Source organism: Herpailurus yagouaroundi, unplaced genomic scaffold (assembly GCF_014898765.1).
Source record: "Herpailurus yagouaroundi ecotype Mexico unplaced genomic scaffold, PumYag 139, whole genome shotgun sequence".
Lineage (NCBI taxonomy): Eukaryota > Metazoa > Chordata > Mammalia > Carnivora > Felidae > Herpailurus > Herpailurus yagouaroundi.
In genome coordinates, this window is record NW_024412394.1 from 66,832,122 (window position 1) to 66,904,210 (window position 72,089).

The 72,089-nt window shown below is 44.9% G+C and overlaps 1 protein-coding gene and 1 long non-coding RNA gene across 2 annotated transcripts; one reads left to right on the top strand and one right to left on the bottom strand.

Annotated features, from left to right (window-relative positions):
- Positions 1-19,575: 19,575 nt before the first annotated feature.
- Positions 19,576-37,494, bottom strand: LOC121029872 (uncharacterized). The gene is made up of 3 exons (XR_005789948.1): positions 36,554-37,494; positions 36,060-36,155; positions 19,576-19,752 (listed from the first exon to the last, which is right to left on the bottom strand). It is a non-coding gene; the product is annotated as an uncharacterized LOC121029872 (long non-coding RNA).
- Positions 22,913-23,950, top strand: LOC121029871 (chromobox protein homolog 3-like). The gene has a single exon (XM_040474325.1). It carries the CDS (start codon positions 23,396-23,398, stop codon positions 23,888-23,890), a length of 495 nt encoding a protein of 164 aa, XP_040330259.1. The 5' UTR covers positions 22,913-23,395; the 3' UTR covers positions 23,891-23,950.
- Positions 37,495-72,089: the final 34,595 nt, after the last annotated feature.

Below are 72,089 nucleotides of genomic sequence, written 5' to 3' on the forward strand. Positions count from 1 at the left end.
CTTCCTTGATTCCTTGGTAGTCTACTATATGCAGGAACTGTTGAGCATCCGTGAAAGAAGGCTACCTCTCTGGGTTTCTAAGAAATGCTGCCCTGGGTGGGGATACAGTTTAGAGGCAGCCACAGCAGCTGTGGGGACCGAAGGGTATAGGGGTATCAGGTACTAGGAAAATCCGGAGGGCTTACAGGAGTAGAGCCCAGAGAATTTCTCTCCTGAACTCAAATTAAAAAAAAAAAGTAAACTAACAAAAATATGTATTTGCCTTTGCAGTTTTATAGACCCTGATTGCCACCTTGGCAGTAAGAAGAGCAACTCTCAAATATGTTTCAACTTTAAAATGTTGAATTCCTTTCAGACATGTGGCATCTCATTTATTCTCCTTTTTTCTCAGTGTTTGTTAGATTTTAGGCAGAATGTCTGACAGAATGTCCTAGAGCCAGATTATAATTTAATCTAAAACAGCTGAGGGAGGGACAGGAGGTATGAGAACAGGGCTGCCACAGAACACGTCAAGAATATGGAGGAGAAGGGGTGCTTTGAATTTGTGTGTTTTTTTGTTTGTTTTTTAATGCAAATAGCATCTACGTGTAGAGCATTGTGGAGAGTCGAGATCAGGACAAAGTCCAGTGCCAGCATGAGTTCCAGGTGGGAGTCAGGCAAGAGCGGAACAGTTAGGCCTATCCAGGATCACAGCAGCCCTTTTAGCCATGGCCACTGCCAGTTGGCCCTCCACCTGGAGGCCAGGCTCCCTGAGACTCGCTGGGTTCTTAGGTGGTCAGACGGGGCAGAGGTGCGACCTGACCTCCATTTCTTATACTGAGACCGCTTTCAGGAAGGCCCACCATGTGGCGTTCTGGGTGTCATGGGTCCTTCTCGGTAAGCTTTCTGATCTGGAGCCTCTCAGTGGAATACTTAGTAGGCTCCGGGGGCCCGGCAGCTGTAATGTTTGCATCCTGATGAGAACTATTCCAGGCTGTCCTCAGCCTCTAAATAAGCTGCTCTAGGGAGCCTTCCACTTTCTGATGGGAAATTAGAAGAGTAATGTTGAAAACATGACATGTACTCTGGGGTTCTGTTCTCCCTTCAGGTCTCCAGAACCAGATACCTTTTACCAAAGTCAGAAAAGAGCTTTATCGTAAGCCTTCACTGTCCTGGTGTGAGAACAGACTGCCAGGTTCAGCGTACCCATTAACTGTGAATGAATCTGAGGTCGATTTCCTTTATTGCATCCTCTTCAATATAATGATTGCTGAAACACGTGTTTTCTAAAAATTTCACAAGTTTGTCTTTCCTGTTAATGGGAGGATTACACACACATGTGTAGTACGAGGTGGACTTTGTGTGTGTGTGTGTGTTTGGTATTGAGTTTGGGTATTGTGTGCGTGTGTCACTTCACCACCCTGAGGTCAGATCCTCATGACTCCTAGCTCAGGGCAGCTCTGCCAGGTCTCAGGGTATCATTTCAGGTGGCTTCTGATCTTGTTAAAGATGGTAGGGACAGACTTCATCTATACCCAGCGGACCCCGCCTGAAGAAGAAGGAACATTTGAATCTCTTGGAAAGACCTTCAAGAGTAAAGCGGTCATTCAGCCAGTCCTATTTTGCGTGCTCCTGCCATGGGCTGGCAAAGGGAAATACAAATGTTACCCTTTCTCTCTGAAAGCAGAAGCAAACCCTGATAGCTCTAACTCTGATTTCCTTTTTCTTGCTGTAGTTGGGGAACATTGTAAGATTAGGCATACCATTGTATTTTTTAATTTAGCAAAGTTTTTTTGTAGAAATGCAATCACTGGCAAAGAGGTACGAAAAAGCCAGCCTCTCCTAAAGACTGGGGGCAGCAGGCACGATGAGGGTAAAGCGAAGCCCTTGTGAAATCATGTCTGCCAAACAAGATCTTCATGCAGATGCCCAAGTAACTGAAGAGTATATTCTATTTGATCTAAATCATCAGTAGATAACATTTTATGCAGTTTAAATGAATGAACTATTTTCCTCTTTAGTTTTATTTGTGTGCGCTTTTCTTTGATGAATGATTGGTTCTGAGGCCTCTGCCACACTCCAGAATTACTTGTGTGGCTGCTTTAAAAAATTGAATGTCTGGTCACTTATTTCTCTAAAATTATCTCATTGCCTGGCAATCAGTCTTCTCTCGTATACTTGTCCTAGCACATTACATACATGGGAAATGTAAACAGATGTGAAGGAGGACCAGAAAAATGAGTTAATACTAAAAAAAAAAAAAATGTATTGTGCGTTTTGGCTTCACATGTTTAACTTTTTTAAGAAAAAAAAGTTGCATGAATGGAAAAAAAATCTGTATACAGTATCTGTAAAATTGTCTTACCTGTTTCAATTTCTTGCTCATTCCCCATTCAGACTAGAATTAAATATGGTGCATGGCCATATTCAAACAGCTAAGAGTCAAGCAGCTGATACTTTGGTTTGAAGCACCTCATTCTTTCTTTCCAAGCGAACACTATCATATTGCATTCTTACTGAGGATTTTGTCTAACCATACGTTGCCATGAATTAACTCTACCACCTTTCTTCCCAAAAATCAAAACCAGTTTGATTTGGGAATCTCCCCCTTTCCAAATGAAATAGAGATGCAGTACTTAACTTTCCTCGGTGTTTGTAGATATTGCCTTGTGTATTCCATTTACAGCTGTAATCTAGTTTGTAAACGAGATGGTGACGCATGTAAATAAAGCATCAGTGACACTCTGTCTCACTCCAAGACGTCTTTTGTTCTCTCTTCCCCATCCTTTACCTCCAGACATGAACTAGCTGCGTTTATGTCAAGGTCTTCCTTTGGAATTCCTTCACAGGCTGGGAGAGGCCCAAAGCTTGAAAGACTCTGTTGTGAACTCTCTAAACTGAATAATCTAGCAAGCTTTTTCTTCAGCCAACTTTCAAGCTCCACAGACAACCAGACAATTTAATAAAAGCAGATTTATGGCATCATTCATGGTGGCTGATCGTCATTTGGGTGTGCACAGAATCATGTTGCCCTGGAGGAGCTTTTAAGTAGGAAGGCAGGATTTAGACTCTCTGCCTTTACTGAGTGTCGGAGATTTTGACCTAATAAGGTCCTCCTTGTGTGAGAGCAGCAGATGAGCACCGGTCATCAACAGAGCCTTCCTGCATATTGAAAATCACACACACACAATATTTCAAACTTCTGGTGGCAACAGCACAAATATTTCCTTGGTATGTACGTTTAGGGCTTCTCAGACAAGTGAGCGGGAACCCCACCCCATCGTAAAACTATCCCTCATAGCCTGAGTGGCATTTTTCATTTTAAAAGACATAAAAATGTTTCATCTTTTAGAAACTCCCTAGGATTGGGTTCAAAGTCCCAAGGAATATGATGGACTCTTATTTCAGATCAAGTAGGTAAATAAGTTTGCCCTTTGGGATAAATTTTCTATTGGTTGAGAGTCATGCTTTCAGAAGTTTGTCCTTATCATTGTTTTAATTACCTATGAAGGTAAAACCTCAACATCTAATACCAAAGCCAACTGGGAAAACGTATTTAATTTGATTTTGTCTCCCAAAAGATTAAAGATAGAAATCTAATACTAGCTATCCTAAGATTCTCAGTAGGGAGTTCTCCTAAACCAGGTAAAAATTCAACCAAAAACCAATTAAAGTTAATGATCAACAATTACCAAGTTAAGTGTGGCAGTGGCCCAGACTGATGAGCACCAGGAGAACCAGGACCTGGGCCCTGCCCCCATGAGTTTAGAGGTATCTGCTCCACCTTGATGAATAAAGGGCTAATTCTTGCTGACTCTCTCTGCTTCTGGGTTAAAGAAGGAAGAATTTGGATTAATCTCTACAACACTTTAGGGATTCAGTTTTGCAAATCAAGTTCAAGTAATGAGGGCAAACCTTTAAGCTAGCAAATGTGACCTGCATTAAGCCAGTCACACACACAATGGCTGGAATACAGGGGTCGAAGGTAGAGGAAGGTGGAATTCCTGGCTGCTATCTGCCAGATGCTCCACCCCATCCCCACACAGCCTGTCCCCTGGGACATGGAAAAGAAGGGAGATGGCTACCAGGGAAGGGTTGGCAATGGGTAGGGGAGCATATTGGTAGCGTGGAGGTAAAGAAAGGAGCGTTCAGAAGGGGACTTACCTTAGCTCTGCTTTTATCTCCAGCTGAGAGAAGCAATGGTGCTGGGCTCTGAGGACTAGACACCTTTGGAACTGGAGGAAGAGGAGGACTTCCTTCCAAATTTGAATGAGGAAAACTATCAGCAATATGTAAGACCTGAAGGTGTGTGTGTGTGTGTGTGTGTGTGTGTGTGTGTGTGTGTGTGTGTGTAGTTCTGCCAAGTGACTGTCCTATAATAATGGCTCAAAACTGCATTGTTGCGTGTCTTCTCTGAGGACTTCCTAGAAACACTACAAACATCCCCACTCCCACTCAGGTAAGAAAAATGTTAATTCCCTTCTTGTATTGGCACAGGGCCTCCTCTGAATCCTACCTCACCCATCTGCACCTACAGTGCCAGGCACAGTCTTTGTCCCAGAGAGATGGGCCTAAAGGAGCTGGAGTGAAATGTAGGGCTGCTGGCACGAGTTCTTACGTGGGTGAATCCTACGAATGATATACTAAGAATATGATGGAGGGGCAGAGGACGTAAAGCCAAGGTGACCCAAAGGAGGGGAACATTTGAACAGAAAGGCAAAAATGGGTTGAGTTTTCTGGTTCAAGTGATGAATCTCAAGGACAGAGGAGGCAGGAAAGATTGGACCGTATTTGGGAAACAGTGAGTAGTGGGCTTGTTTGGGGCTTAAAGAGCTCAAGGAAGTTCAATGAGAAGTCAGACAAGGAAAGTGGGCTGCTAGAAAATTCTAGAACTGTGGCTTGGACTCTGATAGTGGAATGGGAAGAGGGCAGGGACCTATTTTAAGTGAGCCTTTAGAAAGGGCACACCGTGGGAGGTGGATCCTAGGAGAAGGATGTTGAGGAAATGAGAAGTCATGGTTTTTCTGGAACTATTTTCACAACATGCTACCCACAGAAAATGATGAGTGTATTGCTCATTGGGATGACAGAGAAAGCTGCTCCAGGTCCCGGGCCCTAGAAGCTGCCCCAAGGCTGACAGGTTAATAGTTCTCAGCATCCTTGTGACTTTGCAACCCAGATAAGAGTCCTGATCTAGCAGAACTCACAGAAAACTTAGTTAAGTTCAGAAGATTTTGGCTTTCAACTCTACCTTGTGTACAATTTTAATTTATCAAAGTGGGAGTGTATTACTTTTATAAAGACACCTACAGTTTCATGCTGGGACCTATCCCTAGGAGACAAATGTCCATTTTACCTGGCAATTGGGTTACAGAATTTTTTGTCAAAATTATCTTCATTTTGTTGCAGTGTATTTAAAAAAAAAAAATTGAAAGGTAATGCATTTGCATGAGCCAAGGTGGAAAGCCTGGCTTTGACTCCTAAGACTGCAAGAAATAAGCAATGAGGTGGGAGAAGGGTATTAGGGTGTAAAAGTGGAGATAATGAGGTGACTGTACTGTTCAAAAGGAATCTGATAGGGGCGCCTGGGTGGCTCAGTCGATTGGGCATCCAACTTCGGCTCAGGTCATGATCTCATGGTTTGTGAATTCAAGCCCCACGTTGGGCTCTATGCTGATAGCTCAGAGCCTGGAGCCTGCTTCAGATTCTGTGTCTCCCTCTCTCTCTGCACTGCACCCCCCCCCCAACTCATGCTCTGTCTCTCAAAAATAAATAAACATTAAAAAATAAAACATAAATAAAAGGAATCTGATAAACGAATAGTATCACTGCAAAGTTATGTCTTCATAACTTTGGATTTCCATAATTCCATCCTATTAACATCAGTATAGGGAATGCCTAGCCAGAACAAAGGAGTATTACGCATCAATTAAAATAATAGTTATGAAAGCTCTTCATATATTTAGAAAATGCTCATATCGGATATGCTCTTAGAAATGTAATTATTGGGGCGCCTGGGTGGCGCAGTCGGTTGAGCGTCCGACTTCAGCCAGGTCACGATCTCGCGGTCCGTGAGTTCGAGCCCCGCGTCAGGCTCTGGGCTGATGGCTCGGAGCCTGGAGCCTGTTTCCGATTCTGTGTCTCCCTCTCTCTCTGCCCCTCTCCCGTTCATGCTCTGTCTCTCTCTGTCCCAAAAATAAATAAACGTTGAAAAAAAAATTTAAAAAAAAAAATGTAATTATTGCTGTCCTATTATAACCTTATGTATTAATATTAGAAAAAAAAGAACAGAAATAGTACCGCCAGTGTAAACTATGGCTGGGGAGAGGTCCTAAAAGGAAAAATGCAAAAATTGAAATAATTCTTGTGACACTTTTGGCCTCAACACTGGACCTTGGACCTCAACTGTTGCCACCATGAAGTATTCCTCAGTCCCTCCTCCAAATTCAAAGTCAGAGGGCACCTGCTGGAGCCCCCACTGGCAGTGGCATCAGGAACCACGAACCATGTTCTGCTCCAGTAGGGGAGGAGGGGCTCTTCCTCCTGCCGGGATATTCCTATTGGATGACTCCCTCAAGTAGGAGGGGATGCTCATGCTGGAACCTGTCCCCACAAGACAAGTGTCTTTTGGGTTATGGAATTTTTGGTTAAAATTATCTTCATTTTGTTGCACTGTATTTTTAAATACTTTGAAAGTTAATTCATGCACCAGATCCAAAAACCAGAAAGCATGTAGATACACGCAAGAATGTTTTCTTTTCCTCCCTGGTGTAGTTGTCCGCATTGTTCCTCTCACCTCAGAATTTATTGTGCATGCTTCCAGGATTTCTTCTGCACCCACAAGCAATAAAAACACAAATTCTTATTTCCCCCTTTTTATTACCCAAAAAGTACATTATACACACTGTCAGGCATCTTACTTTGTTAACTACTTTCTCACACATAGAGAAAATATCAGTACATAGAAAGCCTCCTCGGGGCGCCTGGGTGGCAGAGTCGGTTAAGCGTCCGACTTCAGCCAGGTCACGATCTCGCGGTCCGTGAGTTGGAGCCCCGCATTGGGCTCTGGGCTGATGGCTCAGAGCCTGGAGCCTGTTTCCAATTCTGTGTCTCCCTCTCTCTCTGCCCCTCCCCCGTTCATGCTCTGTCTCTCTCTGTCCCAAAAATAAATAAACGTTGAAAAAAAATTTAGAAAGCCTCCTCATTTTATAGTACCATAGCACCCCATTGTATTATTATATCATAGCTCATATAACCAGTAGTCCCCTATTGATAGACAACAAATAATTGTTTCTAAATGTTATTATCAACAACACTGCAGTGAATAACCTTATACATATATTACATACACACGTAAGTATCTTTGTACGATTAATACCCAAATTTGGACTTGCTGGGCCAAAGCGTACATGTACATTTGTGATTTTAACAGAGATTGACCAAACTGCCCTCCAAGGTACCAATTCACATCACCAACAATATAGGAGAACCTCTGTTTTCCCACAGCCTTGTATTTTTAATGTTTTAAATTTTTTTTTGTAACTTTTATTTATTTTTGAGACAAAGAGAGACAGAGCATGAATGGGGGAGGTTTCAGAGAGAGGGAGACAGAATCTGAAACAGGCTCCAGGCTCTGAGTTGTCAGCACAGAGCCCGACGCGGGGTTCGAACTCATGGACTGCGAGATCATGACCTGAGCGGAAGTCGGCCGCTTAACCGACTGAGCCACTCAGGCGCCCCTATTTTAAAAAATTACATTGCAAGTCTGTCTTTCCCTCTTCCCCTCCAAACTTCTTTTAGTACTACCTAAGGTAATAAGGGCCCGGTGCGAGGGAGGGATGCAAGGTAGGAGGGGCTAAGGAGGCAGAGTCAGGGCAGCCTGGCAATGGCTGGGGACAGAGGAGGAGCTGCTGGCGTTCAGTTAAACACCCATCCTTGTGCCAGCACGCTGAGGATCGTGGTGCCAACCTGTCCATCCAGTCTGGCCACAGGCCCCACCCCTCACGCCACCAGCTTGGACCGCCCAGCCTCAGGGTCAGCAGCCTGACCTCACAGCTGCGCTCCCTTACCTCCCAGAATTCCAGAGGGGAGCTGTCACCCGAAGGAAACCAGTCTGGTCTCTTTGGCACCAAACCACACACCTAGACCTATTCATGGCAAGATTGCACAAGCAGCTGGAGAGCAGCCCGGCTGGCTGGGCATGGGGAGAACAGGGCCACTTGTGGGCCAGGCCATGACCCATCGGTGCCCCCGGCAGGCCTTCCAGCTTTCAGAGCAGGGCTGTCCCTGGGGGCGGGGGAGGGGGGGGTGTTCTGCGGCCTCAAAGTTCTGGCTGGCTTCTCCTCCTAAGTGGGGGAAACCTGTCCCTCCAAAGGAAAAGCTCTAACACTCTCCTGTGAGCTGGTGCCCCACGAGCTCTCCTTCTGCCCTACCGTGCAGGTAGGAGGGGGAGCCTCTCCTTAGCACAGAAACCAGGAGGCCAGCTTTTACACAAGAGGAAACTGAGTCACTTAATGACTAAGCCCTTCATGTCTCTGTGGGGAGCCAGTGTCATGGAGTAGGGGAGGGAAACTCAACTCTGAAATGGGACAGATGTTGATTTGAACCCAGCCCTACCTGTTCCCTAGCTGAATGATGATTAGGTGGGTCAATTAACTTCTCTGGGCCTCTATTTTTTCTCGTGTGAAATGGGAACAAGGCTGCCTGTGCTGTGAATTTCGAGGATCACCTGAGAACATGCCTGTGAAGGATTGCAGCGTGCTTCCCCATCAGCAGGAGACCTTCATCAGAGTCCTCTCTGTTTACACACAGCCCATGGGCCCACACACTGTGGGATGTTGGATTTTTTTTTTTTTTTAGTTGAAGTATAGTTGACACACAATAGAGTATATTGGAACAGTGGTTGCAGATGTACAACACAGCGATTTGACAAGTTTGTAAGTTATGCTGTACTCGCTGCAAGTGTAGTTACCGCCTGTCACTACGCATCACTCTTACAACACCCTGAACTGCATTCCCTGTGCTGAGCCTCTCATCCCTGTGACTTACTCCATAAATGGAAGCCTATATCTCCTGCTCCTCTTCACCCATTTGCCTGTCTTCCCACCCTCTCCCCTTTGGCAAACCATCAGTTTGTTCTCTGTATTTAAAGGTCTGGCTCTGCTTTTTGTTTGTTTGTTCATTTGCTCTGGGGTGTTGGTTTTTATCATGTAAACATATAAAACAAACTTTGACATATTAATGAGCCCCATCAGTATAATTAGACTGCACAGTAATTAAGCATGAAAGGTAACCAACTTGTAAAGTTTTCCTGCTCTCATTTTCTTTGATGTTCTTTGGGATCTGTTAGCAGTACCCGTGTGCATGGTCCATGCTGTGTGCAATAGAATCATCATCATGATCACAAAGAACTCAAATGTCACGGGGTGGGGGGGGGGGGCTGTTGGGAGGCTTGTTTCTGGTCCTAGCTCTGCCATTTAATACTGTGTGGTCTTGAGGGAGTTATTTCCCTCCTTGGGGCCTCGGGTTTCCCCATCTGCAAAAGTCTACTTCAGGAACATTCCACACTTCATAAGGCTGTCATTATGGGCCCAGATATGGAGCACACATTTCACAAGCCACAAAGCAAGTACCAGGACCACAGATGCTTCTTTGAGTTAGGAAGTCGGCAAATGTTAATACATTCGTTTTCCAGAAGGGAAACTGAGGCAGAGTCCAAAGTGGGTTTAAAGGTTCATGGTTTCTTGCTACTCCCCAACCCTCTGCCTTCAAAGCCACACACTTTAGGCTGTGAGACCCTGGAGAGAGAGTTGGGGTACAGCGCACCCTAAGGAGGCGGGAAAAGGATGGCAGAAAAGGAAGCAGAGATGGAGGAGACCCAGGGGGAAGGGGACCTGCGGCAGAGACGGCCGGGAGGGGGTGGGGGGAAGGAGCTGCGCGCGCCGTACACAAATGTTAGCCCTGTAACCGGCCTGCTGGCATTACAGTGAGACTCTCTAATTTGTGTCCTAAACAAGTGGAATGACACAGGCAGCGCCGCAGGAAGGGCTCTCCGACAGACACAGGGCGATCCCCTGCTCCTTTGAAGGGTACCAGGAAGGGCAGCAGGCTGGGAGCCACTGGTGTAACGAAGGGAAGCTGTCGGCCCCCCACTCCCCCACCCCTGGCTCCCCGCCCCTGTCCTCCCGCCACCGCCACGCCACCGGTGTGTGGGGGAGAGGCAGGGGGACAGGCAGGCAGGCGGAGAAAGAGGCCTCTGAGTTGCCCTCTCCCGGATGTGCCTGGATGGCATTTCCTCCGTAGACCCCTTCCTGCCCAAGGCACTCTCGTGGCCCTGCTGGGTGTTTGGAGAACAGAATGAAAGCGAACTTCCCTGGGCGGTTTAAAGCTTTTAATTGCCCTGTGTGTACCTCCCTGAGCGTCAAGGCTCAGGCCGCCTCTCTCCCGCTTGGCCCTGCCCAGGGTTAGCTCCACTCTGGGACAGTCAAAAAACTTTCCACTGGGGCCTGATTCTGTACATTTAGGTTCTTGTTAAGAGAAGCCACTTGTTAACTACAGAACTGAAAGCAAATGTAACTTGGACAGCAGCGAGACGTTTCTATAATAAAAAATGCACGGTTGGAAAACACTCCTATGTGCGAGCCTGTGGACCTCCTTCTTCAGAAGCCCGTGGTGAGTGGCACCACGTGGATCTCAGAGTCAGACACCCGTGATGGGGCCGGCCTCTATCCTCCCTGTGACCTCGGGCCCTTGTGGTTTCCTGGGGGTAATAATACCTCCCTTTAGGATTCTTATGAGGATTAGAGCTAATGCATACAAACACCTACTTACATATTTACCCTAGAATTCAACGCATACTTCCTGAGGGCCTACTGTGTGCCAGCACTGGTCTAGTTAGTGGTTAAGAGCTCAGGTCTTTCATTTTAGAGATTCACCTCTATGGAGCTTCTGCTCAAGAGGATACTTCATTAAAAAAGAAAAAAAGAAAGAAGAAAAGAGCTCACCAGCCTTTGGAAACAGAAAAGTAACCTTAGTCAGGTTACCTAACCCCCTGTACCACCCTTTTCTCATCTGATGAATGGAGAGCCCTACCTGGCCATGTTAGTGTGAGTGTTAAATGAGATGCTACGCCACAGCACTCAGTGTCTGGTACAGAGCAAGAGCTTGATGAACTTTAGCTGTATTTATCAGTACTTTGGAATTGCTCAATAAATCAAAGAGCGTAGATTTTGTAACTGGGTTTCTAAAATGTAGTCGCTCTACCTTCCAGTGACAAAGGAAAACAGATATTTCAAAATGAGCCCCTGTGGGGATGAAGGGAGCTTGCTAAAAACTCAGATTCCTTGGGTCCATTTCAGAAGTGCTGAATCCGCATCCAACGGGGCCTGAAATTCTGCCTTTTCTTTTTTATTTTATTTTATTTTATTTTTTTTAACGTTTATTTATTTTTTTGGGACAGAGAGAGACAGAGCATGAACGGGGGAGGGGCAGAGAGAGAGGGAGACACAGAATCGGAAACAGGCTCCAGGCTCTGAGCCATCAGCCCAGAGCCTGACGCGGGGCTCGAACTCACGGACCGCGAGATCGTGACCTGGCTGAAGTCGGACGCTTAACCGACTGCGCCACCCAGGCGCCCCAATTCTGCCTTTTCAAACATTGTTTTTCATGATTCTGAAGTACACTAAAGTGTGAAAATTCCTGGGAGTAAGAGGTAAAAATGCTCTGCCATTGAGGGGGATTCTCTGTGGTGTGCAGAATAATGGCTCCCCCAAAGATGTTCATGTTCTGATCCCTGGAACCTGTGACTATGTTAGGTTACAAGGGGGAATTCAGTTAATAGTAAACTTTACAATAAGGAGATTATCTACCCAATGTAATACATGTGTCCTTAAATGGAGTAGAGTAAGACGGAAGAGTTAGAATCGGCGGAATGGCATTGTGAGGAAGACTCCACTGGCCTTGAAGATGAAGGAACGGCCCCCAGGGTGAGGGATGTGGGCACCCTCTAGAAACCAGAAAAGGCAAGAAAATGGATTCTCTCATAGACCCTCCAGAAGGAACACAGCCCTGCTTGATTTGAGTCCCATGAGACCCATTCTGGACCTCTGACCTCTAGAATCATGATAAATTTTTGTTGTTTTAAGCCACTAAGGTTGTGGTGATTTGTTACAGCAGCAACAGGAAAGGAAAATGTCCTCTTCAAGCACGTTGGATTCGTGTCGCCAGATCTGGAAGACCCATGAGGCCCAGCCTTGGGCTAGGGTGGGAGCCTTGAATGAGGGGAGCGACAAGGGAAGGAGCCCAGCTGCCCAGTTGAGGGCTGCCCTCATGGATTTGCTGACCCTCTTTTTGTTATTTTGTCCTTGTTCATTTACTCTCTGATATTCAGGATGGCTGTTGAACAGGACTCACACACATCAGGGAGGCTCAGAGTGTCTACAAACTGCAAACAATCTGGAGGCCCAGGGGATCTCTATCATGTTTCCCACCTCAACCAAGAGGGCCTGAAGCACCTGCAAATGGCCCAGAACCCTGAGGAAAGGGAAAAGGACATTCCAGGAACCTCCCAAGTGGAGTGGAACACTCCTTCCCCACACCCAGATTCTCTGGAGACGGGAAGATGAAAAGCAGTTCTCACACCCACACCCTCCCAAGAGTGGGCCTTGCAAGGACTTCCACATCCCTTGGTTCTTTGCTCTCCAGGGGCTCCTCTGGCACGGGGCTAGCCTGTAGCCCTTCTTCTCCTCTCCCCCTGCCACTCCCTTCCCTGCCACCGCGTGCTTCCCCTGCTCTCTGACCTGCTGAGACCCACTGAGTGGCAGGCACTGTGCTGATGGTTTTACATGCATCATCTTTTTTTTCTCCTGATTTTATTATGAAAATCTTCAAACATACAGAAAAGTTGGAAGAGTGATGACCCATATTACCTGTCACCTCAAGTCAACAATTCTTTACTTATTTTGAGGGAGAGAGAGAATGCGTGCATGCGAGCAGGGCAGAAGGAGGGAGAGAGAGAATCCCAAATGGGCTCCTGGCTGTCAGTGCAGTGCTGTGCAGTGCTACTTAATCTCACGAATTATGAAATTATGACCTGAGCCAAAATCAAGAGACAGACACTCCACCAACCAAGCCACCCAGGTGCCCCTAGATTCAACAATCCTTAACATTTGCCAGGTTAACACGTATATAACACAGGTGTGTATGGTTTTGTTTTTGCCAAATCTTTTGACAGCTCAGCCATCATCATACCTCTAAACACCTCGGCATTCATCTTTCAAACCCCGTAGGATCCCTGCAAAGTCAGTACAGGTATTGGCCCCAGTTGACACCTGAAAGATTTGAATGTAAGAGCTTGAGATTCTAAGAAATGGACTTTCTTGCCCAGAATCACGCAGACAGTGAGCGACAGAACTGAGGTTTGAAGCCAGGCTCTCATCCTGTCTTCTAGTTGAATGGTCCTAGAGCTCGGAATTATGGTCATTGCAGAAGGCAAGCCTCTGGCTTTGAGTTTCTGTGAAAAAGCTCAAAACATTTCGGAGAGACAAAATTTCATCTTAAGAATATATCCTTAAGGTCAGAGCTACCACTTTCCAAGAGGTTGGGTATTTTCCGAGATGCCAGGTTACTGGAAAAGATGTTCAAGGTGCAGGCCCCAGAGGAACAGATCGTTAGAGATGCAAGACTACTGCTGCTGGAATGAGGTAACGCTTCGGAGCACCCCATCATGTACCAGAATGTTCTCCCATCCCAAATCGCCGTGAAATTTTCCTAGTTCACTACTCACTAAATGTGTGAATAGGACTTCATCCCCTTTGACTATTCGACACTCTTAAAGTCTTATTTTACTTTATTTTTAAAAGATTTTATTTTTGAGCGCCTGGGTGCTCAGTCAGTTAAGCATCTGACTTCAACTCAGGTCATGATCTCTCAGTTCGTGGGTTCGAGTCCCACGTCGGGCTCTGTGCTGACAGCTCAGAGCCTGGAGCCCACTTCAGATTCTGTCTCCCTCTACCTCTGCCCCTCCCCGTCTTGCACACTGTCTTTCTCTTTCCAAAATAAATAAACCTTAAAAAAATTTTTTTTAAGATTTTATTTTTAAGTAATCTCTATACCCATTGTGGGGCTTCAGACAGGACCAGCCAGGCGCCCCCTTAATGTCCTATTTTAGCTTTATATTTCAGAAATGGTGAAACATAGATGTGTTCAATAAAATACAAAATTTAAAGGGAAGGGGGCCTGGCTGGCTCTGTGGGAAGAGCGTGTGACTCTTGATCCTGGACATAAGTTCAAGCCCCAAGTCACCATGAAGCAGGAGACAGGCTAATTGTCCTCATTTTACTGGTAGAAATTCCAATGCATACAGGGATGTGCACATTATTCCCAAATAATGAAGAAATGCTGAATGGTGGGTCTCAAAATGTGGACCATTAGCCACCTGAACCCAAACAACCTGGAAAGCTTGTTTAAAATATAGACTCCTGGAGCGCCTGGGTGGCTCAGTTGGTTAAGCATCTGACTCTTAGTTTCAGCTCAGGTCATGATCTCACAGTTTGTGGGTTCGAGCCCTGTGTTGGGCTCTGCACTGACGGCATGGAGCCTGTGTGGGATTCTGTCTCTCTCTGCCTCTCTCATACATGCTCTCTCTCTCTCTCAAAAATAATAAATACATAGATACATACATAATAAAAAATAAAATGTAGCATCTGGGGTTTACCAGGGAATCAGGTCACCAAGGGATGGGCTCCTCTTAACATCTTACCCAGGTGATTGTTCCTAACCCAAGCCAGAGAACCAGTGGCTAAATTCCCAGACTATGACACCACACTAGGTACACTATTCTACCTACTGCAGCATTATACTATACTATGGGACTCACTGCCAAATCGCTCTACTTTCTCAATGACCCATTTGTAAAAATTCTGAGTAGTTTATTTTTTTTATTTTATTATTTTTTTTTAATTTTTTTTTTCAACGTTTATTTATTTTTGGGACAGAGAGAGACAGAGCATGAACGGGGGAGGGTCAGAGAGAGGGAGACACAGAATCTGAAACAGGCTCCAGGCTCTGAGCTGTCAGCACAGAGCCTGACGTGGGGCTCGAACTCACGGACCGTGAGATCATGACCTGGCTGAAGTCGGATGCTTAACCGACTGCGCCACCCAGGCGCCCCCTGAGTAGTTTATTTTTTACCTTTTAAAAGTTTTTTTTAATTTACCTACCATAAAATTCACTCTTTTTGATATACGGTTCTAGGAGTTTTAACAAATGTAACCCTGTAACCCCAACCACAATCAGATTACGGAACAGGTCATAATCCCCCCAAACTCCTTTGAGTCACTCCTTTCTAGTCAAATTCTTCCCGAAACTTACCTCTGGTAACCACTGATCTCTTCCTAGTCCTGTAGTTTCGCCTCTTCCAGAATGTCATATAAATGGAATCATAGAATACATAGCCTTTTGAATCTGGCTCTTTCCATTTAGCATAAAGCATTTGTTGCACGTAACAGTATTTCATTCCTTTGTTGCTGAGTAATATTCTGTTGTGTGAATGTACCATGATTGTTTATCTTTTCCCCCAACTGAAGGACATTTGGGTTGTTTCTGGGCTTTGATGATAAACTCAATGATCCAAATTTAATTACACTGATTCTTTTCCATGGAAGAATAGCAATCTCATATAGTACCAGTGATAAGGGAGGGTAGTAGGTAGAATGAAGGCAATAGCTCACATATGGTTCCTGCCAGTGGGTCATCTGTTTAATGGGCCAGGTTCAGGACTTAAATGTGTCATTATGATAAACCTTCTGGTCTTCCAAAACCATAAAAATAACAGGGCCTTACAGAGTGCCTCAGAGCCTATTTCTGACAAATGAAATGAAAGGCTCTTGGCATGTCAGACCCCAGAATTCCCCCTGAAACCACCTGGGTGAGCCTTTCTTGTCTTAGAATATGTTGTGTCCTGTGGCAGAGTGAGAGTCATCAAGCACCATCATCCTTCTCTGCAGTTTATGATGCTTTTGCCCAACTGGATCTATCTGATCTTCCAACAGACCCAAGAAGGAAGAAAGGAAGATATTTTTACTTGCACTATTTTGAAGATGAGTTTGTAGGAGCTCAAGGAAGCTGGTACTTGTCCAAAGTCAATGAATCCCTTTGGTGAGGAAGAAACCCTAACTCCAATCCTCAATCCGGCAGTTTCCGGTTTTAAAGTTTTTTTTAGAATGGTGATTTATCTCTTGAATCTGCACATTTGAGAATCAACTCTTCTCAGAGTAAGTGATGGGGTGGGCAGAAAGAGAACCAAGCCAAGTTCAAATCCTGCCTTTGCTTGCTGGCTGCATGGCCTCAATGTTCTCACAAGACAGGTGACACTGTTACTACTTTCTACTTAGTGTTCAAAGCTGAGAGGTCTCAGAAGAGCTAACGCAAGTGGGTAAGGCATACAAGGTACTCCATAAGTGGCCGCAATTATTATCAACGTGGTTTCTTAGGAGAAACTATAGAATGTGTACACCATGAACTCCGTGTGGCGGGTGCACTCTGCCCCTGAGCAGGATATCCGAGGCCTGACTTTTCTGGCACTGACAGAGGAAACCAAGGGGTTAAGGAGGAGGCCTGGAAGCTGGCACAGCTGCGGGCCATTCGTTTCTAAGTTTCTGAGGAGGGGCTGAGGGACACAGCTGAGGCAGCTGCGCGCAGGGACGCTGAGGATGTCTCCGTGGAGGACACTGGGCTGAAAGCTTTGTGTTTCTTATTTCTGAACTTGGCTTTACACTCCGGAGGGGAGTTCTTCACGTCTGAGCTTGGTGTTTGAGCCCTGGCGCTGGTGGTTCCCGCAGTCAATGGCTCGCCATTCTTTGTGAGGCAATATTGCTATTGATGTCGGGCCAGGGTGGTTAGGAAACGGGATCTTCCAAATGGGGACTTTGTGGTTTGGCCACACCGAGCTGTGCCTCCACAAGCACAGTTGGGGGTTGAGACAGTTACCCACAGGGTGGGGCTTGAGGGTGAAGTGGTGTTTCTCCGCCGCTGCACTCCTTCCCCCTTCTCAGCAGCATTACCACGGCCCTGTGTGGCCATATCGTGGGCTCAGACTCCACCAAGAGAAGGGGCTGTGTGGGAACAACTGGACCCTGAGGAGGCTCCTGAGAGTGAAAAGCAGGAGACCAAGGTGCCAGCTCTCTGAAGGATGAACCGTGTGCCCTGCCTGCCTGTCTCCCACAGCACAGGGCCCTGTACAAGACCCAGGCCAAGAGGTGGAAAGGCGGTGGGCCTGGAGAAGTACACTCCACCCTCTCTGGGAAGCCTTTTAGGTCCTCCAGACAGCCAGAGGCGCCTTCTGCCCTGACCTCCCTCAGCCCTGTGTCCCCTCCTCTATGCAGCCCTTGTCAGTGTATTGTAATTACTCGTGGGGCTGGCGGTGCCCCCACCGCACCTACCACACGCGGCCATGGCAGCTGCTCAGAACACATTGATGGAGTGAGATGGAGTGACTGAATGGATCTGAAGAGACAAAAGAAATCTGAAGATAGCTCCCAGAAGGAGCTGAAGGGGCTTCTGGACAGGGAACCACTTGCTCTGCATTTTTTGCCCTGATGGAAATCCTCTCACAAAAGAGTGGCAGCTAAGAGCCCTCACTCCTGCCCTCTGAGTTCGATTTCCTTTGAAATTCTCCTTCCTTTTTATTCCAACTATTTTCTAGAAGCAGTGAGTACTGGCTTGGTTTCAGGCACATGTGATGTTTCTCTTCAAAGCCACCACTGATGTTAGAGACCTCCCCCCAGTTCTGCGGTCCCCTCTGGTCAGCCAGGCAGGTGAGGTAAACTTGTTCACTGAACTCATTTACCTTGTTCTTGACCGTGGCTTCGTGCCCTGCCCCTTCGGTGCTGAAGTAACAGTATTCATGACAATATGGAGTGAGCTCAGTCCTGACCATTGAAAAGGGGAGGCTGAAGATGAACAAAAGCATCTTTTTTTTTTTTTAACGTTTATTTATTATTTTTGGGACAGAGAGAGACAGAGCATGAACGGGGGAGGGGCAGAGAGAGGGAGACACAGAATCGGAAACAGGCTCCAGGCTCCGAGCCATCAGCCCAGAGCCCGACGCGGGGCTTGAACTCACAGACCGCGAGATCGTGACCTGGCTGAAGTCGGACGCTTAACCGACTGCGCCACCCAGGCGCCCCAACAAAAGCATCTTAAATGAGATACCTGCTGTGCCCTGGGTAGTGGGGGAAGGAAGGAAAGAATACAGAGCCCATGTCCATGGTCTAATGTGGAGACGACAGCTAATGACCATATAGTGTGAGAAGAGCTAGGATGTGGTGAATGACCAAATGGCAAAGCTGGTGACCCCTCTGGACTTTGCATTAGTTCACATGGCCTGCCCCTCTTCATCTGGACTCATGTGGGTGGCCTGTCTCCCTCAGCAGGCTGATTCTCTCCTCCCAGGCAGAGAGGCAGACAGGAAGATGTGCAGGATCCCAGCTAACTGAGCCAGTTGGACATTCAGTTGATTTGCAGAAGCTTTTATTTCCACATATCCATTTGTTGATGTTTTTCCTCATTCTCATTGCCCAAGAGGATTGATTATATGCGAAATTGTGATGTGTATTCTATGATCTGCCTAGAGAATTACCTCAACATTGGCCAGAGCTTAGCATTCTTAGCCACATGGGGCTCCGGAGGTACATACAGTGGGACCCAGAACTTCTGGATTCCCTGCAGCCTGAGCATCAGCACATTCTAGAGGCAGGGACTAGGATGCAAAGTAGGGATGGAGGGTATGGAATAAATAGTCCTATGCCCCTGGGCTCGAATCCCCTTTTCCCTGACGTGTGCTTCTCCCACTGACTTCTAAACCCCTGGGCCTCCAAGGGCTGCCTCTGCTCCTCGGACCCTTGTCCTCTCCTCTAGCACCTAGGTTCCCTTTGCAAACCCTGAAGCCCAGCCACAGGAGGATAAGCAGCGGGAGAAGTCTCTCAGCTCAGGCCAGAGAGAGGAGTCCTAGGCCATAGCTATTTTCAGAACTAAAATTGAAGCCCATGGTTTACTTCCTCAGCACTTAATTAGACTCCAGCACTGCACAGGGCTGCCTCCTTCCCGCCCACGAACGAAAGCCTGACCAGTGGGTTTGGGAGCTGACGCCATGTCACAGGCAGGAGGGCTGGGGCCTGGAGTATTTTTACTTATGGGAGGCTGTGGAGAACAAAACCACTTGGCCCTGTGCCAGTTAGACTAAGTCAGTTGGGAGAGGGAGCATAGCAGGAAAGCTGTTATATCATCCTTCCTTCTTTGAACTGTGTTGTAAATCTGCTAGACAGGAAATGGGGATTGGGAGGGGGAGGGGACTGCATAGCCAGGCTGGAGTGGGGGCTGGTTACCATCACCCTCAGAGCCCAGCTTAGGTGAGGCCCTGTCCCCAGGGGAAGGTAAGGGGAGTGGAGAAGACTCACATGGGGCTGGGGCATGATGGGTGAGAAGGCACACTGACTGTGTTCAAAGCTTCCTGGGTCAGGTTGGGTATAGGGTGAGTGTATATGCCTGCGGGTGATTTCTGGGTTGGCTTTAGGTCCTCCAAATAATACCACTCAAACAAGTTGGAAGGAACTTTGAGACCCTTTAATGAGGATGTCAAGGACAATAGAGAAAAAAGAAATGACCTAAAGCTACACAGCTAATGAGAACCGAAACTGGGGATGGGAGGGGGGTGGCATCTTCTGACGTCTGTAAGATGGCTGTTCTAGATCTCCTTTTCTTACTGTTGTTTCTGGGCTTTCATTCCGGAGCAACAGTAGGCATAAAATGCAAATACGCTTGGGTAAATGACACATTAATTCAGTTCACGTTAAGAACTAAATAATTGATGTTTAATACTTTACTGAGGAGAGATTTTGGTGAGTGAGAGACCCCTGAGCTCCATGAAGCAGCACTTCTGATCACAAGGGTAGGAGGCGTCATCTATTTATGATCAACCTAAGACCATGGGAGCCTCAGTATTCCTGGGGGGGGGGGGGGGGGAGGGGGGTGGCGGTGAAGGGAAGATGAGACCTGTGATGTCTCTAAAATAGAACCAGTTTCTTCTGAGGGAGAAGTGAAAATAGGAAACCTGGCTAATGGCTTCCCATATTCATACATTTGTGCAACATTTCCCCACAAAAGTCTGGAAACCAGCCTTAGGAGCACCATCGCTGTTGGAGTAAACTCCTGCTCCCCCATAGAACCAAGGAATCTCCTGTTTTCCACTTCTTCCCCTCCCACAACACTCTGAGGCTGCCTCTCAAGTGAGGAATCCTATGACAATAGTCTAAGACCTTCCTACCCACTCCAGGACCCTAAATTAAGTTAAATAATGGCCATACCTAACCTTTATTTTGCTTTTGTTTTGTTTTGTTTTGGTTTGGCCTGGTTTTGGCCAAGCACTTCACTAGCATTATCCCATAGCATCTTGATTATTATTATCATCTCCATTTCACAATGAGGACATTGAGGCTCAGAGAGGTTAAATAATTTTCCCAAAGTCACCTAAGTGACAGTAAGAGCCACAACTTGAACCAAGGGAGACTTATTCTACAACTTCTGTGTTACCCACCTCAGACTGCTTCCAATGGTGGAAATAAAATTCTTTGGAGTGCAGAGGATGCTAAATAGAATTTCATCCAACAGCAGGAAGGAGGCCCATATTGTTTATCACCTAGGCTCAAGGATACAAAGGGGTGAGGAGTGCTAGGCCCTAGAGGGTGTCTGGCTGAGAGCTGAAGTTGGGAGTGAGGTTGCCATGTTCTGCCATGCCAGAACACGGTGTTGGGTGTACATTTCTGGTTTTTGGGCAAATAGCCTAAATATCCCTTTCACTTCTCCTTGGCAGGGTCTTGGGCCATTAATACCCTATCACCACCATCCCATTCTTATATTGGTCACCCAACTCATTTCTGTGACCTAAACCTGCAATTACTTGATGTCTATTGAATGCAAATAAAACTGATTCTTGACACCCAGGGACAGTTGACATAAGATCTTGGTTGTTCTCTCTTCTCCTGTTACTTCTTCCCTATCACCTCCACCAGGGAGCACACAAGTGGAAAATATCCTTGTTTATTATTAGTCTTTTGCTATAAACTAACTTTGTTAGTATTTCCCACTAGAAAAAGACTAGTGGGGAAATAGTTTGAGGCTTGTACCCTACCATTTTGTGTGTGCATTCCTTGTCATCTGATAGCCTAGATAACATCTAAACTTTTTTCTTAGTTGGTCCTTGGCTGTGTTTGTTGAATTGTTGTGTTGTGTTTGTGAATTATATGTCATCTTTTACCCAGGTCCCCCCTTGGTCAAATTCTATGATTGATGAATATGTATAGCACTGGACTCTCACTGTATCCCATTAAATGAATTCATACATGTAACATACTAGGACATTTCCTGGCCCAAAACAAACACCCAATAATTGTCAGTTATTATTGTTGATGTTATAAGATGTGCTTGAAAAAATAATATTCAAAATCAAAGGCATCAATTTTTTTTTCTTGCTGTCCTGATATTTTTCATTATAGCAACCAGGACTGAAGCAAATTTCCTCAAGGACAGGAACCAAGGATGATAATATGGAACAGTACTAGTTATAAACCCATTAGGGGAAGACTTCTGCTTCTAGTTATTATGGACTAGCTTGTATCAGATCAATGCTCCACATGAGAACAACTAGAAAAACCCAGATTTTGTTTTTAAATGTTTATTCATTTTTGAGAGAGAGAGCACGAGTTGTGGGGCGGGGGGGTGGGGCGCAGAGAGAGGGGGACAGAGGATCTGAAGTGTGCTCTGCACTGACAACAGAGACCCTGATGCAAGGCTCGAACTGACAAACCGGGAGATCATGACCTGAGCTGACACTGGACTTAAGATTAACCAACTGAGCCACCAAGGCACCCCTAGATTTTATTAAAAGTGAGAAACATCTATTTGAAAGCATTGGAGAGATATAAGACAGAGTCTAAGGTATTAGAGAAAAAGGAAATAAAGAGAGGTGAGCAGCTTAATATATGCAGCTACTTTCTCCCAAGAGACATTTGATGATTCTGAATAAGTTAAGTACAGAGAAGCTGAGCAGCTGAACAGGACTGTTGGCAGTCTTACAGGGGTAAGGAGACAAAAATTGGGATTCAGAGCTTTCCAAAAGGAGGGGATCTGGTAAACGGCCCAGTCTTCAGCTGGGAACCTTGAGGGACTACACCCTGGTAATAAAGCTAGCCCGAAAATAGACGAGCACTCACAGAGACTGTAACTCAGATATGAATCAAACCAATCTCCGATTAGACTAAGAAGTTATACTCCTTGCTAGCTGCCTGCCAGAAGCAAAGCAAATCCTCTTCGGAGAAATATGACATCATCCAGGCTCTCAAATTATCGCTACATTTTTCATATGGTGTCTGGCATTAAACAAATAGATGATAACAATAACAACAACACCAGGCATAACAGGAGCTAGGAACAAATGACTGAAAACCAAAAGAAAAAAAATGTTGTAATTTAAACAGATATGTTGAATATATTTTAAGAATAATCTAATAAAACTTCTAGGATTGAAATTAAGAACTCAGAGGAAAGATTTCAAAGCAGATTAGACTCAACTGAAGAGATGATTCATGAACTTGAATATAGACTAGAAAAAAATATGTGGACTTCACTACAATTACAGCAGGATAAGATTTTTAAGAAATACCAAAAAGTGGGGCGCCTGGGTGGCGCAGTCGGTTAGGCGTCCGACTTCAGCCAGGTCACGATCTCGCGGTCCGTGAGTTCGAGCCCCGCGTCAGGCTCTGGGCTGATGGCTCGGAGCCTGGAGCCTGTTTCCGATTCTGTGTCTCCCTCTCTCTCTGCCCCTCCCCCGTTCATGCTCTGTCTCTCTCTGTCCCAAAAATAAATAAAAGTTGAAAAAAAAAAAAAAAAAAAAGAAATACCAAAAAGAAAGACTGGGAGATATATGGGATTCGGTGTAGACATTTGTGTAATTAGAGTCCTAGAAGAAAAGGAGAGAGAGTGTGTAGCATAAACAATATTTGAAGAGCAAATAATCTAAGGATTTAAAAACTGATAAAAGACATAGAGGCACAGATAAATACAAAGAAAGTTACAACTAGACCCATCATTGTAAAATAGGTAAAAAACAACTAAAGACAAAAACTGTAAATGAAGTTAGTATAAAAAAATAATAAAACACATTTTGTTCAGGGGCACAAAATAAGACAGCCAAATTTTCAATAAAAACAATGGAAGCCAAAAAATAATGAAATGATATCTTTAAAAGGCCAAAAGAAAGGATGTGGCTGGAGTTTGAGGTGCACAGGGCCAGTGACGCTGCAGACCTGAGACCTGAAGCAGCCTAGAGGCAGTGAAAAATAGCCCTGAACGCCTGCAATAAAAAATGGCCTCTAATAAAACTACATTGCAAAAAGTGGGAAAGAAACAGAAAGGAAAGAGTAAAGTAGAAGAGGCAGAGCCGGAAGAATTTGTGGTGGAGAAAGTAGTAAATGGGAAGATGGAGTATTTCCTGAGGTGGAAGGGATTTACAGATGTTGACAATACTTGGGAGCTTGAAGAAAATTTAGATTGTCCAGAGTTAATTGAAGCATTTCCTAATTCTCAAAAAGCTGGTAAAGAAAAAGACGGTACAAAAAAAGACTCTTTATCCAACAGTGAATCTGATGATGGCAAATCCAAGAAGAAAAGAGGTGCTGCTGATAAACCAACAGGCTTTGCCAGAGGTCTTGATCCTGAACAAATAATTGGTGCTGCAGACAGCAGTGGAGAATTCACATTTCTCATGAAATGGAAAAATTCAGAAGAGGCAGAGTCGGCGTTGGCAAAGGAGGCAAATACGAAGCGTCTTCAAATTATAATTGCATTTTCTTTATTTTAAAGTTCATTTCTTTTGAGACAGAGAGAGAGAACAAGTGGGGGAAGAACAGAGAGAGAATCCCAAGCAGGCCCCTCACTATCAGTGCAGAGCCCAGCGCAGGGCTTGATCTCACGAACCGTGGGATCATGACCCAAGTCAAAATCAAGAGTCCACGCTTAACCGACTGAGCCACCCAGGCACCCCAAATTGTAATTCTTTTTTATGAGCCATCCAGGCACCCCAAATTGTAATTCTTTTTTATGAGCCACCCAGGCACCCCAAATTGTAATTCTTTTTTATGAAGAGAGATTAACTTGTCATTCTTGTCTAGAAGATGAAGCTCAATGATATATCATTTGGGGGAGTTGTTAGGGATTTTTTGCATCTCTAGCACTGGTTACTTTGAATAAATAAAAGCTTCCTATAGTTGCTTCCTTTATCAGAAAAGAATATTTGAGACCATGGTATATTATTCCCCTGCATTAGAGAGCACCTTTTCTTAATGCTGGGGGAAATCTTCATAGTTGGTACTCAACCAGAATTTGTGTTTAATTCCTACATGCATAAGGACAATTCTGGGCTTTTTGTTTATTTGTTTTTGTGTGTGTGTGTGTGTGTGTGTGAGTGTATACATAAAAATACATACATAAATGGTTTTCTTTGTAAAAAAAAAAACATTCACTCAAACAAAAGCAGAATTTCATGACCATGGATAAGCCCATGTTTCTGGGATACCGTCATTTTCAGCAACCTAAGATATAAATCACTTAAAGTAAATTGAAATTTTTCCTGAACAGGCCTTAACTTTTAAAATTTCATAATTAATTGGACAATTTAAATATACCGTAAACAATTTAAATTGGGCAATTTAAAAGTAGCCATATCAGAATCCATATCCATATCTATAGTCATATAAATGCAAGTTTATTTGCAAGATCCCTGAAAGAAAAATTTTAGCATTACCAGCAACCTCCCCACCCACATGAGAAAACTAGACAAGTCCTGGTGTGTTTAAATTAGGTAAGCAAAACTTAGTTACGTGGACATTTAAAGTTTCCTTCTGGTGAATCATTCCTTTGCAAGAGGTTGAAATCTCTGCGATATTGACTAAAAGGTCACAATTTATGGAATGTCTAAGACTTTGTTCATGGAAACGTAATCATAATCAGACGGTTAGAAATGTTGACAGTTTAGCACCTGCTGGAATAAATGGAGGGACAAACTTCCGCATTGTAAATTCTTGACCTACATGTGTTTTCTTTACCCCAGCCCAATCTTCTCAGTATTTGAGTCCCTGGTTCAGCAGAAACCAGGAAAAGCAATCATCAGAATGTTATCCAACTATATATTGTTTACTTTGTTGTAAATATTGGTAAATAGTGGTCAATAGTTTATATTCAAAAGGATAAACAAAAATCAAGGGCTAAAGGAAAATATCTACTAACCTAAAAATTCTATACCCAGAGAAAGTATCGTTCAAAAATGAAAACAAATCGTTCAGAAATGAAATCGAAAAAAATTACCAGCCAAACAACTGAAATGATTTAGAGCTTGCTGACAGACACTAGTGGGAAAACTAGTTTTTCAGGTAGAAGGAAAGAATTCCAAATGGAAGCAAGAAGATGAAGAAGGGGATAAAGAGCACTGTAAAGAGTAGACATGTGAGGGAATCTAAATTAGTATTGACTGTATAAATATATATGTATAGAATATATGTTGAATTAAAGTATGTAACAATACACAAAATGTAAGTGGAAAAAGGAGTTAAAGTATTCCAATGTCCTTTTCCATGAATTGAAAAAAAATACTAATTGGACTTTAATAAGTCAAGGATGCATGTTGTAATCTTTAGGTCTAGACTAACCAATAAACATGATAAAAGAATCAATGACTAGTTCATAGAAGAGGGAAATGAAATAATAATAATAAATATTTTATTCCAAAGAAGTTAAGAAAGGGGAAAAGAAAACAGAACAATTGTAACAACTAAAAAATTAAAACATGGTAGATTTGGGACACCTGAGTGGCTCAGTTGGTTAAGCACCCGACTTCGGCTCAGGTCACGATCTCCTCATTCATGAGTTCGAGCGGCACAGAGCCTGGAGCCTGTTTCAGATTCTGTGTCTCCCTTTCTCTCTGCCCTTCCCTCTCTCAAAAATAAATAAACATTAAAAAATTTTTTTTGAGAAAAAACATCAAAGATTTATATCCAAATATGTCAGTAAGTGTATTAAATGTAAACTAAGAGTTCTAATTAAAAGATAAACATTGTGAGACTGGATTAAAAATAAACATACCCCTACACCCAAATATAAGCATACAGAAAGAATAAAAGTAAAAGGAGTAAGAAATATATTTCTAACTAAAAGAAAACGGGTGTTTATACTAATATCAGACACTGTTTAAGGCAAGAAGCTTTACAAGAAATAAAGTAGTACATTTCATAAGGATAAAAATGTCAGTCCATCTGAAGGATATAGCAATTCTTCATTGTACCTAATAACACATCCTCAAATTTTATAATGTAATAATTGACAGAACTAAAAGGAAAAATGGAACTTTTTAAATAAAAGGTTTTTTTTTTTTAAAGTAATGTCCATGCCCACTGTGGGGCTCAAAACCATGACCCTGAGATCAAGAGTCACATGCTCTACTGACTGAGCCAGCCAGGTGCCCCCAAAATGGCACATTTTAATACACCTTTCACTTCTCTCGTTAACTTTTAGAAGAAGCAGCAGAAAACAAAAACCAACTATAGGGATATAAAGAATTTGAATAATACAATTAACAAATGCATATGTGATCTACTTATTATGTATAGAATGCTGCACACAACTGCAGGATACAGTTTTATAGTTTTGATTACACATGGTACATTTACCAAAATTGGCTATATGCTGATTCGTAAACAAATCTCAACACATCTCAGAAGATTTAAATAATCTTTTCCTTTCCTTCCCTCCCCACCCCCCCTTATAATATCTTTGTCAGGTTTTGGTATTAAGGTTAAACTGCCCTCGTAAAATGAATGGTAAGTGTTTTTTCCATTTGTTTTCTTTGGGACAATTTATGTATCTATGACCAGAGTAAAAGTCAGCTAGAAATCAATAGCAAGAAATGCCTAGAAAGATCCTCACAATTTCAGAAAATAAACTTCTAAATAATCTGTGGGTCAAAGAAAAATGAGAAAAAACATTTTGACTAAATGATAATAAAAATATATCAAAACAGGTGGGACCCGGTTCAAGCTGTGCTTGGGTAGAGACGGCAATTTGTACCTTTAAACGCAAATGGTGAAGAAAAGCTAAAAATCAGTTATATAAGAATCTATCTCAAGAAATGGAGGGGGAAGGGGGAACTCAGCTGATTAAACCCAAGGAAGTAGAAACATAAGAAAGATAAAAGCAGAAAATTAATGAAATAGTAAACAAATGTACAATGAGAGAATCAACAAACCCAAAAGTTGGTTCTACAAAAAGATCAATTAATATAGATAAACCTCTACCAAGAATAGTTGAGAAAAAAATGGGAAACAAAGTATCAATATCAGGAATGAAAAAGAGCACCTCGCCACAGTAATACATTTACAAGAGAATCCGAGGAGGGGCACACGGCAGTCTCAGTTGGTGGAGCATGCCAACTCTTGATCTCGGGAGTCCTGAGTTTGAGCCCCATGTTAGGCATGGAGCCCACCAAAAAAAAAGACTATGAGGATATCTTGAAAAGTTTTCTGCCAACACATTTGAAAATAGGAAATAAATTCTTCAAAAAGGACACTTTAGGGTGCCTGGGTGGCTCAGTCAGTTGAGTGTCCAGCTTCGGCTCAGGTCATGATCTCATGCTTTGTGGGTTCGAGCCCCACGTCAGGCTCTGTGCTGACAGCTCAGAGCTTGGAGCCTGCTTCGGATTCTGTGTCTCCCTCTCTCTCTGCCCCTCCCCTGCTTGCGCTCTGTCTCTCTTTGTCTCTGAACAATAAGTAAGTGTGAAAAAGGACACTAGTGAGCCACGCCTGGGTGGCTCAGTCGGTTAAGCGTCCGACTTCGGCTCAGGTCACGATCTCGCTGTCCGTGAGTTCGAGCCCCACTTCGGGCTCTGTGCTGACAGCTCAGAGCCTGAAGCCTGTTTCAGATTCTGTGTCTCCCTCTCTCTCTGCCCCTCCCCTGCTTGCACTGTGTCTCTCAACAATAAATAAATGTGAAAAAGGACACTAGTAAACCTGAGACAAGGGTAAATAGAAATCTAGTCCTATATATATCAAATCTATAATTTAAAACCTTTCCTTCCTCAAGGAAAACTCCAGCCCCCACATAACTTCATTAGTGATTTCTTCAAGAATTTAAGGAAGAAATAGCAACAATCTTACATAAACCATAAACTCTCCTAGAGAATAAAGAGGTAACAATTACTACCTTGTTTTATGAAGCCAACTTAACCTTAAATCCTGACAAAGATCTTCAGAAAAGGAAAATTACAGTCCAAACTTTGTTACAAGCATAGAAACAAACATTCTTTCAAAATATTAGCCTAAAATATATGAAAAAATGTAACCAATTTGAGTTTATTCTGAAAATATAAGGAAGGTTTAACATTTAAAATTCAATGAACACTGGCAGATACCACTTTAACCAAGTGATCGAGGTTACCATCGCCAGTAAGAAGACATATCATGCATCCCCTGGGGTCGTGTACTGGGAAGAGCATATCACCTCTGTTGTATATTGCTAAAAAATGAAAGTCTTCAATCTAACCCTGAGAAGACATCAGACAAACCTAAATTAAAGGATAGTCTAACAAGGGGCGCCTGGGTGGCTCAGTCGGTTGAGCATCCAACTTCAGCTCAGGTCATGATCTCACGGTCTGTGAGTTCGAGCCCCGCGTCAGGCTCTGTGCTGACCGCGCAGAGCCTGGAGCCTGCTTCTGATTCTGTGTCTCCCTCTCTCTCTCTGTCCTCTCCCCTGCTCATGCTCTGTCTCTCTCTCTCTGTCAAGAATAAATAAACAATAAAAAATTAAAAAAAAAATAAAAATAAAGGATAGTCTAACAAAATACCTGACCAATTCTCTTCAAAAGTGTCAAAGTCGTGAAAGACAAGGAAGGACTGAAGAACTGTCAAAGATTAGAGCAGACTAATGAGATGCCACAAAATGCAACATGGCATTGTGAAATAGAAAAGGAACGTTAGTGGAAAAACAAGTAAAATCCAACTAAGTATATAGTATAATTAAAAGTATTGTACCAATGTTATTTAAGTTTTGACAATTGTCCTATGGTTATATAAAATGAGCATTAGGGAAGTTGGGTGAAGGATATATGGAAACTCTATTATTTTTGCAACTCTTCCATAAGTGTAAAATTATTTCAAAATAAAAAGTCAAGATAGCTCAATGTAATTAATCACATGAACAGAATAAAAGGGAAAACCTTATGATTGTCTCAAAAAGACACAGAAAAAACAGTTAAAAAATTCAATATTCATTTATGATTAAAAATAAATTCTTAGCAAACTAGAAATATAAAGAATTTCCTGCCTCCTATAAAGGGCATCTCTAAATAATCCTACAGCAAACATCTCATTTGGAAATGAGACAAAGATGTCTGTTATCACACCTATTCAGAATTAGACTGGAGGCTCACAGCTAATGCAATAAGGCCAGAAAAAGAAATTGGTGTGGGAAAGAGAAAGAAAGAAATAAAACTGCCATTATTCATCAGCATCATGGATAATATACAGAAATATATATGAGTATGTATGTAAAACATATTATTTATTTAGACATAGCTATAGAGAGAAGATCCAAAAGAACCTATATATTAAATAAATTAGCAAATGAACTTAGCCAGGTAGCTGAATGCAAGATCAATATAAAAAATCAATTATATTCTATGTACTAAATCAGAAAATAAAAATTTTAAGTGATAATACGTCATTATAATAACAACAGGGGCGCCTGGGTGGCTCAGTTGGTTGTTGCATCCCACTTCGGCTCTGGTCATGATCTTACAGTCTGTGGGTTCAAGTCCCGTGTCGGGCTCTGTGCTGATAATTCAGGGCCTGAAGTCTGCTTTGGATTCTGTGTCTCCCTCTGTCTCTTCCCCTCCCCTGCTTGTGCTCTGTCTCTCTCATTTTCAAAAATAAATAAACAATAAAAAAATAATTAAAATATTAAACACCTAAAAATCAGTGGAAGATGTACAACCACCTTCATGCAAAAAGAATAACATGTCATTGAACTAAGTTAAAGAAGACCCAAATAAATGTTCAAGGACTAGGGGACTAGGTATTATAAACATGCTCTCCCACATAATTTACAGATTCAGTGCAGCCCCAGTCAAATTCCCAGAAATTGATAAACTGATTTTAAAATGTATATGACAGTGCAGAAGGCCAGGAAGGGCCAAGATAATATTGAATGACAAAGTTGGATAACTTGTACCAGTGGTTATCTAGTTTTATTTAAAAGCTACAGTGATTGAGATAGTGTAGTATGGTGCTAAACAGATGTTTAAGATAAAAATGGTAATTCAGACCAGGAGGGGAAGGCAGTCTTTTCAAAATCATACTGGATCATATGAGAATCCATATAGATTCATATGAGGCAAAATGAACCTCAATAATGAACTCACACCATTCACAAAAACCAATTCTAGATGGACTGTAGGTTTTAATGCCATAGGTAAAATAATATAGCAACTAGAGGAAACATAGAGTATCTTCATTATTTGGGGTAGGTAGGCAAATATTTCTTTCAAGAGACACAAAAGCACTAAGACTGGTAAATTAGACTACTCTAAAACTTAAAACTTTTTGAAATCAAAAGACATCATTAAAGGGGTGCCTGTGTGGCTCAGTTGGTTAAGCATCTTGATTTTGGCTCAGGTCATGGTCTCACGGTTCATGGGTTTGAGCCCTGCATTGGGCTCCATGCTGGCAGTGTGGAGCCTGCTTGAGATTCTCTCTCTCCTTCTTTCTCTCTGCCTCTCCCCTCTCTTGTACTCTCTCGCCCTCTCTCTCAAAATAAATAAACTAAAAAAAAAAAAAAAAAAAAAAAAAAAAAAAAAAAAAAAAAAAAAAAAGACATCATTAAAAGGGTATATGATTCTATTTACTTAAAGTTCAAAATAGGAAAAATGAATCTATGGTTTTATGGTCTGAGGTAGGCTAAATAGTGCCCCCCCAACATATCTCTGTCCTAATCCCCTGAACCCTGGGATATATTACTGTGTATATAGTAAAAGAGATTTTGTAGCTGTGATTAAATTAAAGGTTTCAAGATAGGGAGATTTACCTTGATTATCCAAGTAGACCTAATCTAATGATAAGGATCCTAATAAGAGGAAAGCAGAAGGATCAGAGTCAGAGAAGAAATGCTATGATGCTGGCTTTGAAAATGTAGGAAGAGGGCCATAAGTCAGGCAATGTAGAGGGGGCCTCCAGAAGCTGGAAAAGACAAGGATGTTCTCTCCAGAGAGCCTCTGGAAGGAATCAGCCCTGCCAACATCTTGATTTTAGCTCAGTGAGACTGATTTGGGATTTCTGTTCTCCGGAGCTATAAGAGAATATTGTTTCAAGCCACTAAGTTTGTGCTAATTTGTTACAGCAGTAATAGGAAACTGATACATGGTTGGAACCCTGGTTATCCATAGGAAGGAGGGGAGGGGGGCCAGGTATGGGGAGCTGATAATGTTCTATTTCCTGATGTAGGTGGTGGTTACATGAGCATATTTTGTGAAATGTATGATTTGTGTACCTTTCTGAATATATAATTCAATAAAAATTTATATATTAAAGAAAGCAAAAATTCCTTATTGGGGAATATGTTCTATGTTCCCCCACTATAGCTGGCACAGACCTTTGCCAGGAAGAGGAGTTGAGAGAATTCTCTCTGTTGAGAGAATAGCTGAGCGAAGAGTAATTCCCAGATGTCACTTAAGGACATCACTAATAGGAACATATATTTCATGTTATGAAAAGAGGAGTCCTGTGCTCATGTTAGAAAGTAGTCTTGGCTTGTCTAATCTCTAAGTATAATCCTCCCTCTTTGAGAAATTTAGTTCTTCCAGCAGCCTAATATTCAATCAACGTATAAAAGATTAACAAAAGGTTTTATGGCAGGAAGGATGAACTTAGAGACCTCATTATCTCAAGTGGTGATACAAGATTAAGACAATAAATAGGCTTTTGTAAGTTTTAGATAAATTTGTGGGTGTTAGATCCATACTTGACTATTAAAGAGAAGCCAGGATGCTTGGGGTATGGCTCTGGCCTTTAAACTTGACCTCATGAGGACAATCATGTGCTTCCACTGACAACGGACCTTAGGTCTGACTCAGTGTAGCCATTCTTAGGTTATTAAGAGGAAGCAGGCCAGCAACCTGATCAGAAGCATAGGCTTTGCAGCTACCAGATGAAGTCTCAGAGGATCCAAGCATCAGCCTCACAACTATTAAATTAATAATATTGTTAAAGACCATGTGTTTTCATGTGGGAGCAGCCAAGGTCATAAAACTGAACATGATGTTGGACTCAGTGACCTGGTTGTCCCAGCTTTGGTTCCAGGTTTTCCCCTGACCAACTGTGAGACACTGGGCATTGGGCATGCCATTTAACGTAGCTGAACCTCATCTGTGAGTAGGGATCCTGAGACCACCCCAAGAAGCTTATTTTGGGAGTTGAATAAGAAGTGATATGAAAGCACTTAGTCAAGTGTGACACACTATTTAAATGTGAGGTATTGCTATTGGTTTTATTCACAAAGGAAAAAAAAGATAGTGCTCTGGTTACCATACTCTACTGTCAGAAAGATTTTTCTTTCTATCAGTAAGATGCCCTGTGATAGGAGGATTCTGTGGCCAAAAAAGTTCAGGGATCTCTGAATTAAGGTATCTCTGCATTTAATTTTTTTTTTTTAATTTTTTTTTCCAACGTTTATTTATTTTTGGGACAGAGAGAGACAGAGCATGAACGGGGGAGGGGCAGAGAGAGAGAGGGAGACACAGAATCGGAAACAGGCTCCAGACTCTGAGCCATCAGCCCAGAGCCTGACGCAGGGCTCGAACTCACGGACCGCGAGATCATGACCTGGCTGAAGTCGGACGCTTAACCGACTGCGCCACCCAGGCGCCCCTGCATTTAATTTTTTTAAATGTTTTTATTTATTTTTGAGAGAGAGAGAGAGACAGAGCATGAGCGGGGGAGGGTCAGAGAGAGAGGGATAGACACAGGATCTGAAGCAGGCTCCAGGCTCTGAGTGTCAGCACAGAGCCTGAGGTGGGGCTCAAACTCACAAGCTATGAGATCATGACCTGAGCCGAAGTCAGATACTTAACCAACGGAGCCACACAGGTGCTCCAAGGTATCTCTGCATTTAGAGATTCCCAGTGTTCATTAGTCCTTTTTATCCCTTCCAGAAATACAAACACTCATTAGCCTTTTAAAGTCCCCACCCCCCGCTGTGCCCCACTGCCCCAAGAGTTCCTGCAGGAAAGAAATCAGTTTAATTATATTTAACTCAACATTCAAACATATTTGACCAACAAAGCCACATCTCTGTACACATTCATACTTTCATATTCTGCCTATGTGGCCTCATTCATACCCAAGTCCTCAATAAGCCTCATACACCAGTCACTTCCGAACTGATATTACTATTCCAGGCCTCTCCCATGAAGTTCAGATCTATTCATCCTGTGGCTTCCACCTGGCGGTCTCAAGGGCGCCTCCAACTTTTTCTGTCTAAAATGTCTAAAATCAGACCTTCCATCCCGTACCTGGATCTTTTTGAGGGCTCCCTAACTTGGTGAAAGGTCCCAGCATCCCCCCAATTCCCCAGGTAGAAACCTCACACCTCTCTCCCTATCATCCCTTATAAAGCCCCCACATTCACCCTATCACAAATTCCTGCCCAATATACATCTAAATATGTTTTGAACCTATCCCATTCTCTGTAGCCCTGTGTCCATCACCCTGGCCCAGCTGCCCTTGAGCTGTCATGTGCACCCCTCTGAGAGCTCTCTACCTGGTCTCCCTGCTTGCTCTCCTGCCCTCTCAATTCCATCCTCCAGGAACATATAGGATACGTTTTTAGAATCCAAGTCTAATTCCTACCTTAAACCCTGTTATTATTTCTCCTTGTTCTTATGTTCTCGGTGCCCCGGTCACCAGGTTTCTTCTATTTTCTCAGATGTCCCACAGCAGTGCCTTCGCTTATGTCCTTTCCAATGTCTAGAATGTTCTCACCCTGCCCCTATTCCACTCCTTTCACTGAAATAACCTTTGCTCAACCTTAAGATCTTCACCTGAATCCGACATCCTCAGGGAAGCTGTCCTGACATACACCCAACCACCCCATCTGCCATGGGCCTCTCCTTCTTGCAGCTGCTCAAATGACAATTCCATATTTGTTTTTATATTATTGAAATTAGGGGCACCTGGGTGGCTCAGTTCGTTAAGCATTTGAGTTTGGCTCAGGTCATGATCTTGCAGCTCATGATTTGGAGACCCATATTGGGCTCTGTGTGGACAGCTCAGAGCCTGGAGCCTGCTTCTGATTCTGTGTCTCCCTCTCTCTCTGCCCCTCCCCTGCTTCTTCTCTCTGTCTCTCAAAAATAAATAAACGTTAAAAAAAATTAAAAAAAAAAAAAAAGAAATGAATGTCTCTTCTCCTTCATTAGACCACAAGCTTTATGAGGGTAGGGCCTTGCCTATTTGACTCCATATTATCTATCTAGCAGAAAGTTTCACAAATATTTTTCGTTGTAGGAAAAAAATCTCTTCTTCTCAACACATCTCACGTGTGTGATTTCTGCTGTCCTGCCTCACTTGCCTCCAGCTTCTTCTGAAAATAAAAATTCAACTGGTAAGCTCTCCCTTCTTTTCTCCCCAGTGATTTCCAAAGAGCCTCTTTCCCATGAGCTCCGTTTCCAAACTGACATTATGACTGGGGCACAACACGCATCCTACGAGGCCCTTTTCACAGAGACTGCGGTGTGCATGGCACCCCTGGGCCGGGCAGGGCCCTGTGAGCCAAGACTATTAGGCCTTGTCTTTATTTCTGTCTGATTTAAGTCTGACCCAGAGCTTGGGGTTTGGGGGCTCCCATTCCCGTCCCGAAACCCCACCCCCACTGCACTCGCACAGAAATCCACTCAAGCTTTTGCTTGGGTCCTTTGGGGGAATTGGGGTGTTTTCTTTTTCTCTTGCTTGCTCTGGTTGGTTTGATCCTCAGGTCAGCCCCTGTCTTTCCCAACTTCAGGTCTTAGTGCAGGCTGTTTCTTTCTGGGAGGGCCACCCCACCCAACACCTAACCCCCTTTCTTGCTATGGTTGAACTCCCACTCATCCTTCAGGCCTCAACTTACATGCAGCTTCTTCAGGGTGGTCCTTGCTGACCAATCAGTTTTAGGTCACCCCGTTATTCCCTCTCGTGGCATTCCACACTTTTCCTTCAAGACGCTCATCCCCGTTTGTACTTCCATACCGTGTATGTATTTATTCATTTAGCAGTTATCTCCCTGCTAAACCATCATCAACCCCATAAAGGCAGGGCCAGTGCCTATTTTTCACGAACCCTGTGCTCAGCCCAATGTCTGTTTACAGAGCAGACCTTCCCTGAATGTGTACTGAAAGAAAGACAGCAAATTAACCAATGAATGTGGTTGCTCTCAAAACAGCTTTTGACCCTTGGAAATCTGCCTGGCTTGAAAACAACTTCGAGCCCAAGCAAAACTTAAGGAAGTGTAATTTGAAGAAGCAAATTGTGTCTTGAACTTGTCAATGCCAGTTTTCTATTTTGATTTATTTTTTTCACCTCTTGGGTTCCGAGGGACCTTGCCAGTCTGTAATCTCCGGGGTCATGTACTTCCCTTCTGCCCTGTTCTAATAGGCCGCCTGGGGGCTTACTGGCCTGGGGTTTTAAAAGTCCACAGGTGGCTTCTCTCCACAGCCAAAGGGGATGTTCTGGAAGGCAGGACTGGGTATCCCCCTTCCCGAGCACCCTGGCCCTCAGAGGCAAGGCTGGGTACGTGTGCCTTCTGTTTTGTATAAACAGACTTGTGCCCTCTTGGTTCTCTGTTTGGGGCCTGAATTCATTCTTACTGTGAGAGCAAAGCGACTCCAAAAGCATTTCTGTAGTAAAGCTGGTAGCAGAAAATGCCAGTGCCCCACCCACACTCACCCCTCTGATCCTTCTTACCATGTCTTGTGCTCCCAGGCCTTGGTATGCTTTTGCTTCAAAGCGAGCCCTGTGGTTCCTTCTGGCATGGTCCTCAGGGCTCTGGAGCTGCCTTAGCTGCGTGGAGGGAGGGCCCAGAGCACACTTACAGCCCATGGGGTCAGGCTGAGGCCACCCTCTGGGAGCCTTGGCCTGCATTCCTCCCCAGTCCTGCCTTGCACCCGCCATTCCCTGCCAGTATCCTTGTATCGTGTGCACACAAATCCTCACCTGGGGCCTGCTTCGAGGGCCTGACCTAAGACGGTTGGTGTCAGGAATGGAACTGGGAAGCAAAAGCACAATGAAGCCAGGAGTGAACAAAAACCACAAAAAGGACTCTAAGAGGACCTGGCGGAGCATAGACATCGCCCGCTAGCATCCCACATTCAAATTCAGAGTCTCCATGATGGAGATTGACCACAGTTTATGGGAAAACTTACAAGAGGAGGGTTGGTCGGATAAGTTACGGTCCTCACCTGCTGCAGCTGGTTTGGAGAAGAAATTGATCTTCTCATAGCCCTCCTCTACCCCTCACCTTTGGCTAGGTGGCACTGGTACTGGTTGTTCCCTGGCAGGGTGACCTGGCCCTTCATCCTCAAGGAGTCTGAGTCCCTGGTTACCATGGCGGTGCCTGCTAGAATTGTCAGGTCATAGTTACACTGGGCCTGGAAGTAACCTGGAGCTGCCCAGAGTTCCACACCTACTCCTGCCTGGCCCATGGTAGAGGGACAGAGACTTCCCTTAATTATTCCTGCCAGGATGGCAGCTCCTTTCTTTGCCCAATGGTTTCCCAGTATGCGAGGCCCCCAAATGACCAAGTGGTTACATAGATTTTGGTTTAGTGGAACTCTTTCCATGTTTCTTGCTGAAGAGTGGTCTCTCTTCTGGAAATTAGTGTCTCCAGACCCACAGATCCGGGGGAACTGTGGCCAATGGGAAACACAACTTCTCCCAAGTAGATCACCAGGAATGATGGTGAACAGAGCCATGCCCACTTACCTGTCTGTACCCCAGGCTCCCTTCCCCTCAGGTGGGGACAAATCATATGCTCCAGGTCCCCCTGCAGGGTCAGTCTAAAGCTGGCCTCTGTGGAACTGCTGAGACCTCACCCTTGTGTGGCCGCCTTATTTCCCCTGTTCTGATGCCCCTACTCCCTTAAGGTTACCTCTGGGAGCACTGACTTGATGAGTTATTTGCACTCAAAGTCTGCTTTCTGGGGAAGCCAACCTAAGACAGGCCTGGAGGTCATGACAAAGTGGGAGTGGACAAAGCACCCCCATTTTGAAAAGACAGAGTGGAGTGAAGTCAGGGTGAAAGGAAGGAAGTTTGAGCTACTGGGTAGGGCCTCAAACTGGAAGGTGGGGGTCACACCACTATTGTCACCTCAGTGAAAACCCAAAAAATGGGGCCTCAGCCTTATCCTATGTCTGACAGGGATCATGGTTAACTTTGAGCAATACAGAAAAACTATTCTCATGAAGTACTCATGGCACATTTATTTAAATGTCATGAATTTTAAGCATTTAATCGTTTGCAGATAATAATATTTAATAATATACAGTGGACCCTTGAACAATGTGAACATCCCTTAAGGACATCCCACCCTCATGGGGGAATATTCATGTATAACTTTTGACTCTCCCAAAACTTAACTACCAATAGCCTACTGATGACTGGAAGCCTTACCAATAACATAAACCATCGACTGATACATATTTTGCACGTTGTATGTATTATATACTGTGTTCTTACAATAAGGTACACGAAAGAAAAGGAAATGTTATTAAGAAAATTGTAAAGAAGAGAAAATACATTTCTAGTACTACATTGTGTTTATTAAAAAAAACCCACATGTAAGTGGACCTGTCCAGTTCAAACCCATGTTGCTCGAGGCTCAACAGTAACATAACAATAGCTAACATTTTCGGTGTATTTCTCTGGCTATGCACTGTGCTGCATAGTCCACAAGAGCCCCTCCTGTGATCCTTACATCCAGCCCATGCAGAAGGTATGATTACTGTTTCTTAGTCCCATTTACAGATGTGGATACTGAGGGATAGAGGGTGATTTGGCCGCAGGAGCTGAAGGGCTGGGGTTACATCCAGGCCTGTGCTCTGACCTGCCTACTATACCATAAGCAGAGACACATAAATGTCCCATCTCTCCCCCAGTATATCTGTGGGGTGCAGGGTTTCTGCCATTCTGGTTTTTAAGTTTGCACACACAGAATCCATGGGTTATTTGAATTGACAAGAAAATGCTACTTGGCTAGGCCCTCCAGGGAAGCCACAGGGCAGCCTCAGAAGCTCCACCGATTCTACTCCAGTGCAAGAATTTGGCTGATAATAGTATCACTTGATTTTACTAATGGCTTTCCTTAGTTCTTGGGTCAATAGGTGGGCCCCTCCTGAGGAGCACTGCAGTGACGTTAAGGGCTTCCGGCTTCTGCATCCTTTTGAATGTGCCAAAATCTCTTCCAGAGTCCAGAGTCACCGATAAAACACACCTATGCTTAGAGCTGTTTTCTTCAAAGAAGATTAAATTTTGGCTCCTGAGAAGTAGTTTGTCAGGAATCTTGATCACCAAGTGAATTTGAATTTGGTTTGGCAATTTGTGAGTCTTAGTTCCCACTCATCCTGGTCTGCTCTCCCAGACAAGACACATATGGAATGAACATCCTTGTTAGACTAAAAGCCTTGGTGGTGAGGGTTGTGTTTTATTCACTTCCTAGGATGGAGCCCTGCCACATAGTAGGCTCTTTATAAATGGTGTTGACTTAACAAACAGATTGATAAATGACAAAAGAGATCCCGTATAGTTCAGGGTTAAAAGCTCAGATTCTGGAACCACAAGCCTGGATCCAAATCCCAGGACCTGTGTGACCACAGGCAGGTGACTTAACTTCTCAGGAGCTCACTTTTTCCATCTGTACGATGTGTGCAACATCCCTCAAGATCGATGAGAGGCTTAAATGAGTTAGTATTACATGAGTCAGCAAAGTACCCACAACAGTACCAGGCACACAGTAAGTATTATTTCATTGAATTTCTTACAGGCTGTGACATCAGAGTGTGGTACTGGGGTTGGGATACCCTCCTCACGATTGTTGCCCTCTCCTTACACCACACTAGAGGAAACAAAACTAGAAAAAACCTAAAGTTTTGTCGTGTCTGTATTAGCGTGAAACCCCCTCATTCTCATTCTCCGCTAAAGTGTCTTTGTAGCTGGAGGTGGGGTTGGTGGGCTGCTAGATCTCACTGTTTGCACAAAAAAGTGCTGAGATCCTTAAAAATCTCCCCGGAGAGGATCGAGAAGAGATACATTCTGTTTTTCCTGAAGCAAAGCTGACAGTTTATCACTGCCTGCCAAAATCTTCTGCTAAGCCATCACTTCTCAAACTTTGTAAACCCTCTCCCTGACGGCCCCACCAGAACAACAGGGCCCAGAGTCCTTTGAGAGAAAGGAGTTGACAGGGTTGGATTGGCGGCCTGAAGCCAGGTGCATCGTGCGTGCTTCATGCTTCGGTGAGGAGGGAGGGACAGCTGTGACTACGGTGCACAAGAGTCTGCAAGCTGCCAGAGGTAGGAATTGGCAGTCTGCTAATGGCTACCATGGTGGGCCAATTGAGCTCAGAGGGACTGCTTTACACGTGCTTAGAAAGCTAGCATTCCTTTCTTTGTTTTGTTTGCTCTTTGTTTATTTCTTTGTTGTTCTTTTCTTTGTTCACTCAACAAATCTTCTAAATCTTCTAAGCGCTTATTGTGTGCCAAGTGCTGGGGATGGAGAGGTGACCAAGATAAATGTCTCAGCCTACAGGGAGCTTACATTCTATGATCAGTAGATATTCACGCCTATGGATTCAATACCTACTGAAAACACTGCTTGCGGGGGAATGGTTCGTGGAACCATAGCAGATCCTCAGGGATTCTCTCTGAGACTAAGTTGTAACATGTCCAGGGATTTTAAGCAAGTCAGCAAGAATCACTTGGCTTCTTTGGTCGTGGAGAAAATGTGACAGGAACTGTTGTTATCATGTGTAAGTCTCAATCCTGGCATTGGGAGGCCCAAGACTCCTGTCAGTCTGTGTAGGACTCCATGCTCGAAAGTTAGGGCTCCATGCTTCACACCCATCAGGATGATCACAATAAAAAGCAAAATCAAAAACAACAACAGAAAATAGCAAATGCAGATGTGGAGAAATTGGAATCTTTGTGCACGATCTGTGGGAATATAAAATAGTATCACGGCTATGGAAAGCAGTATGGAGATTCTCAAAGAATTAAAAATAGAATTACCATATGATTACAACAATCCCCACTTTTGGGTATACAACCAGAAGAATTGAAAACAGGATCTCAAAGGGATATTTACACACCCATGTTCCTAGCAGCATTATTAACAATAGCCAAGAAACAGAAGTCACCAAATGTCCACCAAGAGATGAATGGATAAACAAAAAGTAGTATATACAGGCCATGAAATATAATTCAGCCTTTAAAAAGGAAGGAAATCCTATCACATGCTCTCACATGAATGAACCTTGAGGACATTATGCTAAGTGGAATAAGCCAGTCACAAAAAGATAAATATTGTATGATTCCACTTCTATGAGCTTTCTAAAATAGTCAAACTCATAGACACAGAAAGGAGAATGGTAGTTTCTATGCGCTGGGGAGTGGGAGAGTGAGAAAGAGCTGCTATTTAATGTGTGTGGTTTCAGATTTGCAAGTTGAAAAAGTTCTGGAGATATGTTTCACAACATTGTGAATATACTTAACACTACTGAACTACAGTCTTAAAAATGATTGATGTTAGGGGTGCCTGGGTGGCTCAGTTGGTTAAGCGTCTGACTCTTGATTTTGGTTCAGGTCATGATCTCATGGTTTGTGAGTTCAAGCCCCACGTTGGGCACTGCGCTGGGAGTGAGGAGCCTGCTTGGGGCTCTCTCTCTCTCTCTTTCTCTCTGCCCCTCCCCCACTTGCGCGTGCGCCCATACTCTCTCTCAAAATAAATAAACTTAAAAAAAAATAGAAAATGGCTGATGTTAGATTTTATTATACACATATATGTTTATCACAATTAAAGAAAAAGAGTTAAGGCTCTAGTGGCCAAAGGCTGTGGCTGCTGCCTGGACCCAAATGGAGGAGCGAGGGTGTGTGTGTGTGTGTGTGTGTGTGTGTGTGTGTGTGTGTAGGGGGTCAGTGCAGGGGGAGGGGTGGGAGTGGGTTCTGCTCTACTTCCATCCTGTTCCAGAGGTCCTAGATGTTGGAATTAACTTGGTCACCAGAGAGTCTGGGGTTATTTTTACTCGGACTAGGCCCCCAGAGGGAGTGAATCAGGGCCCACTGCCTGGTGGTTGTCCCTGCCAGGTCTCAAGGTCCCCAACTTTCTATCATAAGAGAAGAAATAGAATACAGTGCAGAGCAAGCTTTCAAGAGTCCACATCCCACCTCTGCCATTTACAGCTACGTGGCCTTCAGCACAGTACCTAAGCTCTCAAGTGCCTCAGTTTCTTCATCTGTAAAATGGGGGCAGTAATAATACATCATAAGCAAAGAGTGAGGACTAAATAGTCATCCTATGAAAACCCTTCAACTTTTGCCTAGTGTGTTATGTTACTGCTTAGAAAGGTCAGGGATTCTTGACCAGGTTAAAGCACGTATGGGAGAATTCACGTTGCATCTGAAGAAGTGGGCCTCTGAGTGGATGGACATGGGTTCAGTGGGAAGAAAGTGTGGCTACTTCCCAGGTTGGAAGGCATGCACTATCCAAAGCCACTTTGTTCAGTCTTGGGAGGCCAACCTAAGGGCAGGTTGGAATGAGAGCAGGAGGGAGAGGGGGCCGGTGCCCTCCCCAACCGTGCCTCCCCTGGGCATATTTCATTCCCCTTCTCGGCTCAGAGGAGGCGGCCCAGGTGTGTGGGAGGTGATAGGCCACACGTGCAGGAAGCTGCCAGCCCCTCGGGCGGGGGTGGGACACATGCCATTTCTGGGGCTTGGCGCCTCCCATCCAAGCTCCAGTCTCCTCTGAAGAATCACCCAGACCAGCTCCTGAGGGCGCATCTTAAAACCGGTTCTCCCAGCTATTCACCCTGCAACTCCTGACAAAACACACACCCAGGTGGAGCTAATTAGGGTGAGATGGGCCATCAGGACTCCTAGGGGTTTGGTGCCAGCTTCCCCGGCAGGTCACTCAGGGGTTGGGGCCTTGCCACACAACAAGCAGGCCCCACCTCTGTGTCTGGGAGGCAGCTCCTTTCACAGAGCCCACGGCCTCCTCAGGCTACCTCAGGGGGATGCCCCCTGGTTTGGGGGAGCTTCAGAATCCTGCAAGGAGACCACCATGTAATCGTTAACACCTAAGGATGGAGGATTTGGATAAAGGACCACACCTTGAGCACTTTGTCTCTGGAGCCAGGCACTTTACAATTGGCTCCAATTGGTGGGTACAATGATTATGCCCATTATACACATGAGAACACTGAGGCTCGGGGATGGCAGGGTGCTTGGTCAAGGCTCCCAGCCTGTAAATGATGGAGTTGGTACTTTAAACCCAGGTCTGTCAGACTGCAAATTCCACTCATAGCTGCTTCCTCTTTCTGCCTCTCCCTGAAGGTAAAATGATCTGATGCTATACACTTGGCTAGTATGTTTTGCCCTGCCTGTCATATGCTTATAGGCAATTCTAGTGTTAAATGTTAATGCTGAGAGCAGTGCACTCAGGATGTAAAACAGTCAAAATTTTAAACTTTAAAGCTCTTCACCTAAGGTAGGATCACATTAGTCCTGTTTTCAAAACTCTTCAACGACTACTTACCAGATCAAGCCCAAACTCTTTGGCCTGCAGTACAAAGCAGTAAAGAGACCATGAACTCCTGTTGCTGTTTTCACTTTCAAGAACGATCTTCGGTCTGGAAAGGGAAAAATAAGCCTACTGAGTTGGATTTGGAGCCTGAGGTTGGTGCGAAGATGCCCAAGACAGGGTTGGAAGAGAGTCCAGATTCCCTCCCACTGCTCGTCAGCCCCAGCGCAAGGTGGAGACAGGAGTAGCTATTGTTAATCTTTCATAGATTGTAGCAAATGTGAAAGCGATCCAAAGACTGGGGTGGGCAAAAGTCCTTGTTTTCAAAAGGGACAGTACTTGGATTCTGCAAACTAGATACCTACAGGCTTGAGGGGGAGTGCCAAAAAAAAAAAGAAGCTGTGGGGGTCCACTCGAAACAAATCATGCTGGCCTCACTTCATTTCCTGCTCTGATGGGGTTGTTGGGCTGGTAGGTCAAGGAGAAGTGAATGATGGTATATCCAGAGTTAAGCAGGACAGCTGGTAATATCTCTCATGGCTTTCTTGTAGGCAAAATTGGGATATTGTGAGCTAGATGTGCTTTTATTTAGAAGAACTCATAGCCAGTTGACTATGAAGCCTGATGAACGCTGACTAATGTAACTCAGAGGAAGTCTGTAGTGGTGGGCCACGAGTCTCTGCCCAAGGCTGTGGTTTTGGATAATTTTATCAAGAACAGAAAGGGAAGGTGATGTAGCATCGGCAAGGATAATTAACAGCCTGGATGCAGAAGCAGGATCCAGACCTCCTGAAATCATGGGCAGGATCTAATAGGATGACAGTGAATTGGAATAAACGAAAAGTTTTGGAGTTTGGTTTAAGTAATCAATGACACAGGGTGAAAGGACTTAAGGATTTTAGTGGACTAAAAACTCTATGAGTTAATAGAAATCAAGCCATAGGAAAAGGCATGAGGCTCCCCTCTGCCTTCAGGGTGTCAGAGACCTCCATAGGATCAGATTGAGATGGGTTCTGACTACCATTTATTCGACAGATTCTGGAATGGGCCATGGCCTTGCCCACCTCCCTACCTCTGCACACATTGTTCCCACTTCCTTCTCTAGCTCACCTGATGGGTTCCCTGTTCACTCTTTAATGTCCATATCCCAACCACACCTGCCACAGAGCACTTGCTCCTCTGGGCTCCTTCATGGCACTCACATTCATTTTGTTCCAATGACCCATTCCCCTGTCTGTCTGCTTCACTGGACTATCTACTCCTTGAGGACAAGGGCTTTCTCATTCACAGAGTGAGTGTTCAACAAGTGTTTATGGACAGGGTCTCGCTAAGGGCTAATCCTATCTTTTGCTGTATACAAAACAAGAATGATGGGCAGAAATGATTTCCTAATTCTGCTCACACATAGAAGATCAGACAACTTGAATATGGATTTCTTTTTTTTTTTTTTTTTAACGTTTATTTATTTTTTTGGGACAGAGAGAGACAGAGCATGAACGGGGGAGGGGCAGAGAGAGAGGGAGACACAGAATCAGAAACAGGCTCCAGGCTCTGAGCCATCAGCCCAGAGCCTGACGCGGGGCTCGAACTCACGGACCGCGAGATCGTGACCTGGCTGAAGTCGGACGCTCAACCGACTGCGCCACCCAGGCGCCCCTGAATATGGATTTCAGTTCTGGGTCCCACTGTTCAAAAAAGACAATGAGATGGGATCAAGTGACCCCAGGCTGAGGGGTAAAGGATTTAGATGATCTATCACACGAGGAAAAGCGAAAAAGATGGGAATGTTCAGCCAGGAAAAGAGAAGCTCTTGGCCAAGGACACAGGAATGTCTTTCTTTCAATGTTTGGGAGAATGACAGAATGGCCCCTCACTGTCTTGGCAGGTGGAGGTGTCAGAGACTTCTTTAAGCACTCAGTGAAGCTCTGGACACGCGTGCGTGCGCGCGCGCACACACACACACACACACGTGCTTTCATGGAATGGGAAGCGGTTTAAGGTGTGGTTAAGGGCCCAGCTTGAGACTCAGACTTGTGGATCTGAATCCTGGTTGTGCCTTGGGCAAATTGCTCAACCTCCTTGTCTGTTTCTTTATCTGTGAAATGGAGATAATGATATTGATCACCTCATAGGAGGATTACATGTGACAATACGTCAAATGTGTTTAGAACCAAATATACCAAAATTCCATAAATGTTAGCTCAGAAATATCAAAGGGTGTGCTGTCCTGCAAAGTCTAAAGGAGTTTGCTCAAGACTGCTGTAGATACCAGATTCAGAAGCCCCGGACCCACTGCCTGTGTGGGTATAGAGCTCTTGTGCATCCCGGGCCTATGAGTATCTTTTCTCCCCGCTTTGCCTGAGCCCCATACTCTCCAGAGCCAAGCCTCTGGTTAAAGAACTAGCCCACTTCTGGCCCAGGTCTGCACTTAACAAGTATGGCAGCCCCTAATATATGAAAGTTACAAGTCAAGCTAACAACCACTAAATAAAATATGTTCTATCCTTACAACTCAACAGTTACAGGCTCAAACTGAGAACTCCTTGAAATTCTGTGCCAGAGTGTCATGGCACGTGGAGAGCTGACCCCAACACCCAACCCCTGGAAGGCAGCCTGTACCCCTTCTTTGTACACCCCCAGTTACATCCCTCAGCATGAGGAGCTTCACATGCAGGTGTGTGGACACACCAGGAGTGTGGTGTGTAAGCCGTGTTTTTAACCATAATCCTTCTTTCCCTCCTCACTCCTCCATGAATGGTTGCCCCTCACTAGCACTGTAGGCATGGCCCTCCCTCAGGTGGGGCAGAGCAGGAGGAAAGACCAATGAGGCCCTGTAAATGTGCTCCAGCCTCCTTGGGTAGGGAATTTGATGTCTTGATCACTGAGAGCAAGGTGGGGGATGGGAGTTGCCAGTTCCCCTTGGCTCTTAGAACCATGGCCTTTTATTATTATTTTTAAACGTTTATTTATTTTGAGAGAGAGCGAGAGAGCGCATGTGCGCATGTGTGAGAGAGGGTGGGGCAGAGAGAGAGAGAGGGAGAGAGAATCCCCAGTAGGCTCTGCACTGCCAGCACGGAGCTCCATGTGGGGCTTGATCCAACAACCATGAAATCATGACCTGAGCTGACACCAAGAATTGGAGGCTCAACCAACTGAGCGACTCAGGCGCCCCAAGAATCAGAGTGGGGGCACCCCAGCCCAAGTCCGAGGGCAGCACTGTGCCTATGAATCCTCAAAAGCCTGTGTGCTTCCAGTCTAGCTGCACCCTGCCCATCCTGCCCAACATGATGGGTTTAGAGTGGGGCCACATGTTTGCCTCCAGGGAGCATTGCTTAGAAAGAGGAAGATAAATCTATTTACTGTGGGGTCAGTTTAGAGAAGGATATAAGGTGGTGACACTTTGGAGAGAGGGACAGCAGGGGCAATGCCTGAGGCCTTGGAGACAGCCAGGGAGATGGCAGCCCTGAGCCCGGAGAGGCCTCTGTGTGGCAAGCGGTGAGAGAGAGCTAGGGATGGGAGGAAGCAGGGCATTTCCTCCCCCTCCCCCTCTTCCTTGGGTGTCATCTCTGGTGGCAGCTGTCTTCTTGAATGCTCCTGGCTCCCCTGTGGCCCCACTTTCCTTCTAGTGACCTTCGTGCTTGTGCTTGGAGAGTGTGTGCTTCCTGTGACACTCCAGCCTCAGGCAGTGGTGGCTTCCAACTGTTGCTGCTCCCTGGGTTGCCTCACTGTCCCCTGGTTGACTTCCTAACCTTTCCAATCATCTCGAAATCAATTCCTTGCATTAAATTCCTCCAGTTTCATATGCTCAAAAGTCAGTTTCTGTTTTCCTGAAACCATTCACTGAGCACTATTATGTATCAGCTGATTTCATATATCGTCAGTTTTAATATTCAGACTCAAATGAATGCATGTAGCATTTATATATAGAGAGAGAAAACTGAGTTTGAAAGATACAACATACATGTCTAAGCTACATACATGTCTAAGATTACCAGCTAATAAGTGGTAGAACAGCTAGGATTTGAATCTAAGTTTGCTTCACCCCCAAGTCTATTCTCTTTGCAATAGGCCTTACTGCTTTCTTGGACAACGTGTCGGGAAATATTTGAGGCAGTGTGGGAAGCCAGTAGAAGGAGAGTTTTGGGGTGAGGATGGCTTTTGAACTCCCCAAATTACTCCAGCAGACACCTCTTTGATGTTAGGGAAAGCATAAACAAGTATAACTTTAAAAATTCTCATTTTAAGTCCCCCAGGTGGCTCAGTTGGCTGAGCATCCGACTCCAGCTTAGGTCTTTATCTCATGGTTCATGAGTTTGAGCCCTGCATCAGGCTGTCTGCTCCCAGCATAGAGCCCACTTCAGATCCTCTGGCCCCCTCTCTCTGCACCCCCAACTTGTTCTCTCTCTCTCTCTCTCTCTCTCTCTCAAAAATAAACATTTTTTAAAAAGTTTTAAAAAAATTCTCATTTTAAGTATTTTCAGGATATCTGAATAGCAAGAAATCCCACGGAGTCCACCCCAGACTTCCATTCAGACTGCTGGAAATAGATGTAAATTGTTAAGCTGAATGGAAAGCTGGGTGAAACACTATGATTTTTTGAGAAACAAGAAGCCTGGCTGAAAGGAAATGCCTGCTATCATTAGATAGTTTTAGATTTCATCCATTTAATACACATGGAAATAATTCTCCCCCCTCCCCTTTCTCTCTCTCTCTTTTTTTTTCCTTCAAACCAATGGCTCCCAGCTGATGCTGGTGCATCACAAGCCAGATTGTGGTGATTTTTTCCTGAGGCAAAGAACCTGGGTCTTTTCCTAATTCATGGGGGGCTGGAGGGGGTGAGAGGGGGAGGAGAAAGTGGGAAATTCAATTCCTGGTATAATTTTCTTCAATTTGAAGAATTTTCTTATTTAATTTTTCTTAAAAACGACGTGAGATGCTTATGCAAGCCAAAATCTAGACTCTAGTGTGAGGTGCCATTTGATTTATCAGGAGTGTACTTGGGAATAATGCCATATGCAAGTATGCAAATATGCCTCAGAGTGGCAGGGCCGCAGTCACCCTGCCCTAAAAACAACCTCACAAACCTCTGTGTTCAAAGGCACGCCAATATGGCCGCCTGCCTGCATGCACTATTTGGATTCCATTTTAGGAGGGAAGACATTGTGAGGTACAGTTATGGTGTCTCCCAGCTTCCCGGACTAGCCCGGCCCCAACTCATGTGACCCTCCGAATCTACTGTTGCACACCAGACCGGGAGTCCTCCCGGCCCCCATTTTGGTTCAGAAAATATCGCAGTCCCAGGTAGAGGAACCTGCTCCAGGTAGGATGACCCACACACATCTTGGAGGGCATTGTTCTGGAGTGACCTAGAAGCATTGAAAGGACTTAGGAAATGCCTTCCTTGCTGAGGTATGGGGAAAGAGGCTCTGTTGTTGGTCAATGTCTTTCTCTCCATCACTCCTTGCACTGACCCAAAAGGTGGCCACGACCTATGAGTGGATTGGTAAAGCTCTTCAGTTTCACCTTTTGAGCCTGGTGAGTCTGTGTCAGGTCCATGGCCTGGAGAATCCCTGAACATTTCCTTTGGATCCTGAACTTCTCCCTCCCCCAGATGTTTGCTGATGACCCCCTGTGTGAGGGAAGAAGACTCTTGTCAAATTAAACACAAGGAATTCACAGCTTATTTTGCTGTGTGCTTCACCAAGGACAAAATCAATTCCCACCAATCAATAGTTGGTGGTGTTTGAAGAGCCTATCCCAAACCCCATCTCAGCAAACCAGGGCACTCTGTTCAATATTTGCACCACATCCAGGTAGGGGTCAATGGGACTTAAATCTATCCTGAAGGCGATTGTCTTTTATCATTCCTAATAAGTCACAAGAATTGGCAGATGGCAGGCCAGTTTTTCAGAACAGCCAATATTTAATAGACTACCTCGGATGATTAAGTGAAATGATTTCTTGGAGTGGTCCCAGAGATAGCTCTAAAAGTTGTCTTGGCTAATTATCTCAAAACTAAAGGAGAGAGTCATAATGCCACTTGCCAGTTAAATTTGGTTTCTGCCAAGAATAGGGCTTCTTAATTTGGTATCTACATGCCCAGAAGGTCCATGGTGAGGCCACAGACAGACAGTGCCTTGGGTTTACATAAAGTTCTGTGCATTTGTATCAATCATCATCAGATTCCCACCGGATCCACGACCCTACAGAGGATAAAACTGCCTACCTGGGGCTTTGGTATCATTCATTTTACAGAGCCATTTCTACAAGCTCTGATTAATTTTCCATGTTGATCTCTGCTTTTATCCGCTTACCCTGGGTGGCTTTTGTAGATGGACCCAAGAAAACTGCCGGGTGATTTATCAAACTGTTTTTGCAGCTAAGTAAGAAACTGCATCACTTGTTTGGGAAGCTAACACCTCACTGCCTGTTCCTCCCTTCCCCTGCCCAACATTAAAATGTTCACATCTAAACCTGGAATAGTGTGGTAATGTTCAGCGTCTTCAAAATAGAGGCAAACCCGAGCTCCCCCCTCCACCCACAAATTACATTTAAAGTCAGATTTCCAAACATCTGAGGACAGTGTCTGTTTCGTGTCTCAGTGGGATTACTAAATTACGCTTAGCTCCCTCTGATGAGGTCTTTCCTTCCCACACCCTGGCAATCACTTGCCAATTAATACAATCCAGTAACCACCGCATGAACAACTTTTAATTTTGAATATCAGGTTGTACATTTTCTTCACTCTCTTCCACCCACAATTTCCTGAATTTTCAAGGCCTGGGCTTTCCTCTCTCTCCTCTTCATATTCAGCTGAAAACTGGGCAGGGCTGGGGTAGTGAGGAATGTTCATGCGAACATCTGGGCGAAGGACTTCTGCCTACTTCCTTCCGCCGTGTAGTAGTCATAGAGGCATAGGCAGTGAGGTCAACAAGGGCTGCATAAAAAGCCTCACAAATCTGAGAGCTGGGTCGGGTTTGTGAGCCTTGAATTGCGGATCAGAGTGACGGTTTTCCTGCTACTCTCTGGTGTCTCCAGAAAACAAAGCCCCCTTGTTCGGGTAGCTCAAAGCTCTTTAACACCTACCTGTTCATTCCCTCTTCCCCTCAAAGCCCCACCTGGGAGGGATGCCGAGTGGGGGTGGGTCATTACCACCTGCACGGTGCTGTCCTCCTGAGGGACTTCCACCTGTGTCTGTGTCCGTTTTTGTCCCAGTGGCCGGCTCACCTTGGGTGGATGGAGGTAATGATGACTCCCTTTCTTTCTCTCTGCCACTAGTTGTGTGACCCTGGACAAGTCACTTAATTTCCTTCCACTACTGTCAAATGGCAATAATGATGCCTACATTACTGGGGTGCTGAGGTGATTAACTTGCATGAAATGTATCAAGTGGTTAGCATTCTATGTTAGGTTTCTTCTCATTTGTAGAGTCGGGATGATAATACTTGACAATAATATCATCCTATGTATTAATAGCCTACGAAGGGTTGGGTTCTATGGAAAGCTGCAAGGAGTGAACATGACTGAGTTTTTCTAAAAATGTTTGACTTGGAGGTTGAAACTTTTGAAGTATAATGTCACTAAGACATATGTAAAATTGCCTCCCTAAAGCTCGTACCTTTGGAACCGAAGAGACCGTGATTGTGAAAGAGTTCTGAAATCAAATGTGGCATTTGGGAGACTCTATAGCCTATGTATTCCTCTTGAAAGTTCACATTGTGCACTAGTATCTTAAAGTCCTGTGATTTAAAAAGAATGTTTAACTATGATTAACTCAGTGTTTGCACATTGATTTGACCACTTAATAAAAAGGACCCTTTTATTCGTGTCACACTGTTAATGTCCCTGATTTGATGCAGCGCTTTGAGATATGCTAAATTACCCCACTCCCAGTGTAAGCTATTCCAAGGATTGGATGACACTAATTGCTGTGATAATTTTAAAGATAGATCTTAAATTGAATTGGAAATCCAAAACGGGGGTGTTCTGTGACTGTATATTTAGTCATCAGGAATTTTTGTTAACTATGATTTTGAAAGACGGTCTTCTTACAAAAGATGGGTTTTATACCTTCTGGATTCAGATACGCCAGCATCTGAGCATTTTGTTCAATCAAAAAACAATGGGGGCGCCTGAGTGGCTCAATTGGTTAAGTGCCTGACTTCGGCTCAGGTCATGATCTCACAGTTTGTGAGTTCGAGCCCTACATCGATCGGGCTCTCTGCTGTCAGCATAGAGCCTGCTTGGGGTTCTCTGCCCCCCCTTCCCGCCCCTCCCCTCTCATGCACTCTCTCAAAAATAAGGAAACATTAAAAAAAATGCCATTTGGGGATGTATATGCCTTTTATCTAATTGGTCTGCTACTCGGGATCATCAAGGCACACAGGAAAGAAGTAGAGAGGCCTTCATCCAGATATTCACATGAGTTATTTTTCTCTGCCCTGAGTAGAAGTGGCATTGGGGTGTTTGTCATCACCGTGGTGAGCACTTTGTCTTCACTCTCGAGGTCCCACACCAGCATGTGCGATGGTGTTCACCATTCGTACTTGCTAGACACGACGTGGTGCGCTCTGACCCTCACCACAACTGTCCCACGTGGGTATCATTCCCTCTATCTTACATCTGAGAAGACGGAGGCCCAGAATGGTTCTGTCACCTTGCTGATGGTCAGATGTATAACTAGGTCTCAAAGCCACGTCTGCTGACTGAAAATCCTGTGCTCTATCTAGTCCTTAGGATACTTTGACACCTCTTCCCCCCAAGAAGTCTGGAGCCTTCCGTGATGGCAGGATCTCATATGCCACACTTTTTCTCACCTCCATGAAACTACATCTCTCTTAGTGCCACAGACTGTATGTGGCCCCCGGCGCCACTTCCCCAATTCGGATGTTGGAGTCTCATTCCCAGTGTGATGGGATTAGGACGTGGGGTCTCTGGGAGGTGATGAGGTCGTGAAGGTGGAGCCCTCATGAATGGGATTGGTGCCCTTCTAAAAGAGGCCTTAGAGAACTCCCTCGTCCTTTCTGCCATGTGAGGACACAACAAAAAGACAGCCATCCGTGACCCCAGAAGTGAGACCTCAGCAGACGTAGAATCTGCTGGTGCCTTGATCTTGAATTTCCCAGCCCACAGAACTTTGAGAAATGAATTTCTATTGTTTATAAGCCAATCTGGTATTTTGTTATAGCAGCCTGAATGGACTAAGACACTTAGTAAAGGAGGAAAACCATTTCACCATTTCAATCAGTACAGAAAAAGCATTTAATAAGAGGCAGCACCCATTTATGACAGAAACTCTCAGCAGGGCACCTGGGTGGATCAGTCCATTGAGCATCTGACTTCAGCTGAGGTCATGATCTCACGGTTCATGACTTAGAGCCCCACAGCAGACTCTGTGCTGACAGCTCAGAGCCTGGAGCCTGCTTTGGATTCTGGGTCTCCTTCTCTGTCTGCCCTTCCCCTGCTTGTGCTCTCTCTCCCTCTCTCTCTCTCTCTCAAAAAGAATAAATAAACATTAAACATTAAAAAAAAAAAAAACCTCTCAGCAACTAGAAACCTCCTCAAGTTGATAACGAGTATTTACAGAAAACCAACACTTAACGTCATACTTAATGGTGAAAGATTAAGTGCTTTCTCCCTCAGATCAGAAACAAGGCGAGGATAACTGTTTTTACTTTTATTTAATATTGTACTGGTGGCTCTAAACATTGCAATCAGGCAAGAAAAAGACATGAAAGGCATAAAGATCCAGAACGAACACATAAGGGGCACCTGGATGGCTCAGTTTGTTGAGCATCTGACTCGATCTCTGCTCAGGTCTTGATTTCAGGGTGGTGAGTTCAAGTCCTGCATTGGGCTCCATGCTGGGTGTGAAGCTTACTTAAAAAAAAAAAAAAAAGGAAAATATAAAATTTTACCTTTTTGCAAATGTTATGATTGTTTATATATAAAATTCCAAGGAATCTACAAAATAACTAGAGGAACTAATAATTGAATTTAGTAAGGTCACAGGATACAAAGTTGTTATAGGAAAATCAATTATATTCTTAAGTACTAGCAGCAAAGAATTTGAAAATGAAACTTCAAAAAAAAATGTTTTTAACGTTTATTTATTTTTGAGAGAAAGAGAGACAGAGCATGAACGGGGGAGGGGCAGAGAGAGAGAGGGAGACACAGAATCGGAAACAGGCTCCAGGCTCTGAGCCATCAGCCCAGAGCCTGACGCGGGGCTCGAACTCACGGACCGCAAGATCGTGACCTGGCTGAAGTCGGACGCTTAACCGACTGCGCCACCCAGGTGCCCCTGAAAATGAAACTTTTAAAAAGCAATTCCATTTATAACAGCACCACAAAACATAAAATTGTTAGAAGTTAGAAATGAATCTAATAGAAATGTCCAAGTCTTCCATGCTGAGAGCTATAAATCATGGCTGAGAGAAATTAAAGAAGATATAATTACATGGAAAGCTATACTGTGTTCATTGATCAGAAGATCCAGTATTTTCCCTGAACTGGTCTACAGATTCCACATATTTTCGATCAAAATCTTAGGAGGCTCTTTTCTAAAGATTGACAAGCTTATTCTAAAATGTGTGTGGACACGGGGAGCCTGGGTGGCTCAGTTGGTTGGGTGACCGACTTTGGCTCAGGTCATGATCTTGCGGTCCGTGAGTTCGAGCCCCGCGTCCGGCTCTGTGCTGATTGCTCAGAGCCTGGAGCCTGCTTCGGATTCTACCTCTCTCTACCCCTCCCCTGCTGACGCTCTGTGTCCCTCTGTCTCTCAATAATAAATAAACGTTAAAAAAAAAATTAGGGGCGTCTGGGTGGCTCAGTCAGTTGGGCGTCAGACTTCGGCTCAGGTCATGATATCGCTGTCCGTGAGTTCGAGCCCCACGTCAGGCTCTGTGCTGACGGCTCGAAGCCTGGAGCCTGCTTCAGATTCTGTGTCTCTCTCTCTTTGACCCTCCCCCATTCATGCTCTGTCTCTGTCTCAAAAATAAATAAACATTAAAAAAAAATTAAAATGTGTGTGGACACATAACGCACATAGGACAACCAAAGCTAACTTTAAAGAGAGCTGAGTTGGAGCACTTACTCTACCTGAGAGGTCATGGGAGGAGATGACCCAGCCACCTGGAGCTTGAACAATAAAGAAAGGAAGTGAGACTGATATACTCACCAACACTCTATTCAAAAGCTTGATTTGACAGGTACACGTAAGAGAAAAAGCATGGAATTCTAGGAACAGCGAGAAAGAGTGAGTATAGGGAGGACTCAGGGAGCTAGCCTTGGACAATTTGGACTTTGACTCTGAGAGCAGAGCAGCAATGGGGGATTTAGAGCAGGGGAGTGACATAGGTGGGGAGTTTTAATAGCCTTCCCTGGGCTCTGGAGGGGATATAGTGAAGGCAGAGGAGGCCGGTGGTCCAGAAGAGAGAGGATGGGGCCTGTGTTGGACAATGTGTTCTCAATCCTGTCCTTAGTCCCTATCACAGTAGCCTGTGACACTAAGCGGTCTCCCAGGAGGATGGAAACGGTAGGTCTCCTACCCTTTGTCTCCACACCCGACCCTCCCGCTCAGGCGTTCTGTATTGCCATGAGCATTGTCCGTCTGAGCTGATCTCTGAGAGCCTCAGCCTGCGCCCCTTAAAAACATGTGTGGGTTTTGGTTTTGGCCTTTCCTCAGCTTTTGCCCCATTGAGTTGGAATTGCTTTCTGGCCTTCGACTTTTGGGACACAGAGGCAAATGGTAGGAAAACTAGACAATATTGGACCTGTTAAAAATCAAACAACCTCTAGGGCTAGGATTCTCGGGGCAGTTGTAGGGCCGCGTGCAATCACACTGTTCAGTTAGGATGAGCACGATAGAGCCTCCAGGTAGAAAGGTCCTCGTGGCCCCCACAAGTGGAAGAGGGAAGCAGAAGTATAGATCCTCTCTCCTGCAGGAGGCCAGCTGTCCCATTCCAAGAGACTCTCACTTAGTGGTTTGCGACCGAGGGCAAATTTGCCCTCCGAGAAACGCTTGCCAATCTCTGGAGACATTTCATGGCTATGACTAGGGGTGCTACTGGCATCCGGTGGATAGAGGCCAGAGATGCCACTAAGTATCCTACAATACACAGGACATCCTCCCACAACAAAGAATTCCCCAGCCCCAAATGGTAGTAACGCCAAGGTTGAGAAACCTGGCTAGTGAGAAAACTGGGTACAAATTCCAGATCTGTCATTTATAGCTGTGTGACACTGGGCAGGTCAGTTACTTTTCTGGGCTTGTTTCCACAATGAGGATGATAGTGGTTAGTACCCCATAAGGCTGTTGTGAGCATTAAATGAGTTCTAGCACATACAGTGTTCAGATCAGTGACTGGGCCACGTGGAAGCCCTATCTCGGAGTTTATACTGAACCATCCCTCATTAGAATCACATGGATGATCGTGACCCGGAAGAGTCCTAGCTCTTCCCCCAGGAACAACGCCATCCCCAGATAAGTCCTCTCTTCTGTGGGCTGTACATGTCCCTTCTCTTCAAATGACTCAGCTCCTAGGTGTTTTACCATGCTGGCCTCTTTTCTGGAAGGATTCTAATGTGTCAGGATTATAATAAGCCTCCCACAATTGTACCCAACAAACCTGATCTGAAAGTACAGAGGGACCATGCTATTACCTCACTCTGTTAGATGAACCCTCTGATGGATGTGTCTAGGTGGGGTTGGCTTTTACTATCAGAGCTAAGTGCTGCAATTGGCTACTTAAACTTTGACCAGCTGGGGTTTCCATGCCATTTTTCTGCAGAGGAGGAGTCCCAAGGTAGAGAGTGTTCTGGGCAGAAATCGCAGAGAACATGGCTGTCTCATGACAAATGCTGTACCTAAAAAGAATTTCCCACCTTGCCTGAAAATTCAGTAAAATAAAACTCTGCTTTCCTTGAGGTTAAGTGCAGTGTTGTTGAACTGGAAAGAACCTCATGGAAAAGCCATATCACCAGGAAGGAGACCCTGACACCTGCATGCCTTGTTGGTCCCCCACCATTGCCTCCTAGGTTGGTTCATTGCTCTGATTTACTGTTTTTATCATTTCCTAACACCTCAGAGAATAGCCTCTTCTAGAGCAGGAGCTCATAAAAGATTTTCCTTTGTCTAACAGCTTTATCCTACAGCATCCTGGAGAGTGGCTGTTTGACCCAAAAAATAGCAGACTCTGCTACTGTAAATAACAAGAGCAAGTTCACTTCCAAACTTTCTGAAGTCTTGGGGGAACCCACTTAAGCATTCCTCCCGTAGGCTTCTGAGAGGGTCTGTTAAGCTGTAATGGCTTCAATTTGGTCCAATTAACCTCACACTGGGCTAACTTCTGCCTTTAGCTGTGTGTTGGCAGCTACTGCTGATTCCAGGTACAGTAGTGGGCAGGGAACAATGGAAACTTAGTGTATCACAGGAAAAAATACTGTCTCCAAGCACAAGAGAACAAACAACCTGGCTGAGGCAGGCTGATCAGAAGCGCACAATCCATCCAGAAATCTTCACAAAAGCCAAATTAAGTGGAAATGAAGTACATGGCCAACTTCAAACGTGAGCGAGATTTGTTTGTTTCATATTGTCAGTCGTCTTTTACTTAGAATATGTTGATTGGCTATTATTTCCAGCTCTCTGTGATTAAGGAAAGTGTGAGCCAATTTCTTTTGCTAAAAAAAAAAAAAAAAAAAAAAAAAAAAAAAAAAAAGCCTTTTTCTAAAAACCCAGTTTTCTTTGGGTATCCTTCACTCTAAGCTTAGGCATTCTGTGTAAGGCTGCCCCACCCAAGCAGGGCCCACAGCTTTTCTGTGGGAGACCCAGAGTCTGTTTCCTTTCTCACTCAGCATCCTTTGTGGTCTCCTCCACATCCAGGGTGAAGCTCTTCTTTGCACACATCTGAATGGTGGTTTTTAACTTGAGGGCTACGGTTTATAACTAGCTAATGAGAAGTCACAATAGAACCGTGAGCACAGGGCCTGGAGGGCTGAAGGCCTCTGACCCAGCCATTCACATTCTATAATGTGGAGGAATCAGGACCCAGATTCTTTTTTTTTTTTTTTTTTTATGTTTATTTACCTTTGACAGAGAGAGAGAGAGAGAGACAGAGCATGAGTGGGGGAGGGGCAGAGAGAGAGGGAGACACAGAATCCAAAGCAGGCTCCAGGCCCAGAGCCATAAGCACAGAGCCCAACATGGGGCTCGAACTCACGGACTGAGAGATCATGACCTGAGCCAAAATCAGATGCTCAACCAACTGAGCCACCCAGGCGCCCCAGGACCCAGATTCTAAGTGGGGTTCCGCAGAACCCTGGGGTCCCTAGGGAGTGAAGGGGAGGGTGGCGGTGGGAAAGGCTGAGCAAATCCCAGCCCCCTCTTCCTGTCCAACCAGAGCATCTCCACTTTGATTTTTAATTTTTCAAGTTTAGCATATATTAAGAAAACTGCACGGGTCATAAATGTAGAGCTCAATGAAGCTTTACAAACTGCACCTACCTGTGGCACCAGCCCAGCTCCAGAAATAGAACATTTCCTGGTCCCCTGGAACACACAGGCTCCTTTTTTTTTTTTTTTTTTTAATTTTTTTTTCAATGTTTGTTAATTTTTGGGACAGAGAGAGCCGGGGCATGAACGGGGGAGGGGCAGAGAGAGAGGGAGACACAGAATCGGAAACAGGCTCCAGGTTCTGAGCCATCAGCCCAGAGCCCGACACGGGGCTCGAACTCACAGACCACAAGATCATGACCTGGCTGAAGTCGGACGCTCAACCGACTGCGCCACCCAGGCGCCCCACACAGGCTCCTTTTCAACACTGCCTCTGAAAGGGAGCCACTCATTCTCCCGACTTCTAGTAGCATCACATTGATGTATTTTATATATCGGGGCCCCACATATTTTTTTTTTACTTTTTATTTTAAAATAATTATAGATTCCCAGGAAGTTACAAAGAGAATACAGAGAGGCATTCTTTTCAGATGTTCAAAAATCTTTTTTTTAAAAAAGAAGTTTAAAAGCCAATGGCATAGTAGAAGAAAATGGATGGGTTTTGGAGCCAGGCCTCATGGGACTAAATCCAAATTCTTTTCCTGACCAGCGTGTGACCCAGTGTGTCCCTTATCTGTCCTGAGCTGCAGAGAAGTGTTCATTCTAGTTTCCTGCAGTTGGGAGGAATCAAGGTGAGACAGTTTGTGAATGTGTACACATAGGGCACTAGCTGAAGGTCAGGCCTCCCCGGGGCTCCAAGTGGAGTGATGGATGGAGCGTGGACGTTCCAGCAAGGCCTTGGCATTTTTTGGTTTCCGCTCAAGTATCACCGAGCACTCAGCACCCCAGCTCTTCCACCATTCTTCTGCCTCCCACAAGTGCAACAGTGTCTCCCTGTAGCTATTTGGGCAGGTGGGGTGTGTAGGAGTTACTGCCTGGGCAGGAAGGCGGGGAGGGCTGACCAAGCAGGCCCAGGAGGCATGTCCCTCTGAGACTACTCTGGCCAGGCCTGTCTTTGCTCCCTCACCTTTGGGCTGGCCATTGTGAAATCAGCCCTGCTCACGTGCCACCTGGAAAGGCCACCCACCCCCCATTTCTGGATGGGGGAAGGGTGTGGCTCACTGGTAATTAAAGGAGAATTCCCATTGTGGATGAGTGACAAAAGACAGCCTCAAGGAGTGTCCTTACTAAATCCAAAGGAATCTGACCTCTCATTATCGGGAGGGGAGCTGAGGGCGACACTTGGCCTGCTGGCCCTGAGTCATCTCAGGGAAGCCAAGCCAAGCCCACATGACCCATCTTAGAGGCCTGAACCTGGGCAGACAGGTGCCTGGAGCCACCCAAGAGATCAAATCTGGGCTGGCCGGATCTGCCAGTGGTTAACAATGGACAAAGGCTGTGGTTCGTCTCCTGTCCACTTTGCCCACCTCAGGCTGTACCTGCCACACCTCCAGACCAGGAAAGGGGATGGACATAGAGGAAGAACTCTGTTCCTCTGGTAGCCTGCCATCTTTCTGGCTTCAAAGTGTGGCACACAGCAGTGCCACCTCTGGAGACCAGCGTGTGGCTCAGTCTCCCTTTGAGGCAGCCAGGCCACTCTGGGAAATACCTCCTGCCTCTTCCCTTCCTTGGCAGTTAACCTTTCCAGGATATCTTAGGGTGGCAGTCTTAAGTCTAAGGTCATGGGCCTGTGGGGCGGAAGGGGTGAGGATGTTGATGGTGATAATGACAGTAATAGCAATAATAGGATGGTTGGGAGAGGCAGTGAGCAACAAGGGAGAGAAGAGGGGTCCTGGGTGGAGCCTCAGGTAGCCTGGATGCCCTGCTACTAATCATGGCCCCATCACTTATTGAATGTCTACAGGGACCGTGCGTTGCGCTGAGAACCCTGCATGTATTGTGTCCTTCAATCCAATAACACTATGGAGGTCATTGTCCTAATTATGATGTCCTTCAAGTAACTCACCTAAGGTCGTGTAGCTGGTAAGAGCTGGAACATGACTGAAGTCTGTGTGGCTCCAAGCCCTTTCTTCCTTCTCCCTCCTGGCTCCTTATCCACCACACAGAAACTCTCAACTTTTCCAGCTTTTTCTTCTGGAAAGGGTTTATTCTTAACTAACTGCCTGGTACACCTGTTGCAGATGACTGACACCTGTTAAAGCGTAACAGCGTGTTTTTCAGGAGCCTGGGTGATATAGCAGCGACCAAAATCTCTGTAGAGCTGTGGTTCTCAAAGTGAGGATGTTGGCATGTGCAGTTTGCAGACCCCTTTCACAATCATTATCTCCTTGCTCAATAGCAGTGCTTCTCTGACTCCACAGGGCGTTGGAATCACCTGGGGGACCTGTGCAAACACAGATTAGCCTGACCACAACCCAGAGTTTCTGATTCTGGAGGTCTGGGTGGGGCCTGAGGATTTGCATTTCAAACAATCTCCCAGGTGCTGCTGCTGCTGTTCGGGGAACCAGGCTTGGCAAATCACTGCCTTGTAGCAATCCTGTAGGATTAGAAGCGCAGGGATTATTGTTTCCATCCTTTATTTTTTTTTAAATTTTTTTTTAACGTTTACTTATTTTTGAGACAGAGAGAGACAGAGCACGAACGGGGGAGGGGCAGAGAGAGAGAGGGAGACACAGAATCGGAAGCAGGCTCCAGGCTCTGAGCCATCAGCCCAGAGAGCCCGATGCGGGGCTAGAACTCATGGACCGCGAGATCGTGACCTGAACTGAAGTTGGATGCTTAACCGACTGAGCCACCCAGGCACCCCAATTCATCCTTTAGATGAATACATTGACTTACAGGGAGGTTAGGTGACTCGTGATTGGGTGACAGAGTTTTCAGAAAGCATAGGAGGAACTTGAACCCAAGATGTACACTACTTCTCAACAGGTCTGTGCAGTACTGAGATTTCTGCAGTTATGATCCCTCCAAACGATAGGTGTCTTTTCTGGGTCATCTGGGTGACCACCGAGGCCTGGGTGCCGCCGGCTCTGCGTTTGTGTCTGTGAAGGCATTGCCCCTGGTGAGGGACACCTGGGCCTACCCAGAGCACGTGGCAGGAAAAGCTTGCCAGACTCAAAAGTCCACATTCACATGCCTGCAGACACGTCTCACACGTCTGTATCTTTACCTTGTTTTTTATCTAACGGCTTGCACCAAGTTCTGGCCAGTAGGACGGGAACCTTATCTTCAAGTGGAAAAGGCAGAGGTTTCAGACGGTCGCGGTTAGAACTGGCTTCAAGGCTCTCAAGGCTTGCTCCTGGCAGAGCTTTGGCTAGGCATGAGTCTGAAGATCCAGAAGTGGCCAAAGAGCCCTGAGGTTATTCATAATGCTGTTTCCCCACAACGTGTCCAGAGCACAGCACCACGAGCTAAATAAAAGTGGCGCGAAGGCCAAATGCAGAAACAGATGCGGACCCACACATTTAACCTAGCATTGGCAGTTTAGTTTCAGCAAAGCCAGATGCTAACCTAAGAGCCGTGAAGTTTAAGAAGTTTCTTAGGACATTTCGAATTTAGCTTCCGTTTAGTTTGGACACAGTCAAGAAACATAGTGAAAATCATTGAAATCAATACTGAGGGGCTTGAGGGTTTGCCGCTGTTGTTTATTAAACAGAGATACACACTTTTTTATAAGTTTAAGAAATTCTCTATTCATGCTTCCCCCTTTAAGTCTATATAGTAGGATCTTTAGGGATGGAGAAGGCAAATCCCAAGTGCCACGACTCATCTTACAGAGGTGAAATTGAGCTACAAGAACACGATGAGAAGCTTTGATGAACAGAATCAAAGAACATAAATTATAATAAACTGGGGTAAAAAGGCATTGAAAAAGAAAGAAGGGGGTGCCTGGGTGGCTCAATTGGTTAAGTGTCCGACTTTGGCTTAGGTCATGATTTTCCAGTTCTTGTGTTCGAGCCCTGCACCAGGCTCGCTGCTATCAGCACAGAGCCAATGTTGGATCCTCTGCTCCCCTCTCTCTCTGTCCCTCCCCCACTCATTCTGTCTCTCTCTCAAAAATAAACAAACACTTAAAAAGGAAGTATGAAAGAAAGAAAGAAAGAAAGAAAGAAAGAAAGAAAGAAAGAAAGAAAGAAAGAGAGAGAGAAGTGTTTCCACAAACCCCCTTTGGCCTGGCACGGTGAAGGGTTACTGGCTCCCCAGGGACCAGGGTGAGGGGTTTTATGTCTGGAGAGTCAAAGAGTAACTTAGCAAGTCTTCCTGGCCCAGTGAAAAAGGACATCAGATCTAACCGCAGGTTTGGATTGTAGACTCTGCCCTACCGTTTTCTAGTCGCATGACTTAGAATAGCTCACATAGTTTCTGAGCCTCAGTTTTATGATCTATAAAATGGGGATTGTACTCAAAGTGCTTCTCTACTTTTAAATGAAATAATGTAAATGAAAGCCTGACTTAACTGTGAAAGGTCATACAAATGTTCATCCTTACTGTTTTCTCCCAGCTTTGAGATATAATTGATGTATAACACTGTATAAGTTTAAGGTGTACAACACAGTGGTAATTTTACACACACACACACACACACACACACACACACACACACACTTATATTGCAAAATGATTACCACAATGAGGCTAGTGAAAACATCTAATACATCACATAGTTATAATTTTTTGCATGTGTGGTGAGAACTTTTAAAATCTACTCTCGGGGCACCTGGGTGGCTCAGTCGGTTGAGCGGCCGACTTCAGCTCAGGTCATGGTCTCACGATCTGTGAGTTTGAGCCCCGTGTTGGGCTCTGTGCTGATAGCTCAGAGCCTGGAGCCTGTTTCCGATTCTGTGTCTCCCTCTCTCTCTGACCCTCCCCCATTCATGCTCTCTCTCTGTCTCAAAAATAAATAAATGTTTAAAAATTAAAAAAAAAATCTCTCTTTTAGTAACTTTCAAGTATATAATAAGGTATTATTAACTATAGTCACCACACTGTACATTACATCCCCAGAACTTACTCATCTTATAGCTGGAAGGTTGTCCCTTTTGACCGGTTTCATCCGTTTTCCCCACCCCCACCCTTGGCAACCACCAATCTGTTCTCTGTTTCTAGGAGTTTGATTTTTTTAGTTTCCACATATAAGTGAGATCATCCAGTATTTGTCTTTCTCCCTCTGTACTGTTTTATAGGTCCATTTTTAAAACTCTTATTGGCTGACCCACCGACTTCTGTAATTCTGCCCTTCCCCCTCACTGACCCTCTGCCACATTCAGAGAGTAGGACCAGCCACTCCGTCCCTACAGCCACGAGGGGTCAGTTTTATGGAGGCCACTTTCCAGGACTCTCAAGGGAGGGTCGATTCTATCTTGCTAGACCTGGGCGGGGCCTTGGAGGTCTTCTGGTCCAATACCTCCTTGTGAGAGATGAGGAAGTGAAACCAGAGACACTGGACGTGACCTTCTAAATGCCACAAGGGAGTTAGTGGCAAGCCAAGAATGTACTCTCTGGGATTCTTTTTCAATAAATTCTTTTCCCCATTCTTCCTGTTATACACAAGAATGGAAAAAGGTGCCAAATTTTCTGGAGGTTCAAGATCCCTTTGTCAGAGGTTGAAGTACACAGAAAAACCAGAGAAGCCTGCCTGGCAGGATGGAAGATGCCAGTCAGGACTCCTGTTGTGTCCAGTAATAGAGGGCAAAATGGCAGAGAGTAGACATGGAATGAGCCCCTGGAACTGTTCCAAGTCCTTAGAGGCTTCAGAATGAAGGCTGAGGTATTTCTGTTAAGGATATGCTGAGAAGACTCTCCCTGTTTTGGTAGAAAAGTTCATTTTTTTTCCTTCTATTTATATCCATTAAAATGGTAATTTCAAAGGATCACTTGTGGGGAGGGGAGGAGGAGGGCCTGTGAGGAGCAGGAGAGTGAGTCATTCCAGAAAACCTGAGGCCCCCCCCCCCCCGGGATGGGGGGAGAGGCTAAGGATCTGAAACCAGAAAGGTCAGGCCCTCCTTAGTTACAGGATGTGTCAATCATTTCAGCTTGGCACATGGAAGTGAACTTACAAGGTCTTTTCTTTCACACTGAAATCAGGAACCTAAGACTTTAGGACATAGTGAATTTAAATAAAAATTATTTGGCTGGAAGTTGAAAGAAAAGTGAGTTAAAAGGATAAACACATTTAGAATATGTAGAATCCAGAGAAGTTAGGCTAGGCAATACCTTACGAGGGAAAGGTTTTCTTTCTTTTTTTTTTTTTTTTTAATTTGTAAACCATTCTATCAGAAATTCATATGTGGAAGATGCTGCTGAATGAAATGTTTCAATAGTAAATGGTTTTAGCTATTCAAAGATGTAGATATTTATCAGAAACACAAAAACTGTCCAAAGCACTTTTTCAGGTCATATTATACAGTTAGAAGCCTAGAATTAGTCTTGAATAAGATGTGGCCAAGAGATTATTGGTATTTAGAAAACTAAACTATCCTCAAGAACTATGGGATGTATTCAGTAAAAATACATTCATTGTATTTTTTGAAAAATACATACATACGTTGTATTGTAAAAATACAATAAAAATACCTTCAGTCTCAATTCTGAAGGTAGATTTCTATTACTAGTGGTGACTTTTAACCTCATTCTGATTTATGGTATACGTGAGGCTTAGAGTTTGGCTCATAGCAGACAATTCAAGTACTGTTTGTTCTCCGATGTATCTCCAAGCTTCTGGAACTATCCTCTCCTCTAGGTGGTCAATCCAATGAAACTGAGTCATCCTCATGGGGCAGATGCTTGATAATTCAGCCACACCCCCAAGTTTAAACTCCAGAGGCGGGGAGAGAAACTTACGCATGATTCACATCACTTAATCTTTGACTCTCTTCTTAAATTGTGACTTCATTTCTACCAAATAGCTCTGCAGTGGTTCGAACCTGTCACTTTGTGGCACCCAAAACAGTTCAGGAACGGGAAAGAAAGGCTGTTTCTGTTTGCTTTCCAAACCACATGCCCACGTGAATCTGGAAACCTATATACTCCCACGTTCACATTAGAAATGCTTGCTTTCCCCTGGCGGTGTCAATTCCACGTGCTCAGCTAATTTATATCATTGTAGGCAGGTACAACCCTGTGAGCCACATCAGAGCACGTTAATGCTAACAAGACCTGGATCTGAGGAAGCCGCTTTGTAGATCTCTCCAAGTTTCTGCAACCCAGCCATTTGCCTGTAATAAAATAAACTGAATGTGCGTACTCTGCTTTAACTTCTTCCAAGTGTCCCACAACCGGCTGCACTGGAGGCCAGGAGTGTGAAGGAAACTCACCACCTTAATCACTTCCTTAACCCTTCATACCAGCAAGGAGCCTGACTCACCAGGTCTCCAGGTCTTCTGATGAGGCTCCAACAGGAAGTGGGCACAGCTGCCTTCTCCATGAATGTGAATAAACCGTTCCTTCTGGGCTCCCTTTTCACGTTGAGACCAAATGTCTCAAAGTTCTTTTTTTTTTTTTCAATATATGAAATTTATTGTCAAATTGGTTTCCATACAACCCCCAGTGCTCATCCCAAAAGGTGCCCTCCTCAATACCCATCTTATAGGCAGGTAGTTAGTCCCCGACTAATTCATATGCACTAACTTGGTAAATGTTAAGATTTGCTAAGAACCTCAGGCCGGACGCACCCTGGCAGAGGAGTAGGGACAAGAAAGACAAATGCCTATCTGTTGGATGACCCTTAAGATAAGAGGCAAAGAAGCCAAGCTTTTACTGCAAGGTGGATGCAGTCTTTGTAACTGGGTGATGAATGTTTCTCACTCGGAGCACCTAGGGTATGTGAAAGGGTGGGACAGGAAGGAAAAAGAAGTTTAACTCATATGCCTTATACTTTTTTTTAAAGTTCATTTATTTATTGAGAGAGAGAGAGGGAGAGAGAGAATCCTAAGCAGGCTCACACTGTTAGCACGGAGCCTGGTGAGGGGCTCGAACCCATGAACCATGAGATCATGACCTGAGCTGAAATCAAGAGCCAGACGCTTAGATGACTGAGCCACCCAGGTGCCCCTTATGTGCCAAATCTAAAGAGCTGCTTGTGGCCACTTATAGCACTTGTTAAGAGGGATTCTGGGGCATTGTCCAGACTCCGTAGGAAACAGATCTGTGATTGTTTCTTTGGGTCTGCTGTGGGCTCCAGATGAAGGTGCAGAAGTATCTAGCATCCTGGGTAGGTGTACCTTAGACAATGGCCAAGAATTCTCCTGCTCAATTTTTCCAGCAGGGAAGCCAGATCAAATTTAACTTGGCTTCCAATTCCACAGGTTTGCCCAACACCCAACACCACCTGAAAGAAACTCCTAGAGGCTGCATAAAAAGGAAAAAGTCAGGCTCCAATCAGGGACATGCCTTGGAGAGCTGAGGAGATTCCTTAAGCTGTTGTGCCTTCCTTATGCTTGTTACTTTGGGCGCCCACCATCAATTTCCACAGCGGGATTAGCCGTAAGTTCTTTAATGGGGAATTTATTGCTGATTTGCTTGTTTTGAGGAATGAGGCAGAAAGGAGTTGCTAGGGAGACTGTGCCTTGCCCAGAAGCTGGTCATGGAGGAAGAAAAGTGTTCTTTGTCCAGTAGCAGCTCTGGAATGGAAAGAAAAGCAGCTCAAGTGCCTGGAGCCTGTGTCCCAGGAGACGTGCTGCCCACCTGGGCAGACAGGTGATGATGAAGGGGGTGGGCAGGTGAGAAGAGGGTGACAGGGAGACTGAACAGGTAGGAGTCCTGTGTGATTTTTTTTTAAATTACAATCATCATGCTTTCTGACTTTTATAAGGTGATGGTTAACAGGAAATATTGATAGTTTGGGTATGTCTGTGGCAATAAAAAGAGCTGACTTACATTTTGGGCAAAGAGGACATCCATGTAGGTATGAAAATATCAGCTTCACAAATGAAGACTTTGCTTTTCCTTCTGTAGAAATAGCTAATTCTATAAATTTATACAACTATGGAAACGAACTATCGCATGCTAAAGAATTTTCTTCCTGTTTGTTTTTTGTTTGTGAATATCAGGGCGGCGAAACTGATTTCTCATTTCTAAATCACAAAAGTTTATATCCCTATCAAACTTGCTTTTTTTTTTTTTTTTCACCATTCTATATTCTTTCAAAGACACCGGGGGCATTGCCCAATTAAGTCTTCTAAGGTAACTCAGTATGAATTCTTTGCATGGCTCAAATATTCCTTAAAGAACGAATGGGAAGCAACGTATGTTCATTTTCCTTGGGAAATGGGCTGGGGCTATTTTATGAATTGAAATTCTCAACATTAAATCATTTCACTTGAAAGAAGCCAGAACTCATATTCAGTCTTGATGCTTCCTGCCTCCTGGCGAGATGGTAGACGTTTCCAGAAAATTGCCATACCAGAGTTCCACAAGTCTGGTCTTTAAACCTGTTTTCCAAGCCTGCCCTCCAGTTGTTTGTGGAGAAACATGCCTTTCATGGTAAATGGAAACATATCCAGTGTCAAGTTCCAAGCTCTTAGCGCTAAAATTAGAAAGTATTTCAGGGAAGGGGGGTGTGGTGACGAGTGTAGGACTGATGGTAGTTACTCAGAAACTCGAATTAGATGGGGTTGTACAGATTTGTGGAATGCGTGTTTTGTTTTATTATTCTCATAAAGGCCGGGGACTTTCGTAAGAAGAGTAAAGTGGGGTGGGGGTGGGGGGAGATGTGCTTCCAGGGAGAGTATGAGAAGAGAACTGTGGTCCTTAATTTAGTTTATATTAAAGTAGGAAGCTCTACCCCCCCTGCCCCAATTCTTCCTACCTGTCAAATACTCGAGTTCTCTATTTTCTTTTTATTTTTACTTCTAAAAGCAAAAAGTGATGGATGGACGGATGGACGGACGGACAGGCAGACAGATAGGGGTGTTGTGTGTGTGTGTGTGTGTGTGTGTGTGTGTGTGTGTGTATTTAACCTTGGGAACGTTCTAAAAATTTGCCATTGGGCCTCTGAATTTTCTCTGCCAATGAACTTCCTCCTGTCTTCTTCATCCTAGTGCACCTATCTCCAGGACACTGGACTGTCCTGACCTTTCTGTGCTTCTGAGCAAAACCATGATGGCGAGTGTCCCGACTACCAGAGCCACGGAGATGATATGGGAGAGAGGAAGGGGCTGTTGTCCAGAAACATTCTCCTGTTGGGGCTAGAATGTGGTTCTCTTTTCCCTTTGGCTCTACCAAAAGGGGGAAGTAAGTAGAATAGGTCCTTGCCCCCAGTCCCAGGTAGCATGAGCAGTTTTTTTTGCCCTGCCAATCAAAATTTTCCAGATGCATTCTATGCCTGCTCATTTGTTTACTTCCTCCTTTGTGGAAGATCTTAGGTCATTTTATCTCAACGTTAGCTCTCCTCTTCATGTCTGACATGATTAGAGAGCCGTCTGGAGTGCAGGGACCGGGCTTGATTTACCTAAGTCTGTCTTCAGGGTTTGAGGCAGCGTCCAGTACATAATGGGGATTCAACAAATATTTGAACGAGCAAATTCTCTTTAGCACATGGTTACTGTCCTCAATTGTATGCAAGGCCCATACTCAGGCCTGTGTGTGTCGGGGGGAGGAGTGCCCTGGTGACTCGGCACCCACACCTTGCAAGGTCATAGTCAAGTGAGGGAGAGGAAAGGCATCTACTGTGGCTCTCAAGGCAGAAATGGCACCTGCTGACAGGTGCACATACACATGCACATAGTAATAAGATGCTTGTTGGTTAAGTTGGCATGTTTTAAATCCAAGATTTCTGAATGGTGTTTCAGCCTTCTAACCTCCATACTCCTAAAATCAGCCAAGTCACTCTGGAAGATGCACTTTGATGAGTCCCTTCTCTTTCCAGTCTTTGTGTGGTCTTTGGCTTGAATCTAAAACATGCCCCTTTTATCCTCCCCTAGATTCTGTGGCACCTCTTTCCCATTTCCCGTGGCCCTTGCCCGGGGATACTTAGCCCACAGCTCTAGAGGCAGAGGTCTTCTAAAGAACAAATGTGTATGCTGTTTGCAACAATGGGTAGCGGTTGTAGTAGAACAGCCAAAATTAATCTCAGGTGGGGCGTGGGCTTTGTTCTGGAGAAGTCCATCACTACTGTGGGTCTATAGAGCAAGGGGATCTGCAGACAGGATTTACAGCCTGGCCAGCTGAGGAAGAGCTTGAGAGGAGTAGGGTGAAGGGGAGGAGGCCCATTTACTCTCAGGAAAAGAAAAATCCAAAAGACCTGATGGACTTCTGTCGGTTGCAAGCTAGTGGTGGTGAGGGCAAGGGCAGGAGGAGAGGCTAGGATCTGGTTCGGAGCTGCTGGAGGAACTGGAAATCATGGGTGGAGTCTGTTGCTTCGTTTTAAACAATTAGGATGATGTTGCCAAAGGGGGAAAGTTTGAAATCTGAACCTTGTGGCAGAAGTTATTCGGCAATTCTCCATTCGTTTGGTATTAAAATGTGGTGTAAATAAACACCCTTGGGTAGTCTGGAAACCCAGGAAGTCCCAGAGGCCCAATGGGGCCACCTGCATCTGGAATGCCCCCAGGTCTTTATTTTCATGGCTAATACATGTCCAAGGAGGGAGGGCATGAAGTGACTTTTGTGCCCCTCATCTGGGCTGAGGATGGGGAGCAGGGGAAGAGGGTGGTAGTGAGACTCTTTTGAAGCCTGGCCCTGGAATGTGGCCTCAGAACAGGGAGGCCTTTTGAGAAGCCAGGGAAAGCTATAGACTTCCCTTTGTGTTCACCCACACATACCGTAGACAGAGGTTCTCCTGGCTCCCCTGAGCCCACCCAAGGGCCCTGAGCACTTCATAATTCTTCTCCCCCAAATTTGGCCTCCCTTCACCTCCAGAATCAACTCTTGAGTCTTCATCGCAGTGTTCAAAACCTCCCATGGCAGGGCCCCAACCTCCCTCCCCAGCCCCTCCCGTAGCTCATTTGGTATGGCCACCCTCAGGCTCTTGGCTGCTGTTCCTAATACCTGCTCTCCCCGTCAGAGCCCCAGCCACCTCTCAGTTTTCCTTTGCTACCCGCTGTTTAAATGAGGTCTTCCCCAGCCCTTTCAGAAGGAAGTACTTGCTCTCTTCTTAACAATCTCTGCGTGCTTGGACTTTAGTATATTTGTCATATGATGCTGGCTATTACTTCACTGTCTAGGTGCATCATATGACATCTATCCATGCCAGTGGAGGATGAGCCGCTTGAGGGCAGGCAGTGTCCTCAGGCTATCATGTGTTCCCCGTGTGAATGGTACTTAGGGTCCAGGGTAATGGCCAACTTTAAGGTTTGAGGGGCTTAGGAGATTGGAGAGGAATAAATGATAATGGCAGAAAAATCTTAGCTACCTCAAGATTGGCAGGGCTGTGGGCAGGGATGAGCCTGTTAACTACAGATGCCTGGAGTCCTACAAAGATGCAAGAGGGGGCGTGGCTGTGTGTGCTGGCAGGACACCCCCCCACCCCCACCATGGCCAGCAGAGCCCCAGATCCTGACAACCTGTGCGGGACCAAAAAGCAAAGGGAAAACTCACAGGATGCAAGATGGCATGAAATGGATTTTGCTTTTTTTTAAAGATCGTAATATACATTCTTTGCATATTGCATTGAGTAAAAAGTTTTCTGGCAAAAAAAAAAAAAAAAACCCAAAAAACAAAACTACCGTCGTCCATATTTCATGCGAAGCTCCAGGCCTTTACAGCATTTTTGACTTACAATCTCCCTCTCTTTTTCTTAAACCAAAGGGTTCTTTGCTCTTTACCAAACAATTTAGGCCTTGTTCTCATTTTTCACTTGGGATGTTTAAAATGCTCTCGGGAAACAGTCCTACCATTCAGAAATTCCAAATATATCCGTGAGCCTTTATTATTCTTCAAGGTTACGGGAATTTTCCTTGGAAACTGTTTGAATTTGAGTGCAAGTTTTGCCTTTCACGGCTCCTCTTGCTTTCAAAATGAGTTTCAGTAAATCAAAGTCTCTGAACTTGTATTTACTTATTTGTTTATTTTGCCACATTCCGTCTGTCTAAATATGCGTGGTCATTAAAAAACAAACAAGCACAAAGTAATTTCAGGCCTCCCCCTAAATTTCCTTTTAAAAATTAACCGGGCCTGCCATTTGTTACCTTCAGCATTAAGCTGGTATTGACATTAAAAGATGAAGCCAACTGAACATAAAAAAGACATCTTTTGGCATCTTTTTTAAACAGTCTGAACAAAACCTCGAAAGCCGTCCCAGCTTTGCAAATGAGACCCCTGACTATGCCAAATTTCGGGAACTGTTTTTATGCCGAGATGCTCCTCCGAAGAGAAGGCGATCCTATGGGCTGTTGTGGGGAGAAACAAAAGCATGTGCATCTGAGGCACCAAGGGGAGAATGCTGCCCGTGTCACTCCTCACCTGACATTTTGGAGTGGAAAATGACAGTGTTGGCACAGTAGCCTCTCCCATACGGCAAGTGTGTTGGCTCCAGAGCCACTTCCGCGTCCCAGCAATCTGTCCTGCCCAGGCACAGCGCAAGCTGTGGAGGCCCGGCTTGGAACCAGTTTCTGCAAACAGGCTCCTGGGCTATGACAGGGAGCCAGGAGGAGGGACCAAGTGCAGCTCTTGCAGGGAAGGGGGGCACTGCCTGGCTGTGCTCCTGAAGGGGCAGACTCGAAGGGCTCCTAAAATGGGGGAGACCCAACACTGGCCTGTAACCGGAAAGGGCAACCAGTGGGGCCTGCGATGTGCCCTATGCTCTCGTCCTGTTGGGTCTGACCAGGTCTGGTGAGAAGCTGACCCACGAGGTCATCATACTTCCTCCTTTACTAGCTGTGTGTCCTTAAGGACACCATTTAAACCTCTCTGGGCCTGTGAAATGTGGATAATAATGTCAGCTCTACCTCCCTCCAGATTGCTGGGAAGAGTCAGACAGTCTGTGGCTAGGAAAGCATTTGGTAATTTGTGAAATGTCATTAAACAGAGGTGGCGTGCCATTATAACTGTCTGGGGGCTCTGTGCTAAGAATCTGTGCTCTGGTAGAGGGCCCTGGCCTCCAGGCAACAAGCTTTTGGCCTGTGTTTACTGAGACACTTAACTTCATGGTTATTTTTTCAAGGCCCATCCACATATTCTAGTCTCCCCTGCCCTCCTGCTTCATCTGGGGCCTTGGCCAAAGCACCCCACCTGTCCATCTGTGCCTCAGCTACTCCCCCTGGAATATGGGTGTGCTCTGTAACTCCACCTGTCTTAGGGAGACCCATCAGAACGAATCCCGTTCATTCGCTGAGCTAGCACTTATTGAGGGTCTACTTTGTGCCTGGCGCTTAGGGTAGGGTTATGAATAAAAGAAAACCTCTGCCCTAGAAGAAGAGCCAGAATGATGGGTCAGCTGCAGGACAAGGCAGTTAGGTTACAAAGAAACGTGGGGATGATGCCATGGAGGCCACCATGAGCCCTGCACTTAAATAGCAGCCTTAGAAGGGACCTTCTTGCCTGCTTAATTTCACTGACCCCTCTGCAAAAGAACCTGTGCCGTGCTCGTTAAGGAGCAACGGTGAAAGCGGGAACCATTTGCCCTTCTCACATGGGGTTGGTCTCCACAACACGCAGAGCCCCAGGGAGGAGGTTACTACACTTCTTATAGGGGTGTCAGGCCTATTGTACAGAGACTGTCCTGAGCAAAGTGCACCCGACGTAAGGTGATGTCACACATGGGCACTTTGCTAACTTACCTGCTGAAAGTCGTTTCTCACTGGGGCCAAAGTCACACTAAGCAG

What these genes read in the sequence shown, in the direction of transcription:
- LOC121029871 (XM_040474325.1), top strand. Translation starts at nt 23,396, where the DNA reads ATGGCCTCTAATAAAACTACATTGCAAAAAGTGGGAAAGAAACAGAAA.